This window comes from Solanum lycopersicum, chromosome 6 (assembly GCF_036512215.1).
Source record: "Solanum lycopersicum chromosome 6, SLM_r2.1".
NCBI classification, from domain to species: domain Eukaryota; kingdom Viridiplantae; phylum Streptophyta; class Magnoliopsida; order Solanales; family Solanaceae; genus Solanum; species Solanum lycopersicum.
Window position 1 is genome coordinate 36,881,869 of NC_090805.1, and position 72,089 is coordinate 36,953,957.

Genomic DNA, 72,089 nt, shown 5'->3' on the forward strand with positions numbered 1-72,089 from the left:
ATTATATAGCGAAGAATCAAATAAATCGATTCCTGTTATAGTTTCGTATCTCACAATCACATAACAATGATATGGTAAAAATACATAACTTATATGTTGTATTATTTTTTATAATATTCTTATATAATTATTATTTATAGGCCAAATATTTCACAATTTTGAGAATTTAATCAGCAAAAAATTAAATATTTTTTAATTTTATTTTAAAACATTCGTACGATTACTTTTTTTTTTATAATTTCAAAAAAATTTCTATTCCTTTTGACTAACTTTTTAATTCTGTGTCCCTTTTTAAATTTATTTTTAATTAATTTTTCTCTTAATAAATATCTCTCCTATAATGTAAAATAAGAGAAAAAGTATATATTGTTCAAAATAATAGTAATTACTAAAAAAAGTGTTTATTATTAGAAGCATATTTGGAGACTTTTAATAATTTGAAATTTCTAAAATGAGGTAAAAAGAAAATATGTCATATAATAAAATAAATCATAAAAATGGTGGAGGATTTTACTTAAACATATTTTTGTTTATTAAAAAATATATCACATTTTTTTTACCTTTTTCTCTTATTTTTATATATTTATTTTTAATTTAATTTTATCATAAACTCACACCTCTTCATCTTTCAAAACCTCTATACTTAATAATACTTATTAGTAATACCTATAACTTCCAACTTTATACCTTCATAACCCCAAATTACTTAATGTTTAAATTTGTTATATCTTAAAATCACATCAAAAAATATTTCTAACCAAATATATTTATGTTTAGGTTAATTGTCCTCTACTTTAATCTTGTAATGCAAAATCTATCGACAAAGACTTCTTTGTATAATTATTTTTACTTCTAATAAGAATGATACAAAATAAGATATATAAAAGAGAATAATTGATTTGTTTTTTTGCATGAAATTATAAGAGCAAGATCATTACTAAAAGTAAGACAAAAACAATTCTTGAAAACATTAAAATGTATTTGTAGATACGTTTAGCGGCGGGAGATAATCAAAATTATTATGAAGTTATTTTTAAATTTTAAATAAAATATGAATCATGAAAAATATAATAAAAATTAATTAAGAGAATTCATTTAAACATTTTTCTTAAATTAATAAAAAGCTTAAGACAAGCTAACTTGATCATGTTACGATTTGATGCTAATTGTTACTGTTTTACAAAAATATATATAAATTACTAAAGACGAGCAAACTTCATTCTGCTAATTACGATGCTAATTGTTTATATTTTCTTAATAGAATTAAATAAGCAAAGACCAAAAAAAAGGGAGACTAAAAATAGCGTTGAAATAAATTTTTTTAAAAAACTTAGAATTATAGAAGAAAATTTATCAAGGAAAAAATTAATACAGATAATCATTTCAAATATACTTATTACTTAACCATTCATCCTCCATTATAATGATTCTAAAAATTTACTTAACTTTTTTCCTACACTTTAATTATAAGAAAATGTAACGACCTGTTTAGTCGTTTTGAGCAGCAGATTTTATTTCTGAAAAAATTGGCTGAGACGACGGATCCCACGACGGACCATCATGGGCACGACGGACCGTCGAGGGCGTCTCGTTCCAAAACACTTAGAATTCTGAAATTTGGGTACTGAAATCGACTCTCTGAACTTCGTGACGGAATGGCAGGATGGACCGTCACAGGCGTGACGGGCCGTCACAGACCCTTGGTAAAAATCTAGTCTCTGAACTCTGTGACGACTCAGCAGGACGGACCGTCGCAGGCACGACGGCCCGTCACAGACTGCGTAATCCCAGGCTGGGTTGGATTTCTGTTAAATGTTTTAAGGGGCGTTTTGGACTATTCCTGCTTATAATTATAAAGTTGGTGGTTGAATATTAATAATCCAATTTCTTGAGGGTTAAAGGAGATAACCTTAAATTAATTAGTGGGTTATTTTGTCATCTTTTATACTTAATTATATGCTAATTAGGGTAAAAGAAAAAGGGTTTGAATAAGAAAAACAGAAAGGACAGAGAGAGGGAGAACGATTGATCGAGAGGGAGGGATAACAAAGCCTTGGGGAAATTGCTTGCTTGATCATGAATCTTCGGTGGAGGTAGGTTATGGTTTATGCTATTCGTAGTAAACTCTTAATAGCGAATGATATGTATTGGGTAGTGTTGTAAACCCTTCTATATGCTTAATTGTATGCTTGCATGAATGTGATTATATAATTGTGATAAAATAGGCAAGATGAAGCTATTGAATCCTAAATCTTGAAAAAGAAACCCTAATCTACTTTGTTAATGATGATGCCTTGGTATAAAAGAAGGCTTGATGAACGAAAGTAGTGAGATTAGGAGATCCGGTGCCACGTTCCGGTACCAGGATAGTATATGAGGATCGGAGTGTCACGTTCCGACACCAGGATAGAATATGGATCGGGTGCCACGTTCCGGTACCAGGATAGTATGATGAGGATCGGAGTGTCACGTTCCGACACCAGGATTAGTAAAGAGAATGAATCTTGAAATATGTTAAAATACTCAATTTAATGAACCTAATTCCCAAATGATATCTACTCAGTACCTGTGTTTTGTAAATGCCGCATGTTGAGTATTGTAGTTGATTTTATGATATGATTTGATATATACTGTTTTCTATTTTGAGTTGGCCGATGATATCTACTCAGTACCTGTGTTTTGTACTGACCCCTACTTGTATGTTTTCTTTTTTGATTATTTGTGGAGTGCAGCAAACGTGCCGTCGTCTTCAACTCTACCGCAACTCTAGCCAGTCTTCATTACACCGGATTTCAGGGTGAGCTAATGCTTCTAGCTTGGACTGGATCTTCCTCTTCACGTCTTGATGCCTTGAACTTCCGGCATGGACTAGCTTTTTAGTTATTTTAGCTTCTTAGATACTCGTAGATTAGTAATTTGAGATAGATGTTCTTGTGATGATGACTTCCAGATTTTGGGGATAATAATAGTTGTTGAGTTTTTAGAAGTGATTTAATTGATTTTCATTAATGAGTTTAAGTCTTCCGCATTATATTCTGTTACTATGTTTGAAAATGTTGGGGTTTGGATTGGTTGGTTCGCTCACATAGGAGGGTAAGTGTGGGTGCCAGTCGCGGCCCGATTTGGGTCGTGACAAACTTGGTATCAGAGCATTAGGTTCGTTGGTCTCATCACACAAGAACGAGTCTAGTAGAGTCTTAAGGAACGGTAGGGGGACGCCTTTACTTTTCTTTGAGAGGCTATAAGACTTTAGGAAAATTCCATTCTTTATTTCTTTCGTGCTATTACTTGGATCCAATTGGTATCTAGGTGATACAAATTGGTATCTGACCATCTTCGCTCTATTTCGCAGATGGTTAGAACTAGAGCAACGATTGTGCCAACACCAACACCGGCAAGACAAGAAGCGTCTGAGCCAGCCACTGGGGCTGTAGCTCGAGGAAGAGTAGCGGCAAGAGGCCGTGGTAGAGGTCGTGGGAGGACGTCCTCTAGGGGAAAGGGACAAGCGCCCGTCCCATCTAGTACTAGGGCGGTGACTCCTCCACCGACTGAAGAAGTAGTAAGAGAGGGTGAGGAAGGGGAGAATGAACAAGTACAGAATGAGGGATTGCCACCTTAACCTACCCCAGAGATGATCAATCAGGTTCTTGCTTATCTTAGCGGGTTATCTGATCAGGGCTAGACACCTCTAGTGTTTTCTGCACCAGCACCTCAGGTTCCGGAGGTACAACATGCAGCTACTGTGGCTCCCCGCATGGATGCCTCATTGGAAATAGGCACGTTTCCTCGTCTGACTACAGGGCCTATAATGACAAATGACCAGCATGAACTTTTCAGTAAGTTCTTGAAATTGAAACCTCCAGTCTTCAAGGGTGCTGAATCTGAGGATGCCTATGATTTTCTGGTTGACTGTCATGAGCTACTACACAAGATGAGTATAGTAGAACGGTTTGGTGTTGAGTTTGTGACTTATCAGTTTCAAGGGAACGCCAAAATGTGGTGGCGGTCACATGTTGAGTCTCAACCAACAGAGGCACCACCTATGACTTGGGCATCATTCTCTAGCTTGTTTATGAAGAAGTATATCCCCCGGACCTTGAGGGATAGGAAAAAAGATGAGTTCTTGAGCCTAGAGCAAGGCAGGATGTCGGTTTCTGCCTATGAGGCTAAGTTTCGTGCACTCTCTAGGTATGCCACCCAACTTTATTTTAGTCCACAAGAGCGGATTCGCCATTTTGTGAAGGGGTTGAGGTCAGAATTGCGGATTTCGGCCTTACAGGTAGCAGCTACGACAAAATCCTTTCAAGAAGTGGTAGACTTTGTGATAGAGGTGGAAGGAGTGAAGCCAGATGACTTCACCATAGCATCGACATCAAAAAAGGTTTCGAAAGGGAGGTGAGTTTAATGGTTCTTACTCTATAGGACAGGGTTCAGGAGGTTACTCAGTCCGACCAATTCAGTCTTCACTACAGACTGTAGTTGGGGGTCCACCGCAAACGGGCCAACACTTCTCTGAGTTTGGAGGTTATCCCCAGACTTCGTCATTCTCACAGAGACCTATGCTTGAATCCAGAGAGTGTTATGGATGTGGGGAGACTGGACACATTAAGAGGTATTGTCCAAAACAGAGTTACAGACCTCAAATAGTCAGAGATAGAGGTGGTCATGGAAGAGGCCGTCATTCTGGAGGGTGTGGTGGCCGAGGTAATGGTGGTCACCAAAACGGTCGGGGTGACGGACAAATGGGAACTACTGCAGCGCAGCCTGGTAGAGGCAACGGGCAGACAGGTGATAGGGCCCATTGTTACGCTTTCCCTGGGCGGTCAGAAGCGGAGACATCAGATGTTGTTATCACAGGTAATGTTTTGGTTTGTGATTGTATGGCTTCTGTATTATTTGACCCTGGCTCCACATTTTCATATGTATCTTCCTCATTTGCTACTGGTCTTAATTTACATTGTGAATAACTTGACATGCCTATTCGTGTTTCTACTCCGGTGGGTGAGTCTGTGATAGTTGAAAAGGTGTATAGGTCTTGTCTTGTAACTTTTATGGGGAGCAATACTCATGTAGACTTGGTTATTTTAGAAATGGTTGACTTCGATGTGATTCTGGGTATGACTTGGCTTTCTCCAAATTTTGCAATCTTGTATTGTAATGCTAAAACTGTGACGTTAGCCAAGCCTGGGACAGACCCGTTAGTGTGGGAGGGTGACTACACTTCCAATCCGGTTCGTATCGTCTCCTTTTTTCGTTCTAAGAGAATGGTTAGTAAGGGTTGTTTAGCTTTCTTGGCACACCTCAGGGATGATACTACCCAAGTACCTTCAATTGAGTCGGTAGTCCGCGAGTTTTTAGATGTGTTTCCTGCAGACCTTCCTGGTATGCCACCGGATAGAGATATTGACTTCTGCATCCATCTTGAACCTGGTACTCGCCCCATTTCTATACCCCCTTATAAAATGGCTCCCGCGGAGTTAAGAGAGTTAAGGGCCCAACTGCAAGAGTTGTTGAGCAAAGGATTCATTAGACCAAGTGCATCCCCTTGGGGTGCTCCGATTTTGTTTGTGAAGAAGAAGGACGGAAGTTTTAGGATGTGCATAGATTACAGACAACTAAATAAGGTAACGGTTAAGAACAAGTATCCTCTTCCTCGCATTGATGATTTGTTCGATCAGTTACAGGGTGCTTGTACATTCTCAAAAATCGACTTGAGATCTGGTTATCATCAATTGAAAATACGAGCAGCAGATGTGCCCAAGACTGCTTTTCGGACCAGGTATGGGCATTATGAGTTCTTAGTAATGTCTTTTGGGCTTACGAATGCCCCTGCTGCTTTCATGAGCTTGATGAATGTGATTTTTAAGCCATATCTGGATCTCTTTGTGATCGTATTTATTGATGATATATTGGTATACTCAAAGAGCAAGAAGGAACATGAGGAACACTTGAGAATTGTGTTGGAAATGTTGAGGGAGAAAAAGCTTTACGCCAAATTCTCTAAGTGTGAGTTTTGGCTAGATTCAGTGTCCTTCTTGGGGCACGTAGTGTCTAAGGATGGAGTGATGGTGGATCCTTCTAAGATTGAAACAGTGAGAAATTGGGTAAGACCTACTAATGTGTCAGAAATAAGGAGCTTTGTTGGTTTAGCCAGTTACTACCGTCGATTTGTCAAGGGATTCTCTTCCATTGCTTCCCAATTGACGAACTTGACTAATCAGAATGTTCCATTTGTATGGTCGGACGAATGTGAGGAAAGCTTTCAAAAACTCAAGACCTTGTTGACTACTGCACCAATCCTTACCCTGCCAGTGGAAGGTAAGAATTTCATTGTCTATTGTGATGCATCCTATTCGGGTTTGGTTGCAGTGCTAATGCAAGAGAAGAACGTAATTGCTTATGCTTCAAGGCAATTAAAGGTACACGAACGTAATTATCCGATCCATGATTTGGAATTGGCTGCGGTAGTGTTTGCCTTAAAGCAATGGAGACACTATCTATATGGAGTTGAGTGTGAAGTCTATACGGATCATCGTAGCCTACAGTATGTCTTTACTCAGAAAGATTTGAATTTAAGACAGAGAAGGTGGATGGAACTACTGAAGGATTATGACATCACTATATTATATCATCTGGGAAAAGCTAATGTTGTGGCAGACGCCTTAAGTAGAAAAACAGGGAGCATGGGTAGTTTAGCCCACTTACAAGTTTCTAGACGCCCATTGGCTAGAGAGGTTCAGACTCTGGCTAACGACTTTATGAGGTTAGAAGTAAACGAGAAGGGAGGATTCTTGGCCAGTGTGGAGGCGAGATCTTATTTTCTTGACAAGATCAAGGGGAAACAATTTGATAATGAGAAACTAAACCGAATTCGGGATATGGTGTTGCGAGGAGAGGCTAAAGAAGCAATAATGGATAAGGAAGGTGTTTTGAGAATTAAGGGAAGGGTATGTGTGCCCCGTGTTGATGATTTGATCCACATCATTCTTACAGAAGCTCATAGTTCCGGATATTCTATACATCCTGGTGCAACCAAGATGTACCGTGACCTAAAGCAACACTTTTGGTGGAGTAGAATGAAGCGCGACATTGTTGAGTTTGTTGCCAAATGTCCAAATTGTCAACAAGTAAAGTATGAACACCAGAGGCTCGGAGGAACACTTCAGAGAATGCCCATTCCTGAATGGAAGTGGGAGAGAATTGCAATGGACTTCGTGGTTGGTCTTCCAAAGACATTGGGGAAGTTTGACTCTATTTGGGTAATTGTGGACAGATTAACTAAGTCTGCTCATTTCATTCCGGTCAAGGTGACTTATAATGCAGAGAAGTTAGCCAAACTTTACATCTCAGAGATTGTTCAATTGCATGTAGTTCCACTCTCCATCATATCAGATAGAGGTACGCAGTTTACTTCTAAATTTTGGAAAATCTTGCATGCGGAATTGGGTACTAGGTTGGATCTTAGTACCGCATTTCACCCTCAGACCGATGGTCAGTCTGAGCGAACGATTCAAGTGTTAGAGGATATGCTTCGTGCATGTGTGATAGAATTTGGTGGCCATTGGGATAACTTTTTACCTTTAGCAGAATTCTCGTACAATAATAGCTATCACTCAAGTATTGATATGGCCCCATTTGAGGCACTATATGGGAGGAGATGTAGATCTCCCATTGGGTGGTTTGATGCATTTGAGGTTAGACCTTGGGGTACTGACCTTCTGAGGGAATCGTTAGATAAAGTGAAATGCATTCAAGGAAAGCTTCTAGCGGCTCAAAGTAGACAGAATGAGTATGCAGATCGAAAGATTAGAGACTTGGAGTTTATGGAGGGTGAGCAAGTCTTACTGAAGGTTTCGCCCATGAAAGGGGTAATGCATTTTGGTAAGCGAGGTAAACTTAGTCCAAGGTACATTGGTCCATTTGAAGTTCTGAAGCGCGTAGGGGAGGTCACTTATGAATTGGCCTTACCCCCTGGACTGTCAGGAGTGCATCCGGTATTTCATGTGTCTATGTTGAAAAGATACCATGGGGATGGAAACTATATCATTCGTTGGGATTCAGTCTTTCTTGATGAGAATTTGACTTATGAGGAGGAGCCTGTTGCCATTCTAGATAGAGAAATTCGCAGGTTGAGGTCAAGGGAGATTGCATCCATCAAAGTTCAATGGAAGAATCAACCACTTGAAGAGTCCACTTGGGAGAAGGAGGCTGATATGCGAGAAAGATACCCACACCTGTTTACAGATTCAGGTACTCCTTTTCGCCCTTGTTTTTCTTCTTGTGATCGTTCGGGGACGAACGATGGGTAAATTGGTATCTATTGTAACGACCTGTTTAGTCGTTTTGAGCAGCAGATTTTATTTCTGGAAAAATTGGCTGAGACGACGGATCCCACGACGGACCGTCATGGGCACGACGGACCGTCGAGGGCGTCTCGTTCCAAAACACTTAGAATTCTGAAATTTGGATACTGAAATCGACTCTCTGAACTTCGTGACGGAATGGCAGGACGGACCGTCACAGGCGTGACGGGCCGTCACAGACCCTTGGTAAAAATCTAGTCTCTGAACTCTGTGACGACTCAGCAGGACGGACCGTCGCAGGCACGATGGCCCGTCACAGACTGCGTAATCCCAGGCTGGGTCGGATTTCTGTTAAATGTTTTAAGGGGCGTTTTGGACTATTCCTGCTTATAATTATAAAGTTGGTGGTTGAATATTAATAATCCAATTTCTTGAGGGTTAAAGGAGATAACCTTAAATTAATTAGTGGTTATTTTGTCATCTTTTATACTTAATTATATGCTAATTAGGGTAAAAGAAAAAGGGTTTGAATAAGAAAAGCAGAAAGAACAGAGAGAGGGAGAACGATTGATCGAGAGGGAGGGATAACAAAGCCTTGGGGAAATTGCTTGCTTGATCACGAATCTTCGGTGGAGGTAGGTTATGGTTTATGCTATTCGTAGTAAACTCTTAATAGCGAATGATATGTATTGGGTAGTGTTGTAAACCCTTCTATATGCTTAATTGTATGCTTGCATGAATGTGATTATATAATTGTGATAAAATAGGCAAGATGAAGCTATTGAATCCTAAATCTTGAAAAAGAAACCCTAATCTACTTTGTTAATGATGATGTCTTGGTATAAAAGAAGGCTTGATGAACGAAAGTAGTGAGATTAGGGGATCCGGTGCCACGTTTCGGTACCAGGATAGTATATGAGGATCGGAGTGTCACGTTCCGACACCAGGATATAATATGAATCGGGTGCCACGTTCCGGTACCAGGATAGTATGATGAGGATCGGAGTGTCACGTTCCGACACCAAGATTAGTAAAGAGAATGAATCTTGAAATATGTTAATATACTCAATTTAATGAACCTAATTCCCAAATGAGTATGATGGGGAGGCGTGAGTCCTCATTGATGTGCTTGGTGTTGTGACCAAGGGTTATGGTAATTGTAAATGCCGCATGTTGAGTATTGTAGTTGATTTTATGATATTATTTGATATATACTGTTTTCTATTTTGAGTTGGCCGATGATATCTACTCAGTACCTGTGTTTTGTACTGACCCCTACTTGTATGTTTTCTTTTTTGATTATTTGTGGAGTGCAGCAAACGTGCCGTCGTCTTCAACTCAACCGCAACTCTAGCCAGTCTTCATTACACCGGATTTCAGGGTGAGCTAATGCTTCTAGCTTGGACTGGATCTTCCTCTTCACGTCTTGATGCCTTGAACTTCCGGCATGGACTAGCTTTTTACTTATTTTAGCTTCTTAGATACTCGTAGATTAGTAATTTGAGATAGATGTTCTTGTGATGATGACTTCCAAATTTTGGGGATAATAATAGTTGTTGAGTTTTTAGAAGTTATTTAATTGATTTTCATTAATGAGTTTAAGTCTTCCGCATTATATTCTGTTACTATGTTTGAAAATGTTGGGGTTTGGATTGGTTGGTTCGCTCACATAGGAGGGTAAGTGTGGGTGATAGTCGTAGCCCGATTTGGGTCGTGACAGAAAATACTGTTTCTCGTTAATAATTATAAATATTCATATTATTTGTGAACAGTTTTTTTATGTTTACTCTATTCAGAAAAAAATCAAGAGTCTAATTATAAGTTTTTAGTAGATATATAAGTTTTTTTTAATCTTAGCATAAAACCTTTTATCATTCATCTATAATTGTTCATTTATCACTTATTTTATTATGCATTTTAATAATAATATATTATTTTTATGTTAATTCTATATCACTAAAAATTATTTTACCGAACTAAAATCATGTATCACCCATTTTCTTTCAAAGAATCAATATACAGAGAACTTTATATCTTAATATATAAATATTGAATTACTTTTTTAAGTCTTCAAATTATAGGTAGCTTATCTATTACGAATAATTTTTCATATTTCTAAGTTTGTTTTTGAATTTATTACTATTTTATTTATTTTGATATTTTTTTAAAAATTTAAAAGATTAAAAATCTCACTTTAAATTTTTAACAAAACATCAAAGTTAACCATATTTAATTTTGAGAACTCATTCAAATGGATAATGAAGTCATAAATTTTTAATTATATACTATAACTAACATAAAATAATAGGTACTATTCAACCAAAAAAAAGTATATATATTTGATCGTACAGATATTTATTTTTTGAAAAAAAATTAATTTATGTATTGAGTTGAAATTACAAAGCTAAATGATAAAATTTATTAACTAATCTATTTGAATTTAACAATTAAATAAAAATGATAACTTTAAGACACCGCGCATAGCGCGGTTAAGTTTACTAGTACTAAATAAACATGAAAATTTCTTGTTTGCTCAGCTATTCTCCCAAGGAATTGACCAACAAATGACTAAATTGAAATAGATGTAATTTTCAAACGAAGTTGTAATTGAAGTGTTATTGAGAAAGAAAATAAAATACAAAGAAAGAAAGTGAGAAACTGAGAGAAAAGAAAAGAAAGTGTATCATTTATCTTTTTTAACGATTCGGATCGGGTTAAACATGTATTTAATTAATATTTAAATTGAATTAATTAATTAAAAGGAGAGTGTGCCTTACGCGTGTGAGGTTGATGAGAAAATGAGTTAAAATGGTCAATTTACAAAGATATTTAATATTTTTGTAGGGTAATAGGACATTCGCATAGTTAAGGTGTCTTTTTAAAAATTCGAGACAACTTCAGTTGTTACTTTATGTCTTTTCTCTTTAATATGCTTCCAACTCTTGACCAATGATACTAAGTAGAAATCAAAACTAAAAAGTGCAACTCACTATTATATGAAGTTCAATCCGTAGTTTATCTATTGTGGAAATTTCTAAGTATATGATGTATAATTTTATGACATTAATTTTTGATTTCATATATTTATACTATTTCAAATTTTATCCCGTTAATTGGTTATGTATTTTCTTAAACTATAATTATGCGATCATTATTTATAAACTCTTGCATTATCAATTCTATATTCATTTTTTTTATCTCTTTAGAAATGTGCTGTTTTTGTTTTCTTATTTAAGTCACAATTTTTAAGATAAAATATATATTATGTTGGAGATAAAATAGTTTTGATAAATTATATGAATACTTATGTTTAAAAAACATTAAATATAATTAAAAAGGAAATTACATACATGGAATAAAATAAATATTATGTTGGAGATAAAATAGGTTTAATAAAATTATATGAATACTTATGTTTAAAAACATTATATATAATTAAAAAAGAAATTACATACATGGAAGATTGTAGGATTATACTGAATATGTTGTAGTGGTAAAAAAATAGATAACAATTTGGATTGTCAAGAGTATAAAAGTAAAAATATTTTTCACATTATTATTATAATCAAAAAAGTACAAATTGCTTTTTAAAAATAAAATAAAATGAGTTTGTGAGCCACACATGAAACAACACTTTTTGTGACTATTGAAAAGAAAACTTGAATTCTTCTAGGAAACTATTTTAACAATTAATTATACAATTATAAATTTAGAACTTTGCCCATAATAATGTTTAAAATTACAAAATTGTCATTGGTCGTCCTCATCATGACTCTTCTATATATATATAAAAAAGCTAGATAACGAAAGGCCCGTTTACGGGCTCAATATTACAATTTTATAATAGAAATTTGATTAAATTTTAAAAGAAAAATTATTATGATATTTTCAAATAAACATGATAGGAAATAACAATAAAACATAATATTTATTAAAAATAATGACTGATGAAAATTACAATGAATCATCTCATTCTTTATAAAGTAATAAAAGGATGAAAAAAAGTTATGACTTTGGTCTTAATATTTATTAAAATTAGGAGAACAATTTTGTATAATAAAAAAAGAATTTTTCCAAAATAATTATTAAACATGATGGATTTAAGTTTTATATCAAAGAAAAAGGATTTAAAAATATCAGCAACAGTTTGTATTATATATGCTGCAGTAATTTAATATGAGATAGTTAATATAATAATTTATATAACTTGCTTAAAATGATTTTAACTATGATAAAATAATAGTAATAAATAAATGTATGTTTTTCAATAAATTATATTATATAATGACATATATGTTATGTGAATTTTTGAGATTGTACATAAAAAGAGAAATCAAGTTAATTTAGATACTTCAAAAATTATCGATCTCTACAATAAAAAAAAAATAACAATGTCATGAATGAAAAGTCTGAAGAGAACCAAAGGAAATGACATAACATGCTTATGAAATTGTTGACAATTTTGTTCTTAAAGAGCTATCTCACTGGTTACATTCCTTTTGAATTAAGCATTTTGCAAAAAATAATTGTTATTGATATTAAATGTAACATGTTAACTAATTCATTAGGGTGTTTGAAAAGTGTGAATTAGTTGAATTTTGTTGAAAGTTGAGTCATTATAGAGATAATTGATCGAAATCTAGTTCTTAATGTTGAAAAAAAACTGCATTATTGGTTTTCCTAATAAGAGATCTATACCAGAGTATATAATATTTAGGACGCAAATAAAAAATAAATGACGAAAAATTTATTGCTATAAGACATGAGAGTAGAGAGAATTAAAGAGCGAATGAAATGAGGAATAAGTTAATGTCTATTTATTTTTGTCATAATCTTAGTTCTAGAAAAATCTTATAATTTGTAATTTCAGAAAAGTCATGTAACTTGTGGAGGAAATTTACCACTTGAAAAAAATATTCTAATGAAGTTCAAAAATACAATTTATAGTTTTTAAAATGAAATATACACGAAATGATCATATTACCGTAGATTGTCCTCAACTTTTAAAATCAAACACATATTTAGATCAATATGTTTGAAATCAAGTAAAAGTACAAATTTGATTCTATATTTTAATGAAGAACTACACTTTTATAATTTAGTAAACATTTTGAGTTTACTTTAAATACAAATATATAATCCTATTCATTTTATTTGTAAAGTTACTTTTTAACATCTTTTAAAATATATATATTTAAAAATATTGAAATTAATTTGATTTATTTTTTAATTTCAATCTAATATATATTATTAATTTTGTCATACTTGTTTCTTTTCAGGTACATTAATTAGAGCCAAAATAGAGGTGAAAATAATTAACTATATTTTTTAGTAATGAATTTTTATGTTAAAGTAGGCCTTTTTAGTAAGCATAATGAATATATTAGGAATTAATTAGAATAATAATTAAATAGAGTAATGAAATAGATATCACAATAACTACAATAACTCATAAAAATGTGAAGTGATAACAAAATGTGTTGATAGAAATAACATTAGTCAAAGAAGTTTCTAGAACTATTTAGTTTCTTGTTATTATTTTTGATAAATTTTTGTAAGTATGAAATTACATTTTTACCCTTGATCACCATTCACTTTCATATATATACAAAGACATGTTTCTAGAATTATTTGTTTCTCGTGCTATCTTTATTAAGAGATTTTTATTAGCATAAATTTACCTTTTTACCGTTGGTCTTCCTAGCACTTCACTCTTTTATATAATAAAATAATAATAGAAAAATAAATTCAACAAATACGATTAGTCCCTATAAATTAATTACACAGAATATTATAACCTTTAAAAATAAATATACTTAAAACTATTGTCGTTAATTAACTATAACTAAAAATCATTTTGATGCAGGGAATATATATGTACAAACTTTTGGCAGAAGTAGATATTACTCTCTCCATTTCATATTAACTATATTATTGACATATTCACACTCTTTAAGAAAAGAAGATTAAGACATAAATTAGGTATAACTTTTCGTTTTTACCCTTATTAATTATTATTAAATTTAAGATTAAAATAATTAAACATTAATTAATAATTAATTACAATACTAATTAATGAAGGATAAAATTAAAGAACACTTTAAATGTAGTCTTGAAAATTAAACAATTTATTGAAAAAAAAATAAACAAAAAAGTGAACAGAAAAATAGAGCAAAACCGGAAGTAAAAGTTGCTGAAATAATTTTTTTATTAATAATGGAAGTAACAAGTCTGCCTATAAATAGACTTGCTTTAAACGAAAAACTACATATCTACTCATACTTAACTACCACATATGCATATTTTATCCCTATTTTAAAAATATTACATATAATATCACTTTTTTAAAAAATATATCATATTTATAAAAAAAAATTAAATCCAATACATAATCCCTTTAAATATGATAATGAATAATTATCTTAAAATTATATTTCCTCAATTAGTAGGACTCTAACTATTTTAATTAATTTCGTTTTATTCTTATTCTTCATTAGACGTTTTCTTCCCCTATCACAAGAAAATTTGTTTTCATTCCCACTCCCACACATATCCCTTCTTTCTTAACCATTTTTTTTTTCTTTTGCATGTGCTAAATTCATATCAAACTCTACATAATCAGCACTAGTTAAAGTGGCTAAGTAAGATTTCTTTAGTTTTTCCTATCGTATATTTGTTTTCAATCATATCATGTATTTGATTCGACGGTTTAGATTTTCAGTTATACCTCAATATTCAGTTTCAACATGCTTGGTCATTGCATTTAGCTCAGTTTTCAGTTATATTTCAACATTTACATTCAGTTCAGATTATGTTCTTGTTCAGTTATATTTGTTCAACTATATTTCATATCATGCATGCTCAATACATTCTACGTACTGATGCATACTCTACGTTACATCATTTCTTGATGTAGGTTCAGGTACTCAGCATTCAGATTACGCATAGATCGGTTCTCAATCCGTATTCAACAGTTTCAGGGGTGAGTCATCATGCCTCAAGGACAATAGACATGTGTTTTTTCAGATTCAGTCTTTCGTTTCAGTTTTTAGTTTTGCTAGGGTTAGCTTGGGCATGTTCCAACAACTCTAGTCAGTTTGAGGTTTTTTCACACATAGTATTAGATTCAGTTTTAGCTTTTGGGTGATTTTTCAGTACCATTAAACTCATAATACTTAATATATATTCAGATCAGTTTTGGGTATCCCCCACTTTAAGTTATCTATTGTTTCCAACTTCTGCATAGTATCTTTTATTCAATTGTTTAGTATGCTTATGGTATGCCAACTTCAAGGTTAGCTTGAGGTCACTCGGGATCTTTGGTCCCGTTTTTACGTTAAGGGGATAGCCTTGGGGCGTGACAAGCGACCCTCACCCCACTGATGTCTTTTTCCTAAGCAGCCTCTTGGTCGCTTAAGCAACTAAGAGTCCGCTTAAGGCATCGCACCAAACACCATATTTTCAGAAAAGAAGCTAAGTGCTGAAGACTTTGGACAAGTCGTCGGATTCATTTGGAGTCCAAATGACGCAAACCAAAAGTCCAAACCACTTGGAAATGAAATTTCGTACTCAACAGAAACGATGAAACAACCATTCGAGGTCATTTCGTCAAAATATTGACCGAAGTCAACACTTTACAAAGAAACACAAACAAAATGCCAAAAGTTAGAAACTCAACCACATAGCCTCGAGAATTGAATCAAAAGGTCGTTCTAAATCAAACTCGGCTCGGAGCTAACCACACTAACATAATTTGATTTCGAGCACGTTTAACAAGAAAGTTGATTAAATTCAAAATTTGGGCAATCCTTTAAATCTAAAACGCTTAATCACACCAACTCCAAATAAAAATCTCAAAATCCAAACCGGTCACCCCACTAGACTAAAATGGTCCTTTCAGCGCGGATGGAGTTGACTGAATTCCAATCTGACACTAGAATCTCTAGATGTTGACTAGAGCCAATTCTTTCAAGCTTAAAGCCTCCAAACTCAAAAACTCACAGTAAACTCTACCGAACACCTCGAGAAGCATGTCACCTAACCCAGCATCACACAAAAGCCATAAGGAAGCTAAGGGAAGATGAAAAATGGTAAGAACATGCAAAACTGCAGAAATAACCCCGAGGGTTATTACAACTTGTTAGTTGAGTTTTTCTTTTTAGTTAACCGAATATATATATATATATATATATATATATATATATATATATATATATATATATATATATATATATATATACTCCTCATTCATTAGATAGAGAAGATCACCAGGATTTCGCGATCCGCTGCCGAATTTCTTCCAATTCCAGGAGAATGCTCATTCGATGAGCATTCTCAATATTATGCCTTGAAGAGGACTCGAACCTCCACGCTCTTTAGCACGAGATTTTGAGTCTCGCGTGTCTACCATTTCACCACCAAGGCATCTTGAAAGTGAATAGTACGCCAGGTTCACCAGGTTCTACCACTACAGGGGCCAATCATACTCAAAAGAAGAGTTTGATCCTGGCTCAGAAGGAACGATATATATATATATATATATATATATATATATATATATATATATATATATATATATATATATATATATATAATCTTTTTAAATAAAAGTTTAATTCTTTGATGCACCAAACGATGAACCGACTTTTGAAAAAATAAAACCAAACCCAAAAAATTGATAAACCAAATTCGTTCAATTCACTTGGATTTTTTGATTTTCAATATTTATGCCCACTCTTAGGCCAAATGCTTTTTTTTGGTTTTGGGGAGGGGGGGGGGGATTTTTACTAAGGCATCATTGATCACTTTTCACATTTTCTAGTTAATTGCGATCTTTATTAGTTGTTATATAAAAGATAAGTAATTAAAAATTGTTTAGCTTTGTTTAATTAGTTAAAATTTCTAACTAGCTTAATTGCACTAGATGTTATTCCCTATGAAAATCAAACCTAATTAGGTTAACTATATTGTTATGTCTGTGTTTGAGAAGTAAATTTGGACGTCATCACATAGAATAGAATGCTAAGTAGATATTTATTGATCACTTCAATGTTACAATACGTCTAGAGTATTTCCTGCAAAACCGATGGCAAAATGGGCAAGTCTTTTTCCTTGCGATACATGGCGTGGATCCTGCAAAGCGCAGAACCAGCTACTTTCCAAGCAAAACCACATTTCTCTATGCTGTATGTGATCCTTGCATTATCATATGTTACATGATATATTGCAAGGGCCTCGTCGAAAATGTCTTCAGTCTTTCTTACTGTTTGTTCAAACTCCACAGCACCATATAGCAACTGCATTGCAACAAATCAACTTAATATTTGTCAATGACAATCTCTGAAAGTTGATATGAAGGAAAAACTAACCATCTTGTACTTCTTTATAACTTCATTGCAAGAGGTGATTCTTAGTTCACAATCAAAGTTCATGGCCCGTGTCATATCCTTTTTGTACTCTTCATATCTTCCTCTCCACAATGTCATGCATCTTTGAGGGATTTCAACTTCAAAGCAAGGCAGTTTAGAGATTTCTACACACAACAAAGAAGCAACACAATCATCACTCAACTGCTATAATTTTCAATCGAATCATCAAATCTTTATATATGCAATAGGAAAACATAAGCTCAAACACTATGCAGCAATGGGGCTTCGTTGGAAACACCAGCCCAGATCTTATGCATGCAAGAGGGGTGCTTTAACCTGTTATACACAAATCTTCATCTGGATATGAGTCGACATGATCATAAATCTGACCCAGAATAGAAGTTGAATGATAGCTGCAGGAGTTCCCTTTTTCCATATAGTGGGGGAACTTGTTTGCCTTCAGATAATGAGGGATGCTAACCTGTCTTGCCAGAATAACATGCATGTGTTAGAAACTCTGCCTTCAGGCTGAAAGGAAGGTTGGTGGTTGGTAAAACTTTTTTGGTTCAACATAAGCACTTTGAGGTATCATAATAGAAAAGTTAGAGAAATAGATAAATAAATATATCCACCAAACCGAGGGCAGAATTTAAGTTAAATTTACCTTCTTCCCGCTTTTAGGTGCATCTAATGCATCATAGTAGATGTCAATCAGGTGAAGCATCTTGCCTTTCAAGCTATGCATATCATCCACATTATCATCTCGCAGCGTCAGAAGACGATCCATAAATGCCAGCCAGCTATCAGCTGCCAGAGACATATTGGCACTAAACAGCAGAAAGAGACTACATTAGAAACAATAAAAAAGAAAGGCTATAGACAACTTTGAACAATTAATAAACAAACGTGTTAGCTACGGTTAGAAGTATCACAAAAACAAGATTGTTCAAAATACTCGGATTCGATCATGAATTTTGAATTAACGGATAGAAAATTGACGATAAGCATTATAGATCAGCAGGCCATCTAGGAGGTAGTATTACTGGTCTTGTACTTCTCTCAATTCTCATCATCGACCACCTAGATTAGTTTCTCCTACAAAGAAAATATAACTAGAAAACATGCCAGCTCGCTAAAAATCAGAAACCATTTCTTTGCCTGTTAAATCCCTCTGAAGCAGATGACAAGTCAAAAGCTCTCTGGATACAATGATGGTGTACAGATTACTGAACTTCTTAAATTAAACGTCAGAATAAAATAGTAAGCATACCCTTTAGACTTTGCTTCCAGAAATTGCCTAAAAAGCTCATATTCCAATTCATCAGCTGAAAATTCACTTGGTTTTTTGCTAACTGCGTTAGGAGTTGAATGCATGCGAATCCATGGTCTACTTGTTGTATAAGAATCTACCAACTGAAATAGTAAAAACAAATGTTGTACAACTGTATTCCTCCAAGACAGGTAGTCAGAAATTCTAGTAAAACGATCAAATACCCAGCATGAAACAGATGTAAGTGATGAGAAATGGAACTTGAGCCTAACTCAACCCCAAAAGTTAGCTCATGAGGGGAGGATTGCCCAAGATTGTATAAAGAGGCCCATTTTTAAATCTCCAACCAATATAATCTTACAACCTCCAGCATACCCAGAACTGGACATCTAGAGCATGGGCATATAACATGGGGACCCAACATTGGATAAACCAAGAAATTGAGATAAACATTGGTTCTCATACCACAATAAGAAAATAGACCTTGGGCCCAACTCAACACCAAAACTAGCTCATGTGATGAAGATTGCCTAAGACCATACAAAGAGACCAAACTGCACCTCCCACACCAATGTTGTACTCAACACACACCACACATCCACTCCAAAGATTAGACATCTAGAGTGTAGACAATACAATATGGGAGCACAACATCGATACGAACTGGGATGGGCCTGATTTTGATTTCATTATAAGAAATGGACATTGGACATAAGCTACCTCATGATCGCCCAAGACCATATAAGAAAATCCATTTTAAATTCCAATAATGTGTGATCTAACAATAAGTATGCTCTCTTCCTTCCAGAAAGTAACTTTGAGAAATAACATCTGAAAACCAACCTTACGGTTTATGGAAACCCAATACATATCACCATCAAAGTCACCATTTGCAATCTCAGTAGCAGCTGACCTCGGGCCTTTAGTTGAAAAAAATATACCATATTTGGCATCACCAACAACATCTGCAAGCTCTTCCACATATCGCGCTTTCATCACATGTACATCTCCAAAGTGAAGACCAGGATTTCTATAGACCAAAACACGCCCAGATACTTGGCCATTATCTCTGCATATGTGATGCACAATTGAAAAAAGGATCAGAAGCTGAAACATTCTCCATAAAATGAGAATATTGAAATAAGCATACTAGATCAAAATCCAAACTAATTATCATGTTTAAAAGCTTAAATTCTCTTTGGAAGAAAACCTTAGCTTGATATAATTTCAAATAATTGTAAATGTCATTTTCAGCATCTCTCCTCTGTTATCAATTATCATTGTTAAAACTTACAAAACAAAGAATTTAAAGTTGCTACACATTGGCAGAAATATGAAGGCAGACAGAAAAAAAGTCATAGATGGAAGCAACAAACAAAAATACATTGGTGAAATAGGAATTTATTTGCTTGTAAACATCATGATTTCCTTGGGTCACTATTATTGTCAAGTAACAGTTAAGCCACACATCTAGAATGCAAAAAGGCAATGCATCCTGTTGAAAATATAGATCCTCAGAATAGGAGGGGGTCAGATAGCAGGGTCAAACTATAAATATCCGTCAGTTGCCATTGAAAGAAACAGTTACTTATCTCTCGAACACAGAATATAAAAAACATATAAAAGCTCCAAACGCTTGTACAGAAAATGATTTTCAGTCTACTTACAGAATAACACAGACTTCATTGCTTTCCAGTACACCAGTGGGGTCAGCTGTTCCCATAAGATAAAAACTGTCACTTATAGGAAGCTTTCCTCCTCTAAGCTTAGTTCTTTCAATCTTTGCAAGCCTAGACAAGCGAGCATGGAGATGAGGTTCATTGAGAGGTATCCCAGACGATATCATCCTTGCTGTTAGACATTCATCATCCATTTCTCTATAGTTGATAGCAACTATTTGAAGAGTTGAAGAAATGACTCAGCAAACAAGTTCTGACAGGTTTCACAAATTAAATGAGAGATAGTAATAGAAATAATTGGACACTTATTCCTCCCTACCTTTCTATGACTGAGGAGTTAAAATATTACGACAAAAGAACACTAAAGAATATAAGGTTGCAGTATGGGTGATTCCATGGTTATGTTACAAGACTTATCAGCATAAGAATATAAATGCAATAGGAGTATCTGATTCTGCTGTTACCTTTTAGAGCTGCACGTTTCCTCAAATATACTTGTTTCGTCTCTTCCAGCGCACTTCCCAAAAGTTCCATAAAGTATTCTTTATGGACTCCTCCGTAGCTCAGCAGAGAGATTAAATTCTTGGACAGATATGCCTTATTTGGTCTATGACTTCAAGAGAAAAAGCCTAAGAATTAGGGAGTGAAATGCACATAGAATGTCAAAGTTTAGCATTGAGTAAAATGCCGACTAAGTTTGGCACACATCTCTCTCCCTGAAGCATCAAATATGAATTGCAAGAGATTGTCATTTTCCAACTTTGTTCCCATGAAAGGAATTTACTGATTATCCTTGTAGCCTTTTGAAGGTAACATTGCCCATAACTTTCATAAGACTGTGAACCTCTGATACCACATCCACATCATCACAACCTAAATTTCCTAAATTGCACAACCATAGGTAAGTCTGTAATTACTTAACCTTTTATCAACAAGGTATGGTGAGGGTTCAATATTAAGCTCTTGACCCCTTGATTCTCGAGAAAATGGGTGATCTCGAAGTTTTTTGAAGCCTGGTCAGAATATGATTGGGCATGTCTTTGTAGATCTGGAATCAACACTTTCATCTAGGAAGAGAAACAACAATTATGGTTCGCGAAAACCCCTAGACTCACCTTTCTTTTCCAAAAAAGTAGAACTTCACCGGACGTTGAACATGCTTAAGGGCTTCTGTTTTCTAGTGATATAATAGAAATTGGAATGTCCGCCATGCAGGATAGCGGTGTCAAATGGGTAAGTTAAGGTGATTTGAGCGTGTCTAGATGGGTTGAACCAATAAATGGGCAAGTCATTAACTCGGACAAAGGTCACTTGGTATGGATCAAATAACGGTCTAAACAATGGGTCATATCCCAACCCAACTAACCCAACTCTAACCAAGTTTTTATTTCTTCGTTTTTTTCTTATAATTTGTGCAATTACTTCATAGAACTTCCATTCACTATAGCTATACAAAACATATAAAAAAAACTTTTAAAAAAGTTTATGACGAGATTTCTCGTGGTTCAGTTCTCTTGGGAGATCTATAGGCGGTTTGAGGTCCGGGTCACGCACCCTCTGGCTCTGGACTCACTATGACCTGTTCTTAGTAGTTTTAGCTATTAATGTATATCTGTCAGGCTTATGGGGGTTTGTTCAGATTTTCTCAAACTTGCACATGAGTGTACCTTCTGAATTTATAAGGGCCTAGTCAGATTTAGTTAGTTGTACTTATTTCATTTATTGTCCTTAGTGCACTTGCGTGCATTTCTATTAACTTTCTGTCTCTTGACCTTTGTTTGTGCTTTATTTTCGCTTTTCATATTGCTTTACTTCTCTTGTTCAGTCGGCCTATGATGCCTGCTAAGTACCCGTTGTGTAAATACTCAAGCTACACTCGGCATTTGTTTCGTGATGCAAGTACAAGCACCAGTTACCAGCATTGATATTCGAGCCAGCTGCAACTTCAGTTCAGAGACGAGAGTGAGCACATGGCGTCCTGTACTTACCTGTCTCTGTCTATATTTTGTTGGCTACTCTTTTGCTTTATGAGACAAGCATTGTATTTTTGGGTCCACTTTGGGACTTGTACTCTTTTTGTACTAGGAGCTCTGTACTTGTGACTTCCAGGTTCCAGAGGGATCTTATTGTATATATATTTTGGTTTGCTTCCACTTGTTCTCTATTTTTGTTCTTTAATTGTCGCTTCCGCTCTCTTTCTATCCTTATGCTCATTAATTGTTGTTCCAGGTTACGGGTTGGCTTACCTACTGGTGGCTTATAGTAGGTGTCATCATGACTTGAGAAATCAAGTCGTGACAAAGTTGTTGAGAAATTGTGTGAGACAGATCGTGGCTTTCTTCTCCCTTGAAGAATGAGTTTTCCATGTTAAATTTCATTGTTCATTACTTCAGGTTTTTATTCTTTACTGTTCTTAATATTGTCAAGGGACCCTTGACTTGAGGTGGTTTCATACAAGCAATTCATTGCATTTCTATAACATTTAATAGAGTTTTTTTTTTTTTGGGAGAATTAGTGCTGTTGTATTCTTTTTTTTTGAGACAAGTAACAACTTGTATTCTATTCCAAAACAAAAACCAGAACCTACCACAATAAGTTATAGTTTCTTAATTACAATTGTGGAGAGTACCAGGAAGATCTTTAATCCTAAAAATTTACAAGGAACCTAAAACATCTTTAGTTGATTCTAGATCTACCATGTAGTCCTGTTTACACCAAAAAAAGAAAAAAACTAAGCAGTTCATCTTAATCTTCTGAATGGAATTGCTCTTGTTTTGGAAGCATTTGATATTTCTTTCTTTCCACACAGACCACCAGATGCAAGCTGGAATAATTTTCCATATTTCTTTATGCCCAGAAATGCTTGGATAACTGCTCCATAACTTCAGGCTCTGCGTAACTGTCCTAGGCATAACCCATTTCATGTCCTTCTGATTGATAAAGACATTCCACAAAATGTTGGTTATTCTACAGTACACAAAGAGATGGTTGCTGTTGTATTCTCCAGCATTAAGAAATGCTCGCCACCTCCAAAAAGTTACAAGGTAGCAAGGTTAAACTTTTAAGCTTTACAGAGCATCTAAGAAATCTACCATCTCATCTACATCCTCTATACCATTTCCTGTAGTGAGATGGAACACGAGAAGCATACAGACACTTGGGAAACGAAAGTTTTACACCAAATTCTCCAAGTGTGAGTTTTGGCTTGACATGGCATCATTTTTTGGGTCGTGTGGTAACTAGAGATAGGTTGGGGTATATCCAAAGAAGATTGAGGCAGTTCAAACTGGCTTGAGACATACTACTCGCCTACTCCAACAGATATCTCTAATTTCTTAGGCCTGGCAAGTTACTTCAAACGGTTTGTGAGAGATTTTTCAGTTTTGGCAACACCATTGACTAGATTGACTCAAAGGGAGTTCAGTTTCAATAGTCAGATGATTGTGAGGCAAGCTTTCAAAAGCTTATGGTTATCTTGACCACGACTCCAATTTTGACACTTCCTACCAGACCAATTAGTTACATGGTATACTGTGATGCTTCATGCATTGGCCTTGGATGTGTCTTGATAAGAAGGTGTTCTTATGTTTCACGACTGTAAAAGATCATGAGGGAACTATCTGACTCTTGATTAGTTGGTTGTGGTTGCTGCTTTGATTATATGGTGGCACTACCTATATGGTGAATCATGTACATTTTAGACTGACCATAAGAGTTCGCTGTGCAGGTTCAACCAAATGGACTAGAATTGCAGGCAGCACAAGTGGATTGAGTTAGAAAAACTTTATGACATCACTATCTTGTATCATCAAGGTAAAGCTAATGTGGTAGTTAATGCCTTAACTCGCAAATCTGTGGGGAGTTTGGCTGATTGCGAGTGGATAGAAAGCCTACAGCTATTGAGGTTTAGAATTTGCTAACCCAAGGGTTAGGATTGATGATTCAGTACCAGGCAGTGTACTTGTCTTCATTGTGACATGGTGTTCCTCAGTCACACCGATTAGGGAGAGACAGACAGGACGAGGATCCTCATTTAGCTGAGCTTCAGGAGCCTGGTTTAGAAGGATGGTTCACTGATTTTACCACTGATGATGATGGGGTTCTTCATTGTGGTGGTCGACTTTGTGGTCCTGATTGTAATTGTTTAAGGTGCCCAGTTCAAGGTACTCAATACATTTGGTCTCTACAAAGATGTTTCAGGACCCTCCGGAGTTGTATTGGTAGAAATGTATGAAGAAAGTGGTAGCAACATGTACCTTGTTGCTTGAACTATTAGAAGATCAAGCACAAGCATCCGACACTTACTGCTTTGGTACATGCATTGCTCTTTCAACAGTATAAGTGTGAACGGATCACTACGTACTTTGTTGTTTGCTAGCCACGAACTTTGCACAAGAATGATTCGGTTTGGGTGGTTAAGGATAAACTACTGAAGTGTTTAGAAGAAGAAACATGTCTTGTATTTTGTATGTATTTGCATCCCATGAGAAGGGGTGTCACGCTAGGAAAAGGAAAAATAATATGTCCTAAAATGATGCTAATTAATTAACACAATTAACACTTCCTCTCAAGTTGGAACATAGTCACATACATCTCGCACATGTCTAACTTGCAAATCAAAGTATCAAAAGTCTTTCTGCTAAGCCCATTTGTATGCACATCTGCTAGCTATTCTTCTAACAGTACATGAAGAAACTCAAGGTGTCACTTGTAACTTTCTCTTTGATGAAGTGACGATCACTTTCAATATGTTTTTTTTTTTTTTGGGACAATGTTGAAATGGATTCTGAGCTTATATTGGTTGCAGCTTTATTTTTGCAGTACAAGGAATTCCCCTTTTTGGAGCAAACTCACTTTTCCCCTAACTTTTGTAGCCTAAGAAGCTCACAAACACCTTGGGTAATAGATCTATATTCTATGTCCACACTTGATCTTGTAACTAGACTTTACTTTTTTACTTCTCCAAGTAACTAGGTTCCTCTCTATGAAGGTACAGTAATCGGATATAGATCATCCATTATCTAAACATACAGCCAATCGCAACTATAAAACGCTTCTATCTGGAAGTGACCATGTTTACAGAAAAGCAAACCTTTCCCTGGAACAGACCTCCGATAATACAGAATGCAAGCAACAGGTTGCATATGAGGATCGTGAATGAACCAACTTAGTGAGCTAATGAATAGGCAATGTCTGGTTTAGTGTGATAAAGATAAACGAGTCTTCCAAACAACCTCTATTATCTTTCCTTATCAACTAACCCTTTCAATCCATGTTTGAAATTTGTGATTGTTTTCAATAGCTTATTTTGCTGGCTCATAACAGTTTTTTTAAGAGATTTAGAATATATTTTCTTTCAGAAATAAAGATTCCTCTTTTTGATCTAGCAACCCCAATCTGCATGAAATACTGCAACCTCCCTAGATCTTTGATCTCAAATTCTTGTGCTAACAACTTCATTCACATCATCTCCTCTTTGTAATCTATTGTCATTACTATGTCATCAACATAAACAATGAAAAGAGTGAGTTTACCCTTATGATGTCTCGTGAAAGGGTGTGATTGCTTTATTGGAAACCGTCGCTCTGGAGAATCTATCAAATCAAGCTCTAGGGGATTACTTCAGTCCATACAAGGTTTTCTTCAATCTGTGCTTCAAAAGGTACTCTTTCCCAAATCCAGGGAAAATTGAAAAGAATTATTCTTTTTCGGTAAGTAAAGAGAAGAAAGAATGAACTAGGAGTTCATGTTTTTATATTCTGAGAGAGAGCGAGAATCTGAGAGAAGAGGGAGGGGCGGGAATCAGGTGAAAGATTACAGGGTTTCACCCCCTTGAGCTATATTTTGTTGAATTATTTTAATACCTAAAACAAACAAACAGACATACAACACACACAAAGAGAAGGCACGAGAAAAGTATATTGGGAAAATTACTGAATGGGGAAGCATAATATTTTCTAAGATAATTTTAGGATTAACTTTCAGTAGTATATTAAACTGCGTTTGAATAAAAAAATTTAAACTTCACACAGAAGAATATGCCAATCGACTCTTGTACAAAATGTAGCAATAGTCAGCAACTTATCCAAAAGATAATGACTTTTTTAAATTTCCAAATACAAAGTATATCCTTGGTACTCAGAACAAGTATTTTACTCAATATTCAACTGTGAATCAGGGCCCAGGAGATAAAGAGGATACCTGATTGCAACTATCTCCAATGAGTCAAAAGTTGGTATACTTGAAATTGTTGGGTCTATCTCAACCTTCACCATTGAGGGTCTAATATGAATTTTTCGTGATCCAATCTATAAGAATGATGAAAAAGTGAGGCAATTATTGAAGGCTACATAAGCAACACAGGAACCAACCACATAAAGGGGGCATAAAGTTTTCACATAACAACAGTCTGATTTATCAATACGAAAAACTATCAAAAAGATATTTAGAATTTTAACTAGCTGGCACGTTAAAGTTCAAACACAGAACATGATATATATTGTAATAACTGGTCAAAGATAGAATTGCAATAGAAAATGTACAAGTCCAATTTTTTCTCCAATTAAAGAGGTAAACTAAGAGAGCTTCTTTGAAGGATTAAGGATAAGCTTCTCCGGATGAAGAACTAATAGGGCTAGCGGTAGCTTCCCTAGAAGTATTATTTTAACTAGTGCTGTCAAAAGACTATCAAAAACTTGTGCAAGTATTTTTAAAAGTACTCTTTTTGAAAAGACTACCTGAAAACTTCTAAACACAATGCCAACATATTTTAAACTATACAGCAAATGTGTTATCCAAAAAAGAAAATAACAACAATAACCAGCAAATTGCTCCACAAAGAATCAACTACATGCATATACTACAGTAACTTTATAGAAAATGATGTTCCTTTGAGTATTTGATTTCTTATATGCACATACGATGTCTAGTAACAAAAGTTGAACTGCAAAGAAGCATGCTAGCGTTATTATTGCTTCTACTTGAGTTTTGTTCCTTCTATAATTGTTCCAATCTTCTCTAGCTATAATTTTGTTTTTATATCACTACCTCTTTGGTATATCCATGTCAATGTATGAAGATAATTGAGCAATTAGAAGATTCTCAATTTTGAGAAACAAAATATTTTTTTGAGTAGTTCTTTATTCATAGATAAACAATTGCATATGTTAATTGATTCTTCCATTATGTCAAATATTTCTTTAAGTGCTTTGAATTATTAGAAAAGCATGCGAGGATATATAGTCTCTCAAGTTGGACATGTTCTTTATGTTGTGTTTTTATACACTTAGATAAGGGGTACACACGCAACATGCATGACGACAGATTAGGATAAATGCATAAAGTGCTCCAACAAATACATGGTCAAAGTATTTGAATGAAAATAGGGGCATCAAATAAGATACCATGAAAAACTTAATAGAAGTCAAAACATATCACATAGTCCAACCAGGGATAGGACACACATAAGCAGATGCACAAATGTGTGACTAATTATACATATTCATTTTTCAATAGTTTATCACTTCTTGTTTCAATAATAGATTAGTAATCTTTAATAATAAATTTCGAGTTTTTGATCATTAAGCAATTATAAAGAAAGGCATGCTACATTTTTTATCAAATACTACTCTTAACAAATCATGGCTAGTTTAAATTAAGGCAACCTCTTAATATAACTTTCTTGGACATTTTCTCATGAACAATTCCTTCCTTTTTCAAGATTGTTTCCTAGATGTTGGAATTAGTTTAAACTTGACACGCAGAGGAAATTAGAGTAAAATAGAGAAGAGTTTTGGTACATCAATCAGAGTATTCTTCAGTATTGGTCAAACAAATGAAATGCTCAGAGGCATACATGGGAACATTCATATATCAAACATCCTTTGTTTATTTGATACATGATCTACCACTTATGTGATATGACAAAGCTAACCAAAAAGATTATGATAGAGGACTAAACATATAACATATCTTAACTGAAAGGTGCAGAAATACCTTTCTATTGACAAGAAAAGTCCCCTTCACAGCACAACCATTGAAGAACAAACGGCACTGCATCAACAAAGGCTTGGAGGAAGAACAATGAAATAATTAATGGAAGCTTCTTTCGGAAAATGAAATATAATAAAGTATTCATAGATTAGTTACCGGTTTCCTATTGCGAGATACACTCACTCTTCTTTCTACATTCACGTCATCAAGGTCCACGATATCAACAAAATTCTGAGAAAAATTATATGATTGATGGAGTTATACCAGCCCAAGAATAAACAAATATCAGCAAAGGCAAATGATGATGCACAATCCCAAAGTGTTTTGATAAGTTGATATTTTTCCATCTAATCCATATGCGTGTCTTCATGTTTTGTAGTCTTAAAGTGATCATTCTAACCAAAACTTATGTAATATTGCTGTCTTCCAGACGTTGAAGTGTTGAAGAAGCAAAATAATGTAAAAGGAACGGAAAAAGAACAAAACTGTGCAAGATAGGAAGCTTTTGGACTCAAGTGATAGAAAGTAAGAAATTTGAAAAAGAGCAAAGAAAAGTGTGTTGGCACTTTATTGTGTTGGCCACACTTTCTGGTAGAGAAATCATGGAGGCCAAATCCGAGAAAAATGTGGACGCACTAGAAAGTGCAGGACAAACTTTTGGGCAAACTTTTATATTATTACTTAGTTTTGATGATTTGAAAAACAATGGGATCTGATAAGGGGACCTGATCCCATATGAGAATGGTGTTCCTGTACAAGATAAGGACAGCTAGGAAAAGTACTCTGCACACTCTGCCATCCGTAGGACTGCAGGAGGTGGTGCGTCTGGTGCAGTGTGGCAGGGTCGTTGACCAATACCTTTGCTTCTAAGATTTTGTGTCCATCACATATAAGGTTCACTTCAATGGACACAACATTAGTTTTTGCATCCTGAAAGGTTCAAGAACATTGCAAAAGCCATTCTCTTAAGAAATATCCTCCTCAAGAACAAAAAGGGACCTGATAGAGTTGTCATCGTTCTTAGTTGTCTTAGGTTTATACTTCAGTGCTTATCCTTGTAGATCTATTCCTGTGTTATAAAGGAATTAGATCAGTTAGTGTTTTCATCTTTGATTCTTCGTTATAGCTAGAGTTAGCTATGGTGAGTAACTGAAGTCTAAATTGAGTTAATTGATTTAGTGGGCAACAGAGTAGTAGCTTTATAAGGTGTTGTAACAGAATTGTTACAGTGAGGGGGAAGGGATTTAGAGTTGAATTCCTAGATTGCAAGAGCTTTTTATCAACTTTACATAGAAAAATGGAATTCGAAACCGCTAAATTGTTGCTCCTTGATGATTATAGAGTTGTTGAAATCATGTGAGTAAAGGTCGTGGTTTTCAGCGCCCTTGAGCAAGGGGGTTTCCACGTAAACTACTAGTGTTATTTACTTGAACATTTTTATTTAAGTTACTGTTCTTCACCGCCCTTGAAGATTAAGAGGAACAAGCTAATCAACCTCAACCCTTGACGACTAAGTCAGGGTGGAAACACAAGTCTTCTCATCCTCTTGATAATCTCATTTTTCCCTTGAATAATGAGATGCATACTAGGTCCAAAACTAGAAATCTAGTTGCATTCTCAGCATTCATATCATATATTGAGCCCAAAAGTATCAAGAAAGCCTTGAAAGATCTTGATCGGGTGAATTCCGTACAAAAGAAACTTCACCAATTTGAACTCTAATAGGGACCAGATGCTTGTTCAGAAACAAGATGGACGAACATGGTATTATTAAAAGAAACAAATCAAAGTTGATGGTGCAAGGATATAACCAAAAACAAAGCATTGACTATGATGCAACATTTGCCCAGTGGCAAGGATGGAAGCTATCAAACTTGAGATTATTTTGCAACTTTCATGGAATTCAAATTGTTGCAAAAGGATGTAACAAGTGCATTCTTGAATGGTTAATTGAAGGAAGAGGTTTATGTAAAGTAACCCCCTGGGTTTGATGATGTTGATTATCCAAGTCATGTGCTAAAATTGGATAAGGCTCTCTATGGACTGACACGGGCTCCTAGAGCTTGGTATGAAAAGTTATCTAAGTTCCTTATGGAAAATGGCTACGAAAGAGGAAAAATCAACAATACTCTCTTCTTGAAAACAAGAGGTAAAGATTTTCCCATTATCCAAGTGTATGTCGATGATATTATCTTTGGAGCAACTTCTGAAGTCATGTGTAAGGAATTTGCTTCACTAATGAGAAGTGAGATTGAGATGAGTATGATGGGAGAATTGAGTTTCTTCCTAGGGTTGCAGATCAGGCAAACATCGAATGGTACTTCCATTTGTCAAGAAAAGTACATCAAGGAGCAGCTGAAAAAGTTTCACATGACGAATGCAAAGCCTATTGATACTCCCATGAAAAAAAAACCAATTGGATGCAGATGAAATTGGTCCTACTGTGAATGAAACTATAGATAGAGGCATTATTGCAGACGTGTCCAGTGTGGGTATGTGTGCTAGGTTTCGAACTTGCCCCAAAGAGTCTCATTTGAAAGTTGTCAAGCGAATCCTAAGGTATCTGAAGAAAATGGGGAACCTGGTCCTGTTTTATCCTTTAGGAGACTCATTTGAATTGGTGGGATATGCAGATGCAGAATGTCAAGTTGATGAATGACTCACTTTCTGGGTTTTCACTCATCTTCTAGGGGAACCAAGAAGCAAAACTCAGTGGCTTTTTCGATTGCTGCATCTTGTTGTGCTCAGCTTCTATGGATAAAACAACAGCCTGAAGACTTTGGAGTGATCACTCACACTATCCCACTCTTGTGTGATAATACAAGTGCTCTCAACATGGCTATGAATCCAGTTAAGCATAAAAGGACCAAGCATATTTATGTGAGAACCACTTTTCTGAGAGATAATGCAGAAAGGAGAAACATTTGTATGCAGTTCTGTAAGACTGAAGACCAAATTGTTGACATCTTCACTAAACTTTTGAGGACCAGTTTGAGATTAACAGATTGAGATTGGAAATGTTGATGATTGACTGAGATGATTTCATTCGAAGACAAAACAAGCAATACAAATCACGCGGATACCTGCCTCCTTATCATAGCCAATGGGGATTGGATAATTCGAATGAAATCGACTTAGTCAATCTTCCGCATTCCCAACCTCAATCTATTAATCTCAAACTGGTCCTTGCTCAAAGTTTTGGCGAAGATGTCAGCAATTTGATCTTTAGACTTACTGCATACATATGTTACCCTTCTTCTACATTATCTCATAGAATATAGTGTCTCACATCAATGTGCTTGGTCCTTTTATGCTGAATTGGGTTCTTAGCCATATTGAGAGCAGTTGTGTTAGCATACAAGAGTATGACAGAGTGAGTGATCACTCCAAAGTCTTCATGTTGTTGTTTTATCCATAGAAGTTGAGCACAACAAGATGCAGCTGTTATATATTCTCCTTCAGATGTAGAATGAGCCACTGAGTTCTGCTTCTTAGTTTCCCACGAGATGAGTGAAGACCCCAGAAAGTGAGTTATTCCTGAGGTGCTTTTTCTATCAACTTGATATCCTACATAATATCAGCATATCCCACCAGTGCAAACGAGTCTCCTAAAGGATAAAGCAGGACCAGGTCCCCTATTTTTTCAGATACCTTAGGATTCGGTTGCCAACTTTCAAATGAGACTCTTTGGGGCAAGCTTGAAACCTAGAACACATACCCACACTGAACACGATATTAGGTCTGCTTATTATCAAGTACAACAATGAACCAATGATGCCTTTATACATAGTTTAATTCATCATAGGATTAGGTTCATCAACATCCAGTTTAGAGTTTGTTCCCATAAGAGTATCGATAGGCTTTGCATCCATCATGTGAAATTTTTTTAGCAGCTCCTTGATGTACTTTTCTTGACAAATGGAAATATCAATCAATGTTTTCCTGATCTACAACCCCAGTAAGAAACTCAATCCTCCCATCATACTCATCTCAAACTCACTTCTCATTAGCGAAGCAAATTCCTCACACATGACTTCAGAAATTGCTCCAAAGATAATATCATCAACATACACTTGGATAATGAGCAATTTTTTCCTCGTGTTTTCAAAAAGAGAGTATTGTCGAATTTTCCTCTTTTGAAGCCATTTTCCAAAAGGAACTTAGACAACCTTTGATACCAAGTTCTAAGAGTCTGTTTCTATCCATAGTCTTATTCAATTTAAGTACATGATTTGAATAATACATCTTCAAATCCAGGGGGTTGATTTACATAAACCTCTTCCTTCAAGTAACCATTCAAGAATATGTTTTTTACTTCCATTTGAAACAATTTGAATTCCATGAAAAGCTGCAAAAGCAATCAGAAATCTGATAGCTTCCATCCTTGCCACCGAGGCAAATGTTTTATCATAGTCAATGGCTTCATCTTGGTTATAATGAAGCTATATCGGGCAAACCTCGAACACAACCCTGTTGACGGGCGGTAGTTCAAATGACGGTCCGCCAGTCCCGTAGTACATTGCACTGCACCAGTTTTAAGTTAGCGTCGTTTTGGGTTTTTTTTCCTATGCATTAGGCACTTAAACTATGTCGTTTGGTGCTTGAACTACATCAATTTACTCAGTCTAAGCCTAATAATCTAGTCAGACACCCAAAACCCTCATTCTCCAAATCCAAGTTAGAAAGAAAAAAAAAAGAGGCAACCAAGTTTTCTAAGAACACATAGAAGCATCCTTCAAAGTTTAGCCCCGAAATCCAAAGGATGTCTCCACAGATATTTTGTCACCACGTTTGTGGAATTTCACTAGTGGATTCTTTTCAACCCTTAAGTCCCTAGAATTCAATTAGTTCCTTGATTCCACATAACTTGTTTAGACCTAGGGTTTGTAAAATCTTGGGAATTGTGGTGAATTCAGTTGTTATAGTATCCATAGTCTAAACAATATGTTTTCTTGGAACGTTGCTTAATTCCTGATATAAAACTCAGAACCCTAGGTTGTTTAAATTCTCTTAGTTCATGAATTATATTTGCTAGGTTAGTTAAACAGAAAATCATGCTCCGGATTTGAATATCACATTCTCAATATATAAATGTTGCATTCTCAGTTAGCATATCAATATTTTGAGTTATTCAGTACTTCGTGCATTTCAGCTTCATATGTATTTAGTTAGGAGTTCACTTAGCATCGAGTTGGACTAGAGCTCAGCGTACCCTCATAGTCCTAAAACTACGTGCCGACGTAGGATTATAAAGTCTACTCTATTGGGCATCAATATTATTGATCACGCCACAATTATGCATTCATACCCCTTGCAAGGTATATTGTGTCCTCTCGATGGGGCGTATACATCAAACTCCACGTTTAGCTCCCGTAATTTATGTCTGTCAATAGTAGCTCACACAGTTGGACTATTAATGCATTGACTAGGTTTTCCAGCATATACTTCAATAATCAGTTCAGCATGTTATCTTCATGATTAGTACTTGTCAGTGCATTCAGTTTAGTTTTTCAGTTATATTTCAATATTTATATCTTTGTTCAAATTGTATCATCGCTCAATTATGCATTATTTAGCTTATATATCTTTTATTCAGCTCGGTTTCTATATCCTGCATGCTCAATACATTCCAAGTATTGACACATACTTGGTGCTACATCGTTTCATGATGTAGATACAGGCACTCAATGTCCAGATCACACTTAGATCTATTCTTGATTCGACTTCAGAAGCATCAGCGGCGTGTTCTCATACTTCGGGGACAATAGACATGCTTTTTATTTTAGTCTTTATATTCAGCTTTTGTTAGAGTTAGCTGGCGGCATGCTCAACTCAGTGTAGATTTCGCTCGAGTCGTTAAGTGATGGGTCAGTCAACATTAAAATCTTAGTTTATTTAACTTATATTTAGACCATTTGGGTATTCCCTATTTCAGATAACCATTGTTTTAGCTTTCGCATAGTATATGTTTTACTCAGTTATTTTTAGTATACTTCATACATGCCAGACTCAGCATTAGTTTGGGGTCACTCGTGATCCTAGATCACGTGTTACTTCTAAGGGGTAGCTCAGGGGCGTGAAATATAACTTTCAGTTTCCCATTTTCTTTAGAAGATGCTCAGGGAAGCTCTTTACACAACATTGAAACTGTAAATCCGTACACTTGCCAATTTCAGGGTTTCACTTCTATGAATAAAGAAATTATGCATACCTCATAATTTTCATCTTTTATATATTCTGCTTTTGAAAAATCTTTGGGACAATGCATAGCTAAATCTTCTGATATGAAACCAGTACCATCAGTATGTATACGAGGTTCGCCGTCTTCATCTTGAATAATACAACCATTTTCATCCTACGATTAATCAAATAAAAGGATAAGCAAATTTTCTAGACATATTTATCAGAAAATCACAACAGGAAGTCCAAATATATGAAACAGAGCCGCTACCCGACAAAGTATATCTTCAATTCTTTCAATGGTGACAGAATCAAGATCTGTTTGAAGCTTAATCGTCTTTGATAGAATTAAGGAAAGCCTGCATGTATGCATAAATTACTATCTGCCAAGAAAGCTCAATAAATACTCAACATGACTATCAAGGAGACCAACCTGGCTGCATATTTTGCCATATTAGAAACCATATGCACATGCATGAATTTACACCTTGCTTGACTGATTGTTTTGGTAGAAAATACATAGGATTCTCCATCATTGCAGGTTCCAATGGACTCAAACCTAACAAAGTAGCACTTCAAAGAAGCAGTTTTTGTCTTCATCATAGCTGGACTTTTCTTCCTCTCTTTATCATCTTTATACACTGCACAAGAACCATAATGTCAGAAAAGAACTAAAATGCAGCCAAAGGTTGGGACTTGGGATTATCAGGTGTAACAGCAATTATGACAAACAACAACATTGGCAATACCAACACGAATAATAATGGAAGTGTGGCATGATGGGGACAATTGAAAGTCAGGAGAAGCATTAGAACTTTTACCTGCAGCTCTATTGTTTTTTCTAAAATGAATCAAGCCAACCATTAAACTATTGTGAGGAATGTATTTAATGATTATGCCACAACAATTTGGAATATCAAGAATTACACCATTTCCCTATTTCATAAACTCAAAGGAGTCCTCTTTTATGCAGTAAGGAGATCGATGGGGCAGTATAGAGAGAGGAAGAGGTACTAACATGTGGTGTTCATTGACCTAGAAAAAATATGCGATAAAGTCCCAAAGGAGATTCTTGTGGGGTTGTTTGGAGGGCAGAGGCTCAAGGTGTACATGAAGCTTACATTATGGCAATTAAGGATATGTACAATGAAGCGAAGACACGACTAAGGACTATGGAAGGAGCTTTAGATCACTTCCCCATCGTGATGGTATTGCACTAGGGATGAGCTCTTAAATCGTTTCTATTTGCCTTAATGATGGACCTTCTAACACGACGCATACAACGAGAAGTGCCATAGTGTATGTTGTTTGCAGATGGCATAGTTTTGATTGACGAGTCGTGCAATAGCACTAAAAGATAAAAACACTGAATATAAAGGGTTCAAGTAGGCGGACTAAGACAAAACACTTAAAGTGCAAGTCCACTAATATAACCCACATGGAAAATGTGGAAGTTAGAATTGACACTTAATTTATCCCCAAGAAGGAAAGTTTCAAGTATATGGGATGAATAATCCAATGGGACGGGGAGATAGATGATGACGTTACACATTGTATTGGAACGGGATGGATGAAATGGAAGCTTGCATCTAGTGTCTTGTGAATGTGTCACCAAACCTTACAGTAACTTTAATTTAGTGGTGGTCAGACCAGATATGTTGTATGGACTATGGAGAGTGTTAGCCAGTCAAGAACTCACAAGTCCAAAAGATGAGAGTAGAAGAATTGAGGATGTTGAGATGGATGTGTGGGCATACAAAAAGAGAGTATTAGGAATGAAGCTATTTGGGGCAAGGTAGGAGTGGCCCATGTAGGAATGCAGTAAAGTCAGACATTAAAGAACAAATACGAAAACCTAAATATTGACAAGTAACTTTACGTGGAAACCTCCTTGCTCAAGGGAGGAAAACCACGATCTGTTCTCAACAGGACTTTTCAAACCACTTTCACTGATCTTCAACAACCAAAAGTAAAAGTCAGTTAACAAAAGAGATTAGCATGCTGATCTCCCCACTAAGTAATACTCCTTATCACTTAGCTGAGCCTGAGTATATACAACACTGCTCTCAAAAGTAAAAGCCTAAGTTACCCGTAACCCAAACCCTTACAATGCTTCACCCAAGGTTGAAACGTTTCTATCACAGTTGAAACGAATTCTACAATTTAAGAACAATTACAAGTAAACAAAATACAGCAAACACAAAAAGCAATGAAAGCACTTGTATCGGTTTCCTTGTTGTTCTTGAGGCTTGAATTTCTCTCTTTAAATGAACGAATGAATTTTGTTATTATTTGTTTGATATATACCAAGAAAAGTTATTACCCATCAAAGTTATTACCCATCAAACAAACAACCTGGTCGTCGCTAATTGGTGAAGTACTCTGCTACTTCACCAACTTTCCTGACGCAGACAGCTTTTACAGTTGTCCAGCACTTTGAAGCCTGGACGAGTTTCATACTCTGCAGAGGACCAGATCCCAGAAGATCACCAAAACATCTAAGAGCATAAACACTTATCAATTTCCACCGTTTTGATGAGGACATACAACCTACATAACTCCTCACGTGAGTATACAATCATTCATCATATAGCCATAAACAGTAAGCATTATTCATATGGCCAATGAACTCTCCTTCACTATATCAAGTATCTTTGTTGAGTTGAGCAGTGTTTTTCCTTGAAGATGGCTTTCACTTTGTAAGCTTATGGATTTTCAAAGAAGAGAAAATCCAAATTTAGTTTGTCAAATCTTAAGTTTGTGTTATGTGTTAAGAGATTATATCAAATACACACAAACTCCTTGGGACCGCCCATTGGCTGAGAGCCTGCCATTCTGGAAGGACGTGCATCTACCACATCATAAGTGGCAACTATTCTGACAGCTGTCTTGTCGTCCTTTTACATACAGAGTCTTGCAGGAACCAGGTCCCTTGCAAACTTCTTTATGAATTCTTAAAAGGCTTGTTGGCTGACTTTTTTCTTTGAATGAATGTATTTAATATGGTGTTTTTCATATTGAAAATATCAAACATAAAGAGTTATTATCCATTTGACAAACACCCTCGTCCATTTTGATTGGTGTAGTACGTTGACGCCTGATGTACCGTGGTTTCACAATACTTTCAATGTCTTTTCCTTAAGTTTAGTGTGTCTAAGGCCTTTTTGTATTTATTTTTGATGTAGTTTTCTATTTATTCTCGAGAAATCTGTCCAAAGGAGAACGCAGAGATTTTGAGCTGAAATTACAGAAGTGACCACCTACGGACCTCACGACGGTCCGTCGTGACTGTGACGGTCCGTAGGGGTCAACCATTGTGAGAATATAATGGTTGCTAAAGGAAGTTGGGAAAATCTGACCAAGTGTGGGACTACGGAAGCTCATGACGGGCCGTCATAGCCACACGGTCCATCCTGCTCATTCGTCAAGGCTAACAGAGAGTAGTCCCAGTACCCAACTTCAGAAGATTCTAGGTGTCGTGAAACGAAGTCCCTAGACGGACCATCGTGCTTGAAACGGTCCATCACACCTGTCCGTCGAGGGTAACAGAGAGTTGATGAATAAAGCAGCAGAGGTTTGTGCTAAGTATGGAACGACGGAAGCCACGACGGTCCGTCGTAGTCACGATGGTCCATCACGAAGGTCGTCGACTCGGACACATTTTCGGCAGATTTTTCCTTAAATAGATTTCCCTCTTTTATTAGGTTTTGTTTTATTATAAATAGTTCGAAAAACCTCATTTTTGGGGTTGGACCTTTGGATATTTTTCAATTTTATTGTCTAAGTATTGAACTCTTGATTTTGGGATTTGATATTGCTTTTCCGGAATCGATCATTGTTTTTTTGTGATTTATTCAAGTAAATTTCTGGATTTTGTTCATTTTCATCAAAATAAGTGCATGAATTTTTATATTATCAATATGAATTGTCTGATTATTAGCATGGGTAACTAAACTCCATAACTAGGGTTGAGGAAACCATGGGTAATAACAAGGTAAAACCTAGCTAAAATAACAATTCTAAAATAGTGTCTTGCATGTATTGATAATTCTTTCGCTTAGAAGTCTTTTTAACGGTGGCCAACATTAGAACTCGCCTTATTGCTACTTGCCGAACCAAGGAGGTAGATAATAGGAAAAGAATTATCAACATAGATTTAGTGTATACTATCTAATAGGCTAGTGTATGTTGGTATGAGGTAACAACTTAGTCAAATATCTAATATGATATTTAATATGAGGTAAAGATAAGGTTTAGTAAAACAACACACGTAGCCAGACCAAGGTGCGGAGTGAAATTCTCTAGATGCCAAATCAAGGATTTAGAGATACCTAACTTATCACTTTGCATGCAAGATACTAGGAAAGGATTGTTATGGCTAGAATTACCGAGTTAGGAGCCTATGGGGAACACTTACACCCTAGTTACCCTCATTACTTGATTAAAACTCCAATACTTGAACCTATCACTAGTTTACTTTAATTTAGCTAATTGTTTCATTAATAAAAACCCCTTTTTTGTTATTTGTTTTCGAGAAATAATTGACCAAATAGAAGTAATAATAGAATAAAGTTAAGTTTGAACCATTTTCCTCGTGGGAACGATCCCAACCTCATTAGTTGGGTTCTTTACTTGATACGACCGCTTTTACTTCATTTTGAGAAGTAAATTTGAGTGTATCAACGCCTCACCAACCTCTAACACAACAACTTTACAGTTGTACCCCATCATAGATTTGGACGAGCGAACTCAGACAGAGACCAGGTCCCTTCATTTGTGAGGATCATCAAAACACCTATAATATAACAGCCCTTTTGGTAGACAAGATGAGGGAGGTAAGGCTGAGATGGTTTAGGCATGTGAAGAGAAGATGAGTAGATTCCCCAGTTAGGAGGTGTGAGAGGTTGGCTACTACGGCTATAAGGAGAGACAAAGGTAGACCAAAGAAGTTGTGAGGAAAGGTGATAAGACAAGACATGACTCACAATGACCTAGGAAATTACCCTAGATAGGAAGATATAGAGGTCGAGGATCATGGTAGAAGGTTAGTAGGTAGTCAAGCTTTGTTAAGCTCACTTGTCAATATATGTTGTTTCCTTTGCTTCATTTGTCGTATTATTTGTTGTTGCTACTTCTTCTCTTCTTAGTTGTTTTAAGCATGGCTTTATAGTCATGCTGCTGACTTATAGCTTTAGACTTTAGTATCTCTTCATTAGTCTCTAGCTTTTGTACTCTCAAGCCTATATTGTCCACTTTTGTGCAAAGTGTAGTTAAGGTTTTGAGTATATTTTCCATTGGATTATCTTGTTCGATTTGAGTAGCTTTGTCTTGATAGGTAGTCTGCAATCATATTTTTGTCAGTTTTGACTACTTCAATTGCAAATGTAAAATTCATTCTTCGTATTTCTTTAGTTGTGACTGAATCCTGTAATTTTCTAGTGCTCCACCATTTAACTTGTGTATTATCTGTTCTAACAATAAATTCATTGTAAACTATATATGGTTCAAATGCTAATAAACATTTATATAGTGCAAATAACTCTTTTCTATTTATTTTCCATTTTAGTTGTGCTTCTGTATATGATCCTGAGTAATATCTGCAATGATGTTCAATCTGTTCGTTATCGTATCTGTATTTCAAAACTCCTCCATAACTATGGTTACTTGAGTCTGTTTCTACAATATATATAAATCGTTTATCTTCATCTGGAAAATATAGTTTTGGTAATTTTTTGCATAAATTCTTGATACGTCTTATATGTTCTTTGTCTTTATCATCAAAATGATATTCAACATCTTTCCTAAGTTTTTATGTAATGGTTTTAGATATTCTGCTAATTTTGGTATATATTCTCTTACTTGGTTTACTATTCCTAAAAATGATTGTAATTTCTTTTTTGTATCTATATTTTCATCAAGATTAACAATCTTCTGTACTATATGTGTTTGCATTTTTATTCCATTTTTATCTATTTGTATTCCCAAGAATTCTATTTGGGGTTTCATTATTTCTACTTTCCTTTTACTTAAGCTTATGTCTGAGTGTTTAATTATATGTATAAATTTTTCTAATAACTTTATATGTTCATCTTGTGTTTTCGAGTATAATAATATGTCGTCTACACAAACAACACAGTTTTCCAATTGGTTAAAATAGTTATCCATAAAATGTTGGATGGGGGGTGGAAGCGGGATTTTGAAGTGGAAATGGAAGAAGATATTTAAGAGGAGAGAGCTGCTTGTAAAGGATGATTTTATTATGAGGGGAAACCCTCTTTTTATGCAAGGAAAACTTACTATTTTGGCCAAGTAGCCGACACATTCTACTATTCTACTTTACACATGGCTCTTTTTATTTTGGCCGACACAAGAAAACAAAAGACTTTACACATTCTACTATTCTACTTTACACATGGCCATTTTTATTTTGGCCGACACAAGAAAACAAAAGACTTCTTTTTTTTCTACTTTACACATGGCCCTTTTTATTTTGGCTGACACAAGAAAACAAAAGACTTCTTTTTTTTTATGTAAAGTTTTTTGTAAAATAAACGTCCAAGTCAAGTATAGACTTAGTCAAAAGTTACTTTTAGAAGAGTAACTTTATGAAAAGTATATAAAAAAAAGTCTTTTGTTTTCTTGTGTCGGCCAAAATAAAAAGGTTCATGTGTAAAGTAGAATAGTAGAATGTGTCGGCTACTTGGCCAAATTAGTAAGTTTTCCTTGTATAAAAAGAAGGCTTCCCCTCATAATAAAATTATCCTTTACAAGCAGCTCTCTCCTTTTTAATATTCTCTTCTGATCCCACTTCCACCTTCCAGATCTATCAAAAACTAACATTTTTACCTTCACAAAAGGTAACGGTAAGGTTGTGTACGCTCCACCCTCTTCAAACCTTGCTTGTGGGATTATACTGGTATATAACATGATTGTTTGTTTTTTCTCTTTCATTTGTTATTTTAAAAGAGAACGAAAACGAAATTTCAAACAAAAGATACCAATAACATGTTGAAGTACAATATACAAAAAGAAAGAGAAATTCATAAATCAAGGAAAAGAATAAAATGTTACCAAAGAAACGGTAACGTCTCAAGCCAACAAGAATGCCTTCCTCGAGAATTATATTGGCACAACTTGTATCTTCAACAAATTTTACAATCAGTACATTGTCATCTCCCAGGGCTCTCTGTAAGTGAGTCCTTAATGTGTTCAAGTATGGACCCTTGATAATTCAAAGCCAAATAATTTGAATAATGTCAAACCAAGAACTAGGAAATATAATTCTTAAAGAATACAAGGAGACGCAAATTAAAAACTATCATATTTTATGCCACACAGAAATCCTAATGTCAAAATTGATGGTCATTGAATGTGCTAAAATCTCTTAAAACTGAAAACAAATAAGATAAAGGTATTTTGTCACAAGTAAAAATAAGAAAAATATTCTTACTAGAGAACAATGTATAAAGAAATGAACTTTGCTTGAGTAATATTTCTCTTTTTTATTTCTATGCTCAGTATGCAAAAGTTCTTCAAAGGCTGGTAATACTCCCTCTAACACTTACTGGAAAAGAGGATTCAGATGTAAGAAGGTAAGGTATGCAATGTAAAGGATCCATGAAAAGAGTAACCACAGATTGACAATACGAACCTTGAAGGAACAGTATCCGTTCTGCTTAATGTGGCAATAGTAGATATGTGTCTTTCTGCAATTCCAGTCTAAGTACTGCAATGACGAAGAAGATCTGTAAAACAAGGTGCTCAGCATCACCTGAGATATACTTAGGCTAAGGGTACTCCACAAAATAGATTAAAGAATAAGCAGATAATCTTTCCGCACTACCTTCACCACAGGTGAAACTTATGTGTGTTGTCTCAAATACTATGCCTACCTAGAGTATTAAAAGATACTGCAAAAATAACATCAAGGGATTATAAAGATGCATACAGAATAACCAATACCAGAGAATCAAAACACTTAAAAAGACAGATATGTTTTTCTATCATTCTGTTCCTGCACCAAAAGTAATAAATTTTGTAAGCATCTGTTCTTCACAAATGATATGCTCCCTCCGTTGCAATTTGTTTGTTTGATATTGACTTGATACGGAGTTTAAGAAAGTGAAGACAGCTTTTGAAGATTGTGGTCTTGAAAGAAATATGTTGAATTTACCAAAATATCCTTCAATCTTATGGTGTTAAAAAGGCTATGTGGAAAGTTAAAATTAAATAGTTGTCAAAAAAGGAAAGAGGTCTTAAACATGCTATGTCAAAGCCACACTTTCACACTTCTTTATATGATTATATTACTTACACTCTAAGTTATACAAGTACCATTGTTTCTTTCGAAAGGATCTTCATGATCCAGACACCCATTGGGATGTAAATGTCGAGGGAAGTGATGAAGGACCCAACTAACATACCTTATTCTACACTTCTACAATTAAAAAGGAAAAAACATGGCACCACATGTTCCTCGACAAATATTAACAATTAATATCATCGGCATATTAAAGGTTGCCAAATTGTTTTGATCCTTTATTTTTCAAAAAAAACTTTGGTATGTGCTCTTTATTGTAATCTTCAAAACACAAAAGTCAGAGTATGGCTCCCCACTTACTTCAGCATGTTTAATACAACTTTATCTTTTAGCTTTCTTTTTAATAATCATGTAAGATTATAAGAAGGCAACCAAATCAGGATAAAATAAGTTGATAACAGAGTAGTTATCAAATATATAAAACCATAAAAATAAATCCATACTGATAAGATGCACTTGAGAAATGACAAAAAGAAAAAAAGATTGGAAGTGAGAAACACTTTATGCTTGAGTTATTAGAAAAAGCATCGCCTTTGAGGGGAGGTGATGTACCTTTGATCTATCTGACACAGCATAACATGCTTTTCCAAAAGCATTCCAAATTTCTGATTCAAAATCAGTCATGGAAAGATTTTTCTTTCTTACAATATCATCAGCAATTTGAGGGGATATAACATCTTCCAACTTGTTGCTGCCAACAGCAGAGATTCAAGTCACATACAATTTTAGAAAGTTATTCGAGTAAGGGTAATAGAGGACTAACCATCCAATGTAGCTCAGTACCAGAAACAATTTTCTAAATTCAAGTTCATTGAGGATCATCAACTGTTGGCTGACATAAGGGGAGGTTCTTCTACAGTTAGATTCAGGCTCCTCGCAAAATGATAACTGGCGAGCAACTTTCTGAGGGCTTGCACAGGCCAATAAGCCCATCTCAAGCTTTGATTTAGAAGAACTTTCACCTTGTAAACGTTTACCCTCTAAGCATAGAAAGTACAAACATGTAGTAAGAAATATAGTAAGAAGGGGGTTTGGCTAAAGCTTAAAAGCTGGTCAAACAGACTTTGATAGCTTACTACGCGTTTGGTAAACACCCAAGCCTTCATAATTAAAACACTTTTAAATTTATAATTCTTTTCAAATACTTTTAAGAATGTTTTTGTCATTTTAACAACAAAACAAATCATTTATACAGTATTTTTGACCAAAATCAACCTTAGACTATATCTCAAACTTATGTTATATCCTTAAAATATCATAGCATTCTTCAAATATTTAAAAGTGAACAATTTGCATCCTTCTATTTGAAGTCATCAGAAAACTAACAAATCTCACAATAATCAAGTCACCCCTTCGTAATTATTATTCGTAGATACGCCAAAATTTCTATTGTGAACTTTTTCGGTAATTGAGTTTAGCATTACACAAATTCTTTTGATTTCGTAGTTCATTTCATTTATTTTTTATGTAATTTGATATTTGAAATATTATTAGTAGAAATATGTTTTTTTTCTCAATTGAATATGCTAGAAGCAACGTTTGTTGGAGACTTTCACTTCTAATAATGTAGAATGAAACTCAAACGCAAGAGATAATCAATATTTTGATCACTTCAATATCATATTGGCCCAAAAGTCTATTAAACTAAATACAATTTGGCTATGAAAAAGGTCAAAAAAATTAAGTTCCACCTTCTTCATGTTACTAAATAAGAAAAAAAAAATCATGTATCCTCACATCTTCCAAACATTTTTTGTTTCCATAAGCAATAATGTCTAAAGATTTTAATATATTTTCACGAACTTGTTATAGTAAGTAATGATAATGAAAACTTTTATTGATAGTTACATAAATTACTCATGTTTTGTTTAGGGTGTGTTTGGTAGAAAACATTTTTTGAAAAATATTTTTCAATTTTCCCATGTTTATATAGATAAAATATTTTCCAAATCAACTTATTTTTATTTTTTTTCTTCTAAGAAAAATTTTGTTTATTTTAAAAAATATTCTCAATTGCAATTCAAAAATTATATAAAAGATATTTTTAAAAAAATATTTTTTTCATAAATCAAACATTAAAAAGAATTGAAAAAATATTCACCTACCAAACATAATATACTTATTTTTTCACGCTAAACACACATAACAAAAAATAGGTTTTGTGTTATTTTTAGAATGTAACATGTTTTTGGCGAAAGACTTTGTGTACACAAACATTATAGGAAAAAGGAATTAAAATTAGGGGAAAATAGTACCTGGAGATGGAAAGAGACGAGGGGAAGAAGAGCGTTTGAGTAGACAATTGAAGGGGCTAGAGGAAGAGGAGAGACAATCCGGGTAGCGATCAATCATGTAAACAAGAAAAGCAGAGAGACTCTTCTTGATAGGACGACGTGATATTATTTTGAGCATTTCTAATGACCCTTTTTCACCAATAGAGCTCAGCCTCCTTCTAATGCCAGTACACGGTGGTTTTTGCCCCTGCTCCTTGCAGATTCTATCAAGCATCGTCTCTACAGAATATGGTAAAGGTGCATCCAGAACATCAATTTCTTCAATCAACGGATCACCCATTTTTCCTGTATATACTTGAACAAACCAGCAAAAAAAGAGTGATCACACTTTTAAACAAGAAATCATTTACTTTCCTGGTTTTTAAGACATTGGTAAAGAAAGTGGAAAAAAGATATTAAATTCTTCATACTTTTGCTTTTGTCTCGTCAACTTTGTTAAAGAAGAAAATTAAATAATGAGTTTTGGGAGAAAAACAGAACTAGTGCGGTAGTAGTAACTACACTATTGCATGTTAAATGCCGTACAAGTGAAGTCATACTTTTTGACCGAAACACTGAGGATAGGTTTAAGGGAATCTTGTCAAAAACATGTTTAAATTGTTTTTCATATATTTTATATTTAAATTATTATTTATTAATTTGAAAAATGTAGATATATTTTTAGGTATTGTCTTGATTTTTTTACTTTATTTAAATTTATTTTTTCCTTAAAAAAATTAAAGTATTGATTATTTGAACTATTTCTGGTCAAATGTAAATCTTTTTCATATTGAATTTATTATTTCCTTATATAAACATATCGAATTTTATACATAGAAGATTCATCTTCTCACACTAAGAATATAATAACTGTGTTTAGAGGATTGTTTGATAGATTGTACAAGAATAATACAAAATAAGGTGCATTAATAATGTTTGTATTAGTAGTGCTTTCATTAATAATGATTGCATAAGTTATGCTAGCAGTATATTTTGTACACATTTTGGTTTGATATATTAGAAATAACAAATCTTGTTAATGTTTATTTAAAAATATATGTTTACAAAAATATCTTTCACACTTTATTTATCTTTACATTTCTTTTACAACAATATTTGTTGCTAAAACATCATTAATTCTTCTTCTTTTTTCTTTTTTAAAACTATATTAAATAGTTATGCTATTTGAGTAAAAAAATTTTGTGAAAAGTTGACAAACAATTTTCTTATCAAATTTATTGTCACAATAGTAAATAATTTTATTAAACTAGTTGAAATTAGATAATTTTTTTAAAAAGAATAAAAAATCCTTAATAATACTAATACAATATATGATCTAAGCGAAGTTAACAACCTTATGATATCAATACAAGTATGATACTAATTTTGTATCAGTTAAGCGAAATTAATTTAGGATATATAGTGTATTTATTTAATAGGATATGAATATAAAAGGGTATATGTCTGTAACTATTTTATTTTTATAGGATATTTATTTAGTTTCCCCAAAATTATTTTATATGTCACGTAAATATGGACTTCACAATAAACTAAAATTTAAAAGATTTCCTTTTTAATTTATTATGATTTCGATATGACAAATAAATTATCTTATATGTCATATAAATATGAATCTCACAAATTGAACTTTTATATTTTAAAACCATATCGCCCCCATATAAATTCGATTTATACCCACGTTGCTTCAATTTTCAGTTTCTACACTATGAGCCACTGCTCGTAAAAGATTTTAATACTCCAATCTCCATATTCATATATGTTGATATAAGTAAACGAGTAATAATAATATATACACAAAAACAAAATACAAGTAATAATGTGCAATTTCTCTTTCCAATTTCCTAATGTGATTTATAGAGTTCCATTAGATTTATCTTGCTAGCTAGTTGTAATGTGATTGTGATATGTCTGGAGCTCTAATGAATTTGGATTTCATACCCAAAATTGATATATATTTTTCATTTGTGATTGGAAACAAAGAACCAGATTACTCAAGGATAAAGTGATTTACTTATTTTAAAAAATATTTATATGATTCGTGTAATTTATATAGCATAAAAATAATTTATGTTGGTATATTAAATTTATTTTAATGATAAATGTACTTGGATGATTTTTGTAGATAAATATCTTAAGTTGAGTGATTTTTTTTTATATATAAAACAAAGTTAAATGACTTTGTTAGATCATTTCTCATAGTTCAATGACCTCTTATGATATAAACTCATTAACTTTGTGTATTAATAATATCTTATTTTGTGGTCGTTTGATAGAATATATAATAAAAATGTTAAATATTGGATCGTTTGGTAGTATGCAAAAAATATATAGTGTATTTGTGATGTTTGTATCAATTATGTTTGCATTAATTATACATATATAAGTTGAGTGATATTGTATAATCATAATCCAAATCAGAGGCCGATTCAGGATTTGAACTTCGTGAATGTCAAGTAGACACATTACTTAGACCATTAAATCAACCTTAGGTTTTGATTCCACACAAAATTTATTAAGCGTAACTTATTTTTAAAAATAATTTTACTAATATTATAAATATATATTATTCATTTATAATAATTCTCGACGAGTTTACATATTTTAAATTACTTATATTTGTAAACATATCCCTTGTAACAAACTAAATAAATCACTTAATATTAATCACCACTCTTATTTTATATTTCATTTTTCATCTACTTCATGAAATAAAGTGATATTTTCACAATTACAATTTCTACAGGAAAATATTTACTTAATCAATTTTAAAAAGATTAAGAAATAGAAATATTTGTTTATTTTATTAGGAAAAAGGATTTTATTATATCTAAATAAAAATTAAAGAAGAAGTTACTGTGATATTATTTACAAAGTACATGACATTGTTCTATTTAAATTACAAAATGAGATTAAGAAAAATATTATTATTTCCATTTTTTTTAGTTAAAAGGTTTTCAAAAGAAAAAAAAAACAAGAAAGGAATTCTTTAAAAACAATAATTTTATTAGAAAATAAAAAAAATTATGTTCATTAGAAAAGGTGTATTTTGACATAATAAAATAACAACATAGACATTTTTAGGTTTAAAATATTAGTAGTGGAGACATTTTTAGAATAAATGTTTAATCGTATGGACATTTTAATAAAATTATTAACAGAGTATATTTTTATTTGACGTGACATAGTTTAAAGCTATTTTTAATGCTTCTCAATCAAACAAATAACAAATTATAAAAAAATTAAAGATTAATAAATTAAATTAGTCAACAATAATTATTAATTAAAACTAAGTCAACTAGAATTTAAAAGAAAAAGAAATATAATCTTCAAAATATGAATTATTGAAGCTAAATTCCTTTTTTTTTTTAAAAAAAAAAGTTGTTATCCGGATTCAATCCGGGGTCTAGAAGGGGGATACAATGTACATATATACACCTATACATACATCGCGTTTTGGCCGAAGCTCGTGGATGGCGTGGCACCCCACGAGCTTAAGTAGATCCGCCCCTGTTCCAAATGTGTGAGAGAGGCATGATAAAATATGGATAAAAAATTTGAGAGAAAAAAGTCGATAATAAGATCTCTTTTTTTCTTTTCATCAGTAACAGGATAAAAAAAAGTGGGTTCAATTTGAAAAAAAAAAGGTAACTAAATTATATTATGATACCTTATAGTTAATAAAATATTGACATATTTACATTTATTAATTATTCTTAAGTATAGATCTTATAATAATTATGTTAGGAATTCTGACTAGTTTAATAATTTTCGCATAAAAAATTATATGATCTTATTCTTGCTATCTAAATAAGACAATTTTCGTATCTAAAAGATTCAAATTTGACCTCTGATTAAGGATTTTGCTCCCTAATAAAGATAAATTTATATCCAGAAGACTCGAACTCGACCTCTAATAAATGATGTAGAAGTATTTGTCACTCTTAGGAGGTATCAAATGAGCGAGTTAGGTTGAAACTGAAAATAATAAAATAAATTGAAATAAAATTTGGGTTGAGTTTTAACCAAACCAAGTTTACTTTGAGTTCAAATGAATTGGACTCAAATTTGGAATGGGTCATGGTCCTGTTCAATTTGACCTGCTTAATCTCAATAATTTCAACTTAGTAATATTTAATTTTTATAATTGTAATTTAAATTTCAACTCAAAATTATTATTTTTTTTAAAAAAAGAAACAGTTACAAATTAATAGATAAATCTTTAAAAAAATATAAAATAAATAATAATTTATACTTTCGGTATAGAAACGTCAATGCAAATAAAAAGTTATATAAAAAAATTGAAATTGATGATTAAATTAAATATTTTTTAAAAAATAGATTAAAACTTAAATGAGTTGAAATTAAATTCGATTAAAATTACGTGAGATACCGCTCCTTAATTTATATTTGGGGTCTTATAGTTTTGTGCAACCATCTCCCTCTTTCCCCATCTTGTACCGGATAAGGAAATCCTATAACAGGGCGTTTCCCCTTCCTCTTTCTCTGTCTCAGCGAACCAGTAAGCCATGTCTCTCTCTTCTTTCTCTACAATGCCCACCGCCAAGCTCCGCCTACAAACCCTACCCACTTCCACCACAGTCACACCCTTAACTCTGCACTCTCCATTTCTCCCCTCTTTCAGACTCCCAAAACATAAACCCCTTTCAATTCTCCGCATTTCAACATCTCCAGCTATCTCTGCCTCTCTTGAAGCTGGAGTCGGAATAATGGCAACCAAACTTGGAATGATGAGTTTCTTTGAAGATTCAGGAACAGTGGTGCCTGTTACTGTTGTAGGGTTTCGCGAAGGAAATATTATTACTCAAATTAAAACTGAAGCTACTGATGGATATAGTGCTGTACAAGTTGGGTATCGACGAGTTCGTGATAGAAAACTAACTAAACCTGAAATGGGTCATCTTGAAAAATCTGGGATTATTCCTCTCCGTCATTTGCAGGAGTTTCGTCTTCAGTCTGTTGATGGATTTGAAGTAACGCAGAAACTTGATTTTAATGAATTATTTAAAGAAGGTGATTTGGTTGATGTCGCTGGTACAACCATTGGAAAAGGATTTCAAGGTCTGTTTCTCTACCACTCCAATTATCCTAAAGATTGCTTTTTTCGGGTCGTTATCTAAATTTAGCCTTGTTTATCAAAGATTTGAGCTCATTTTCGATTGTTTTTAAGTATTTGGGTAAAGTTATAAAGTGCTTATAAACACTTATTTTTAAGTCAAAAATAAGCTAAAGCCATAGGTTAGAAATGGTATAACAAGGCTTTTGGTTTTTATAAAAATCCCATGCCAAACGCCAATCCAAACAGGTCCGAAGATTTCATCCCAATTTCATGAATGAAGTGTACAATTGACCTTGATTTTATGTGTTGTGATTAGTTTTTTCTTATCATCAGTGAGCTATGAATATATTGTCTTTCATATGTGAACTGTGAAATAGAGAACTCGTATTGTTAATGAATCTAGTTCAAATGGATATTCTAAATTCATATAGCTAGCTTGGGATGGAGCGCGGTTGTTGTTTAAAAGAGAACTGGCCTGTGATTTTAGTAGCGTGATACATCTGAAATATCAAGTCTTTGGTTTTGCATTACTGCACTTTGTTATGCTATTGCAATTCATTTATCCTTAAACCAGAATGTATTTGTTTGTATAATTATGATACAATGTATCACTATAGATGTAAATATGATATTTTACTTATTTGTAAGAGTACTTGAAATGCCTGTTACATGAGCTACATTAACTTTTTGGCCAAATGGTTTGTATTAATGCTTCTATTGATTTTCCTCAATAACCGCAACTTTTGTTTGTAAATACTGCAATTCCAACTGAAAATGACATTGTAATTGAACATCGTGGTAGCTCCTCTCTTCGTGTGGCATGGCTTCAGCACCTAAATAAGCTTCATTAATGGATATCTTGATATTCTGGTTAACATGACTTGCTATCATAGTGTTTAATTATGCTGGTTGATTCCACAGTGTACATTTTCAGATGTTTAAATGTGGAAGTAGGGTTTATCAACTTTTCACGTCTTAAAAGTTTATCATAACCTGAATAGTTGTTTGAAGTATCATACAGACGAGACTTCCATACAGGTGCATGTATCGACATATTGTAACTATTAAGTCAAGGTACAGGTAGTTCTTTGGTTCTCTATTGGTGGCGGTCTTGACTCTAGATATATCATTCACTTACTAGAGAAGTAATTTTTTATCTCAAATTTGATTGTCTTTACAGAAAGCAAGTTCTATCTATCATATCTTGTTTTTCGCTCTCTCATTGTTGACACTGGTGGAATTGGCTTGCAGGTGGTATCAAGAGGCATAATTTCAAGAGGGGTCAAATGACTCACGGATCAAAGAGTCATAGACAACTAGGATCAATTGGTGCTGGGACAACCCCAGGGCGTGTATACAAGGGCAAGAAGATGCCTGGACGAATGGGAGGCACCAGGACAAAGATTAGAAAGCTCAAGATCGTCAAGATTGATGATGAACTTAAGATTCTAATGATCAAAGGAGCTCTTCCTGGTAAGCCTGGAAATCTTTTGCGAATAGCTCCGGCCAAGATAGTTGGCAAAAACATCCCCAAGAACTAATTTTTGTTCCCTCTTCTTTTATCAACTCTATGAAGTGATGAAATTTTTTCTTTCAAATTATGATATTGTGTTTCAACCAATCTCTACCTTCAAGTTTTATTTGTCAGATTTCTTAGCTAAAAAACTTTACATTATCAGAAGTCTATGAAAATATCTAGTTTTGTGTCCTCCCTCTCATAACCATAAAAACACATATTCTATTCACGAATCAAAATATCAATCTGTTCAAAACCATTTATCGTATGAGACAAATTATTGATGAAAATTCACAACATATCAATTTGTAAAATAGTGTTTTTTTCATGTACTATAAACTTTAAAGTTCACCATCTCGTCTAAAGTTTGGCATTTAAAACGATTGTAGTTTAATTGGTGTTTTATTATTAGGGAATTGTATGATTTTGGCGCAAAAATATTTATTTTATAGATGACTATACTATAGTGCAAGTCATTATAATTACAAAAGAGAAAGGTAACAGCAACATTACACCACATTGAACACCAATTTATTTTTACATAAGAATTGATAATAACACCAACTCAACAAATCTACACCATTTTTATCCATATTGACAATTGTTAAACATATTCAATCATTCTTATGGTGAATTATATTACTAAGACCAATGTTGTACTACAATGCACACCATTTTATATATTTATGTATTGAAAATGTTATAAAGAATGTTATCTCGTATAATAAGACTTGCCTCCCAATTCGATGAACACATTAATATTTTAATTGATAATCAAATATGTCGCGAGTGACCGATGCCCATTAATAGTTATTTTGTGATTTGGCAAAACAGAGCAATCACTATAGACTATTTTTTTTTTTGTATGAATTAATCGTTAATAGCATTTTGTCTGTTATTCTTAATTGTTATAGTTATAAATTAATTTGAAATTGCTACCGATGATAAACCACATTGTACACCATACAAACAAACTTGACGATACTAAAGAGTTAGTACATACTTTATTCGATTTTGTTGCTATGCATTGTAGGGTCGTAATATATAGACCAAAATCAACTTTTTGAAAAGAAGCCAAAAAGCATATTTTCCCTGATTAGCTACCTATTGGTTTTTTGCCAAAATATTTGGGAGGTCCTACTTGCAGTATCAACTGCCTATATTCCACACCCAATTATCTGTTTGAATCATGGGTTCAAATTCTCAAAATGTTGTTACATACCAATTCCCTAGTTTCAATCTAAAAATTGGATACATAATCTGTACATCCATTTTCCTAGTTCCCCTACCATGATTTAGGTTAACAAGAATAATCTACTTCACCTGATTCAAATGCAGAAAGGGCCGATGAATAAGTTAGAGCTGCAATGCTAAATCTGGCTGCTGCGGAGATCCAACTCGTAAACTAGAACTAGGGGAGCTTGAAGTTTGGACTTTGACATTCAGGTCTGGCGGATGCGGAAGAGATACCCTATACTGCCCTGCAGATACAGAAGCAGGTTGAGAATCTCCAGAAAGCCTCAAATTCTGCTCTAAATTCCCAGAATGCAATGTAGTCCAGCTTTCTCGTAAACTGTTCTCCAGAGAGGAGACACGATTTGAAGGTGACTGATGAGAGGATGAAACATCTCTTTTAGGAATAGTTCCAACCATTTGACCACCAGGCCTTGAGGCGGCCTCTTGTACGTTCGGTTCGCCCTTAGACATGGACAGCCTTTTTACCTCCATTTGCGCAGACAAATCATACCCTATCATACCATTGAACCCATTTCTTGGGTTTGCAGAAGGTTTCTGCTTAGCCTGGGAGTTAGATGGAGGAATTGCACACGAAAAATCACCACTAGCCTCTGCTACATCGTCATTTTGGCTGTTCAATGTCTTACCAGCTTCAACATTTCCATCAGTAGGCCTGCATATGACAGCAGAACCTACACCCCGGATAGATGGTATAACGGTTCTAGAAGAATGGTGATCAGCTGCCAAGCAATCTGATGATTTGTTCTGAGATGAAAAAGTTGACGATAATGTTGATCCTCCACCTTCTCCTACCCATCCAGGACCAAACTTTACTTCAGCAGGTAAAACAGTTTCTAACTTCTTAGAAGCTACTTTCCAGACAACTGGCCCAAGATCTGCAGCAAATCTGGCAAGGCTTCTAGCGTATGCATGCTGCTCAATGTGAACACCAACCTGCATTATAGTCAGATTAGTCTTGGTTGCGTAAGACAGCATCAAAGATAATCACACACAATCACAAGAAAAAAAAGGCATCTTATTTTCTTTCAGGGATGGCGAGACAAGGTAATGTGCAAAGAGTGACAATACACCAGTGACCAGACTGATTACTGCAATTTTTCCCACTCTTTGATTGCATTGATGGGAGGGATCAGCCCTAAAAAGTGTTTAGAAGGTCCAGCATGAGACTTTTAATACTTCACAGCAGAATCATTAGTGAAGCAAATTAATGTTTGCCTATCTAATATAGTGCACTAAAAACACGAACTTTATCTTGCAGTACAGTAGATATACCTACAAGCAACATACAGGTGGAAAGGCCTGTTTTTCTCCATTTTCATTGAAGTCAAATCTTAGAAGGTTGTGTTTTTATCATTTTTTGATAGGTAGTCTTAGAAGATAATGTGTACCGGAAATGCAAAATAATAATTTTTAAAACTCGACAGCAGCAGCATAGTATTTCCTGAAAGGCATTGCACAACTATTAAAAAAAACAGTGAGAACATCCACAACACCGTGCAGTCGTTGAGAGAAGGGAGAAAAAAAAAAAGGTGAGAAAGAACGAGAAAGAAAGGCAACATAAGCCACAAGGGTATTTCGTCTAGTGGTAAGAGCACAACATAGGATGTTTAGGTCGAGTGTCTCACAGGTTTGAACCTTAACACAGACAAAAAGCCTGGTATTTAAGTGGAGAAGGGTAGAGGGTGGGCCCATCATCCACCGATTTTCAAACCCTGTGCCCGGCTGTTGAATTTCTCGTTATTAAAAAAAATAACATAGGCTTAAAGTACATACTGCCATTAACCGCTTTAGGTCATCAGCATTCCACAACAAAGATGGCTCACTACAAGAAGCTGACTGATGGAATAGTTGGTATGTGTCACGCCTGTTTTCATCAACTGAAAAATGTTTCTTTCCATACTTCATATCAGCCCTCAAAATAGAAGCTGCACATAACAAAACAATCAACTTTTCTCAACAAAATAGAAAAACAAGCGATTGCAGAAAAACAAAAAAGAGATGTAAGGTATAAACCTGGAAACTCATTCCAATCAACCAACCATTCAGAATAAGTTTCACCACGAGAGCGATATGTGGAGGATATATCAGCAGAACGGAACTTATAAAGCATAGGTCCCTTTCTTAGATTGTAAGAATTAGATCCACCGACTTTTTCCTCTCCACTAGCAAGAGTGGCGCCTGAAGAAATCTCAGGAGCAATACAATCAATAGGTGAACCCTCAATAGACATTTTTAGGTTTTTGCTTTGGGGTGGAGAACTCTCTTCAGACTTCTTAAGATTTTTGCTTGGGGGCCGGCCTCTTCGAACAACCTTAGGTTGCAGTTCACCATCCTCCCCTTCATGCCTCAAATTATTGAAATCTCTTTTTGCCAGATCTTGAATAGACCTTGCCTAAAAAGCAATGTGTTCAGGAAATAATGGAAGCAAAAAAAAAAATGGAAGCAGACAGGCTAATGCGCACCTGCCGAAAGTAAACAGTATCTGGGGCATTATATTGCATTGCATTTGAACATATTAAGAAGACATCAGCCTGCATGAGCCAACATTGTGCCATAGGTCAGCATCAAATTTCAACTGTTTACCACTCCAGCAGCATTTCTTAGGACACACAACCCCACCAAAAATAGGACATATGATATTAAAAAAAACTAATTGTACCAATAGAAGTATCAAGAAGCGAAAATAAGCAGAAACCTAACATAATTTTTGTTAAACGAAATGGGAAATTAGACACCATGACTAAACAAACAATAGAACAACATCTGAAGGTTTATAATGACAGTGCATTTGGGTACATTTACATCTCCTTAAGCATACCTTCCCCAAATGCATCATAAATTATGGAATTTGACACCTGCATATTTATCGTATTCTTTAAACTCCTTTATATTGATGCCTCTTTTGCTGCTTCTATTTTTCATCTTTAGAATTAATTTTCAATTCTAGACTAGGGTGTTTGGATTGACTTAAAAGTTGGTCAAACCTACTTTTAAGACAATTTTGACTTCTGGAAGTGTTAGGCAAATAAAAATAACTTAAGATAAGTCAAAAATGACATAAAATAAGTTTAAAAGTGTTTGACAAGGAGAAAAATGACTTAACATAAGTCTAAAATGATTTAATATAAGTCAAAGACCAAAAGTTGGTCTCCACCTACTTTTTATTTTTTGACAATTTGACTTTTTATTTTCGACTTAAAAGCTAGTTCTTGTAAGCCAATCCAAACAGGCTCTGAAAGTATATATGCCAAAGAACCACTAAAGACAACAATGGTAATTTTACTTAACAACAACAACCAAGAAAGAAAGATGATCATGAGGATAAGTCTTGAATTCTAAACCAACTAAAGATAATAAGTATATGAAATCAGTAGTGCATGAAAGGCTGATAAGGCCAAGAGGAAGACAATGAAATTCAACAGCTTCAGCTTTACTGAAAGCAAATCAAACAAAAAAGTCTTACTGTCATGGCTTCTTTTATTTAGAAAACACTGTTAACAACTACTGTAGCAGTGTAGCCTTGAGAATTAGCCTGGACTCTGGACACAAGGATCCAAAATCAGGGGACTCTAATGGCTATGTAGGTCAGACATCTTGCCAACACTCCTAAGCTTTAACAAATAACCAACAGAGCAAATATCAAACTGATATATTCAAGAATATTGGTCCTCCCTTAACCATTGTAAGTTTGCATGGTCACGAAATTTTTAAAATGATAAAACAAAAATAAATATCACCAAATCGGACCTTAAAACAGGAAACTGTAACCTAAAAAGAATTTTGTGCTTAACTTAACGTGCAGTCAGCATTATGCTACAAAAGGCAATAGAAAACATCAGCAAACAGGTGAATCTACAAGTTTGCATATTAAAATATTAATAGCCGTAACTGTCTCCAAAGTAAGCCATGGAGTGTCAGTGTTAAGTTGAATCCACAACTACTACAAATAGAATACACTCGACCATTGAGTAATCCTTTACCGACCTCTAACTCCTCCAGGTTTGAGTAGAGTCGTCCATCAAGTTTCTTCCTCACGGTTCCAAAATCCATAGGATGTTTTATAATCTCATGATAATCAGGTATCTGCAAAGAGACTATTTCAGTATCTACTAAAAATACAATTAAATGTGTCTCTTGCAAAAGAATACGTCGTCATGATCAACAGGCTCAGAGAATACACCACAACTATTTCAGTATCTACTAAAAATACAATTAAATGTGTCTCTTGCAAAAGAATACGTCGTCATGATCAACAGGCTCAGAGAATACACCACAGCTATTTCAGTATCCACTAAAAATACAATTAAATGTGTCTCTGCAAAAAGAGTACCTCGTCAGGATCAACAGGCTCGGAGAATACACCATAAGTGTCCTTCCTGCATTTAAACATAGAAAGAATTTAAGATAAGGAAGAAATAAAAAGAAGGTGAAAAAATTCTAAAAATCTTACTTTTGAAGTCTGTCAAGTATGAACACCAACAACTTTTTGTCTGGCAAAGGTGTTGTGGGGCCGGACACCAATGGCGACCCTAACCAACAATAAACAGATTTTAAAAACAATAACTGGGAATTCGAAACAAAAATTCGTGAAAATAGTTCGAATTTGCACCATTTGATGTGTCCGTCGCTTTCGAAAGCTTTTCCTCCTGCAAAATTCAATTTGTTTTACTAAATCAACACTCAAATGAAGTTTCCACAAAAAGCAAAATACATAGGCGACTTTTGAAAATGAAAGAAGAAAAATAAGCAACTGGAAGTAACAAAGGTTCAGTTAATTACTTTCTAAAATTTCGAAAATACATTGAAATCAAAGAGCAGCGACTCAGTCAAAACACATTAGATCTTTAAAATCACCAGAAAAAAAAAAAAGGAACGTTGAAGTTAGGCGCTAAATCCAAAAAATAAAATAAAATTGGATCACATAAACATGAGAAATTTCCAAAAAAAATTGCGATTTTTTTCAAAAATAGAAGGAACATTTATTGACTCAATAAATTTAGATTTTTAAAAACAGCAAAAAGCTCCAAATTTCACCACCTGATCAGCAACAACGTCGTCAGATCTGGGATCCACGGAATCGATTTTCCTTCTCTTAGCATTAACAGACGCGTCGTGGTTATCACCTTCGGAATCAGAAAGTGAATTGGCAGAAGACGAATCTTGTACGAAATGTTGTTGATTTGATTCCGGCAAACGCACAACTAATTTGACTTTCTTCTCTTTTCTTTCGTCATCGTCGTCGATGAAGTCTTCTGGCGGAGAATTCGAGTTCGGATTAGGGTTCCGGCGATTGGATCGACGGGAAGGGGTAGAAATGGAGAGTTTATTATCACGTTCATGGAGATCTGAAAGAGATGGACGGCCTTTCTTCTTCTTCCTCTTCATTTCAGTCGGCGCTGCTGTGGTGGTTGCTACCTTACCCATTTCTCTCTCTGTCTCTCTCTACAAAAACTAAACGTTGATTATTTTTTTTCCTAATTTTTTGTTTTATTTTATTTTTTATACGGGGTTAATACTCACGGAGTTATGGGGTCACTATTTGAATTGAATTAATGCAAGCATTCATAAGTTATGATAGAATTTAAGAGAGAAAATTATATCATCAAACTTTCACAAAAATGATACTTATGTTATTACTTAAAATTTAATTTATTTATGTCATTTTTATTTAGAAATTCCTTTACCTATTGTTGTAAAATATAATTAATATACTACAAACAATATAAATAAGATCTATGGAGAGTACGATATAAAGATCATCTTATTTAAATGTCTTCACGTCTTATGTGTGTGTTTTCAGAGGTGAAAAAACAATCCTATTTATAGGATGAGAAATCACTCCAAAATCACTACATTAAATGTCATGATAATAGATATATTTTTATCCTAAAAGGTTTATAGAAATTAGGTAATATGAATAAGTAGTTTATGTATTAATTCAATGGACAATTCACCTATTCGATGAATTTATAACACTACCCCTAAGATGTTCGTAACACTCCTGCTCTTCCATTCAACACCTACACTTGACAATCAGTAACACAATGACACATCGTTATAAACTTCTTTCTAGTTAAAGCATAACCTAACTCATTATGATTCGTAACTATTTCTCTATCATCTATCATGAAATCTACACAAACTTGTCATTTCTCAGTCTACCCATAAAGAAAAACTCTTCATTAACAATTTATCGGTACATAACTGCAACAACATAATTTCCCTTGTCACTGTCTTGTTTCTTTGAGTACTATACCTCTTCATTCATCATTCTAACTCTGGGCACTTTTACTATTACTATACATAACATTGTAAGTCATATTATCGTTCTGATGTAAATACTGTCCAAGCTCTACAAAACACCTCCTCATAATGGTCTCAATTGAAACCAGGTTTAGAGAAGAGAGTCTGGAAATACATTTTGTTTTTAGCTCGAACGCATGATTTATATAAATAAGAGTGCATTCTTTAGAAATTGAACACTTAAACTCACTTACGGGCTTCTCTCAAGCCCCTTTGCAGTCTCATGACTTTCTCAAGATTTTTTTTATTGAGAGTATTTCATCGATAGGGATCTGAATTTGCTTTTCAAGTACTCTGAGTATGAGGTGTAGTCGAATGAATAAGAGAATGCACGAGTTTGAATAATTTCCCTATGACACGGTTTTATCACGATTTAGAGTATGAAAGAAGGAAAATTTTTTAAAAATGTTTATAGTCCTCCATTTATAGAAGTGGGTCTCTCACAACCATAAATAAAAGCCTACTTGACATGGCTTCATAGACACCTTAGGACACTTGTAGTTTGTGCTCTGATATCAAGTTTGTTACGATCCAAGCCTATACCATAGACGTGGTCGGCACTCGAGAATCATTGATGGTTCCCGAGTGAACCGTCATCCTTGTTCACTACAAGCAAAAGACTAACTTGAGCATGAATAAGTATCAAATTTAAAGAAACGTTTTTAAATAAATATCCTAAAGAAAGACTCACCAAAATTGACAAGGATGAAGCCTCTGATGTATACAAGGATGAAGCCTCTAATATATACAAGGATGAGTGTTGGGACAAGATCCGTGAATCCTCAAAAGAACTACTTGTAACAACTCATAAAAATTGGAGTCCTCCAGATCCAATGAGTCTTACTCAAAAGCTAATGAAATGATCTCAACAGACGAATCCTAAAAACATGTATCTACATCATCAAAAGATGTAGGTTGAATCACATCAGTACATTGAAAGTATGAATATGCAATATAGCTAAACAAAAAATAATTGAATGAAGCGATTCTAGTAGATATAGAAATACACTCAACTAGATGTAAAGAAATAAAGAAGTGAAACCATTAGAATTTTACAAAATACGTACTCATTCTCTGAACTCAACTTCCTAAGTAATATAATAAAAATACACTTTTAACTCTATTTGAGATATTCTCTAACGACAATCATCTATATGAGTTACTTGATGATACATTGTCGCCCACGTTATCAGGATTGTCTTATACCTTGCTGGAGTATAGAACACCTCAACCAAGTGGAACCACTAATCTATGCTTAAAAAGCAATAAGGAATCATCTAAAAAGTATGACCTTTTAACGATGTTGGCGTACATGGCTTATGAGGACTTTGAGTTGTCTGAATTCGTCCCTATATCAGTGCTCAATACTACTCCCAGTAATATATACTCATGCTCATATTTTTTTAAAAGCATAACTCTTCCTCTAATTTTGAGATAATTGCTCAAACTACCTTTTTAAAAGAGGTAACTTCTCTTGAAATATCTTTTGAACTCAGAACTCATTTAGAAATTCGATTTCTTTTATATCAATGTAAAAATTGATACCTCTGAAAATACATAGTCCTGTTATACCCTTACTCACTTCATACTTGAAAACTCTTTCTCACTTCATACTTGAAAACTCTTTCTCAAAAACATATCAAAAATTATATTTTTAATATAATCATTGATGACTCGGGAAGTCATACTACATAAACATTGATGGTATATCTAGATATCATACTACTCATATATTGATGGCATAAACGGTTGTTATACTAATCATGTTTTAGAAACTTTTTTCTCAAAACTCATCTTAACTTTCTCAAAGCTTAGTTTAAGAACTCAAGTGTTGGCTTCAAAAGCTTTTCAAAAATTTATAACTCAAATCATAGGTTTTATTTGCAATTATGGACATGAACGACTCAACTCAGGAATCTTAATAGCAATAAGAATACTCAAGATTCAATGATTCAAGGACTCAAGAACTCAAAACTCATAACTCAACGATATTTATCCTCTCAAAAATACTTAATTCATAGGGTTCATGCTGAAAAATAGACATGAACGAATCAACTCAAGAATTTTATTGCATAACATATAGCAATTCAATAATTAGGAATAAAATTTCAAAAAGAAACAAGAACTCAAATCAACTTATCTTAAGAGATAGAATCCTAGAATATTACTCTTTTACTAATTTAAAAGTAGATGCAAGGTGTGAGGACGAACTAGTCCAACAATATGATAGTCTTACATACCTCGAAGAACAAGTATCTTGAAGAAGAACTTGATGAGAAGCCTTGAAACCCTTACATGAAGGTTACAATCAAGAATTCCTTTCTTGAGATTTCTTGAATTAGTTGCTGAAACTCTATGTCCAAGAATTATGATTTTCATTAGTGATTCATAATTGTATGAAGGAATTTGAGTTGGAAAGAATAGAATTATTGAAGGAAGACTTAGAATCTTGAAAAAGATTAAAAGAATCTTGAATGAAGCCATCTACTTTGATTTTTCCTTGATATTTTGTCTTAGGGTTTGAGAGAGAAGAAAATGATGGATCAAGAGATACAAATATGATTGTTTTGGGTCTTTAATTAACCAAAGAAATTAGTTTAGAGTTTTATTAGAGGTAAAAAGATCAAAATGATCCTTTTTAATGTTACTAAATGATCACAACTTTTTAGCGAAAAGGCATAGATTCCCCCTTAAACTTGTTTAATAAAGTCAATTATACGCTTAAACTATTATAACTACCTATTACACATCTTTACCACTTAAAAGTGTATTTATTACCCCCAAAAACTGAAGTGGCAAAATAATTTTTTAAAAAAAATAAAAAATACGCGCGTCATATTTATTAAAATAGAAAAAAAAAATTCAATTAGACCCCATCTTAATCTTCACATCTCTTCTTCTTCACAACCCACCCTCCTCCTCCTCCTCCTCTTCTTCTTCTTCTTCTCCTCCTCCTCCTCCTTCAACTCCTCCCTCTTGAGGAAACACATTTTTCTCATCTTTCCTTTAAGCTAAAATCTTCCATTCTTCCTCGACTTCTTCTCAGTTTGCTTAGAAAATTACTTATCATCAATCTAAATTTTATGGACTTTTATTTGTGTTTAAAAAATAAAAGATCTTTTAATGTCATCGGCTGAATAAAATTTTGAGTGTTTCTTAGCCGCTATATATGGTGTTTTTTTCAGGGAATGGAAGAATTTTTCTCTTCGTAAATTAGCTTCACTTCATCTTATTTTAGTTTGCTATGAGATTAATTAGTGTAAAATATAGTTAACAAAAGAAAAGTTAATTACAAATAATAAAGAATATAATTTTTTTAAAATTCTCACATGGCTCTGACATGACACTGATGTGTCAGCGAGCGGAATACACCACATATTGTGAAAGTGGTGTTACACGTCTCATGTGCTAAATAAATTCAATTTTAAATAGTAAAGGTGTGTAATAAGCCGTCATAATAGTTTAAGCGTGTAACTGACTTTTCAGAACAAATTAAGGGGAAATCTATGCCTTTTCCTTAATTTTTTACTCAAAACTCAAATTATAGCGAAATTGGTGACGTTGAAAAGAAGATTGAAATACTTTATTATGATGGGTTATGTGTTATGTAACTCTTTATATTCTAAGAGATTATTTGAAGTTGACCCAAAGAGAATCTTACATCAAAATTTAATCGGTAAAGAAATTTTCAACGCAACTTTGTGCTAAGAGTTTCTAATGACCTTAATTGATATCCAAAATCATTCTCACCCTAAAAAAATTGACTTTACCCATATAGACAATTTAAAAATCACCCAACATAAACTTTTATGTAAATAAAAATAATTCAAATCTTAGCTTATAAATTATTGTGGTGTTACAAAGTGGCACATGTCACACCACAAAAAAATAATAATTACCATTAATAGAACAAAATTTGAAAATTGATAGTCATAAAAAAACTAAGGGAAAAGGGTTAAATATGCCCCCTAAACTATTCGAGATGGTTTAGATATACCTTCTGTTTAAGGTTCGGCTCACTCATACCCTCGCCGTCCAAATTTTGACTCAAATATGCCCTTGTGGGCGTTAGTATGTTGGACATATCCACTCGTTTTTTATTTCTTTAAATGTCACATGGAATTGTCATGTCATTTTGACCTTGCCACATGACATCAATTTAAAAATTAAAAGAGATCAATTATGACCCTAAAATATTCGGACACATAAACACCTAATCCGACCCGGAAATCAACTCCTTTTAAATAAACTATCCGATCTATTTTCAACAATTTTATTTAATTTTTATTCTTTTCGATAAAATTCAAAAATGAGTAATTATTTAATAAAAAATAGAAAAAATATATAAAATTAATGCCAAATATATTATTATTAATCAATAAAAATTGGACTCGTTATTCCGCTGTTTTTTAATTCTTCTTGCAAGGTTTAGTTTTGCAGGTTTGACTTCATTAAATCTACTATTTTTTTAAAAAAAATTTAACCTTGTAAATTATTCGTTGTTAATAAAATTTCTTCTTCTTATTATTTTTTTTGTATGAGAAAACAAGGGTTATGTCAAAAAAAAAAAAGAGTATGACAGTCAAGAGAAGAAAAAATATAAAGTAGTTATATTGGTTAGTCTTTACAAGCTTGAGGATTGAAACAAATGATAAGACATGAACACACAATGGTATATAATATAAAGTTTTTGATTTTTTTTTGTGGTTAATCAAAAGTTCAAGATTAAAAAAAACGTTAGTAAGTTTTATGTATTACTCCTCGTCGATTTTTAATTGTCATTATTTTTTTAGATTCAAATTATAAAATCTTTGGCTAACACTTTACTATATAAATTTTCATTATATTGATATGTAGTATAGTTTTTGAATATTAAAATTATTTATTTAAAATATCAAATATCTGTAATTTAATTTAATTTTAAAATTAATTAAATTGACTTTTGAAAAGCAATATCATCATTAAAAATAGATCAAAAAATAGTTTATCAAGAGTCATGGTCATGTGAAAACACAAGAGAGAATATAATTATTATTTTTGTCAAACGTTATTATTTTTATAAAATGATTTTTTTCCAAATTTTGTATATATACTAGACAGAGATTGGCCGTACAGAGCACAGACCCAATTTTGTGTCTTTCAGTGTCGTTTTTTTAATATGCAAGCAATTTTACTTTCTATGTTTTATATTTAAATCCTCTTGGCTGTACATATTTTAAACTAAAATTTTATTATTTGAGATTGAGGTAGAAAAAAGAGATACAATAAAATTTATTAATTTTATAAACTTATACAATTAGATTGAAATAATTTTTTTAGCATGAAAGGATAACTTTTTTTTTTAATTTTTCATTTGGTGTTCGGAGTCCACGTTGAAACTTCGATTAAATTCGAATCACACATTGCAGAGCCCATTTGGGGGTAACGCTCCCAACAGAATTTTCTCCATATTCAGGACTCGAACCCGAAACCTCTGATTACTCCCACCAATGCATCAAAACTCATGGTGGTATGAAACGACAACTACTATGAAATGGATGAAGTACATTTTATTGGGATATTAATAAATGAAACACACCACTCTTGCATATCCATTAAAATTTTTAGTTGTACAAAGTTCAAAAATTCAATTCAAGTAGTTGAATTATGGATTTGATAGAGATGTAGTTGGTATATGCTATTGTGTCACTTTCAATATTGTTTAGTCTTTTCTTCCACACAACTGCATTACTTGAAATCACTGTAACAAAAAAGTCAAAGAAACAAACACAAATGATATGTTATTAATCCTATTGAAGCATAGTATATCTATTAAATACCATTAAAAATCAAGTAAATCAAAATGCAACAAAAGTATATGAATGTTGGAAAGTTTAAGCCTTCAAGTTCCTTATTCAGTTATCAGCCTCCATTGAAGTGTTATGTTTTTAAAGAGTCAAAAGTCTAAGTGCTACTATTACATTTCTGAATATCCATCATGTTCATTACTCATGAGTTGCTTTGGAAAATCCTCTTGAACCTCAAAACTTCACAGAAATAAGCAGATCAAAGGCAAAATCATAAGAATACAAAAAAAATAGGAAGGGCCACTCTGATTGCAATTTTCATTTTACTTGAAAAACAATATAAAGTTCACCCAAATTGCAAATAAAGCATATAAATGAGATTGCTTTATTCAAAATAATATGCTCTATCCAGTAAGTGCAAACAAATGAGGCCTAAGACACGTTTCATTAATTATTAATTGAAGAGACAAAAATAACCTTACAAGAAAATAAAATGACACTAAGTAGACAGGTTGATACCTTTGCTTTTACTCGCACTTTTATATAGGTAGAAAGAAATTGTAGGCTTTCTAATAATTAATTAGCATTATTTTTGAAAATTTAACTTCATTAACTATTTGTAGTTGATAAAATTCCTTATTATTGATTTTTTTAGGAGAAAATGAGGGTGATATCCAAAAGAAAATGAGATTGATGTCCACTTTGAGACAAGATACGAAAAAAATAAATAAAGAAATTATACTATTTTTCACAAATTTGAGGATTGAAGTAAATAATAAGAGATAAACACAATATAGTATACAACTTTGCTCTTTTGTGGTGGTTATTTTTTTATTGATCGATTCTAAAATACATTATATTTTGATCATAATTTTTATTCTCTATTCTTACTATATATGATAAATACAAGATTATTTTATAGGTATTAGTTCAACTAAAATATTAAGTAACTAAGTAATTTAAAACTATTTGAATTGTAATTTAAATCAAAAATCCAAAAATCAATTGTTGTTTCATTAGTTATAAATTTTTGGGAAAATGCACAAGTACCCCCTTAACCTATGCCCGAAATTCCTCTGACACACTTATACTATACTAAGGTCCTATTACCTCCCTGAACTTATTTTATAAGTAATTTTCTACCCCTTTTCGGCCTACGTGGCACTATCTTGAAAAAAAAATAAACCAGCGTTGGGCCCACAAGATAGTGCCAAGTGGGCCGAAAAGGGGTAGAAAATTATTAATAAAATAAGTTCAGGGGGTAGTAGGAACTTAGTATAGTATAAGTGTGTCTCTGAGATTTCGGACATAGGTTGAGGGGGTACTTGTGCATTATCCCTAATTTTTTTAAGATAAATATAAAAGTTAGACACTTTTATCTATTAGTTTAGTAAACTTCACTGTTATTTTTGAAAACAAAGTAAGGGAGTCAAAAATGAATCCAAACATAGGTAATTCGTCAAATTCGTTTAGAATTTTAATAGTTGGGCTCGAGATAATTTGAATTGGGTTCAATCTCAACTCATTCAAACATAACTCATTCTAAAAGAATTCTCAATTGTGCCCAATTTAATTTTCAATTTCAATCCGTTTTAAAATTCTTTTACTAAGATATGTTAATATATTAAAGATATGAATTATTATCTTTATAATATCTTTTAGGATTTATCTATCCATTTCTTTTTTTTTAAAGAAAAATCTTTAATAACAGATAGTATTAAATAAATAGTATTAAATAATATTAGTATTTACTGTGTACTAATCCTAGTCCTATTAGGATTAGTACTCCTTAATCCTAGATTAGTACTCCTTCCTATATCTCCTATATATATCTCCCATGTATTCCCTTATTAGGTTAACACTTCAATACAATCAATATTCCTTTATGGTATCAAGAGCCAGAAAACCTAGATCTTCTTTTCTCTAGGTTTTTTTTTTCTCTTTAGGGCACCGATCGTTCCCTCTCTTCTCTTGGGCGGCGGCAGCCATGACAACCGAGGTGGATCCTCTCGATTCACTTCCTTTTGGCGTTAAACTCCTTCTCAGGCATCTTCATGCCCTGATTCCAGAAAAATTATCAGACATAAATTACCCTACATGGAAAATCACCGTTCTTACAACCCTTGAGGCCAATTACCTTCTCAAATACGTCGATGGAAGCACAGAACCGCCGCCGGCAGTCATCATCGCCACGGATAAATCAGAAAAAACCAATTCGGCCCATGCCGCCTGAAAAGTCGTGGATGGCCAGATCCGATCATGTTTGATTGCGGTCATCTCTCCCACGGTTCAGAAACACGTCCGATCCTACACAACTGCTTCAGTCCTGTGGACGGCCCTCGCAACACGCTATGCATCAATTTCCCACTCTCATATTTTTCAATTGCGTAATCTTCTCCACACAATTACCAAAGGCGCGAAAACTATGGCGGATTATTTAAACGAGGTCTTCACCATCATCACAGCCCTCGACACCGTGAACGAAATCATTCCCGAAAAAGATTTTGTCATGTGCGTTGTTCGGGGGCTCCCATCAGCTTACTCCTTCATTAAACAGGCGGTTCGCATCAGTCCAACGCCCGTTGACCTGGCTACTCTCTCCTCGTGGCTAAAAAGTGAAGAAATCAACGTGGATCTGGAGAGCAAACTTCTTCTCCGAGAAGCCGCTGTTATGGAGCCGGCCACCGCCCTCACCGCAAGCAAGAACTATCGCGGGGGGCGTGGTAGCGGCCGGCAGGGGAGTCGCGGCGGCTACGGCAGAAACAGCGGAGGCCGCGGGCGTGACGGTGGGCAGGGCAGTCGTCCGCCGTACGACGGTCAGCAGCACGGCAGCAACAACAGCCTGCACTCCTTCGGCAGTGGCGGGCAGTCATCTTCCAGCGGCGGGCAGGGCACTTACGAACGGGATCGTCCAACTTGTCAAATCTGTTAGAAAACAGGACACACCGCTGTTCGTTGCTGGTTTCAGTATGAGGAGAGCCGAAATAGTTATAACCGTGCCAATTATGCATCTCAAGCCGGCCCCTTCTCTGAATGGCTGTTGGATACTGGGGCCAATATGCACGTTACTTCTGATCTATCCAAGCTTAAAGCTACAAATCCATATCATGGCTCCAATGGTATTACTGTTGGCAACGGTGAGTCCCTTAATATTTCTCACACTGGCACGGGTACCATTAAAACTCCCACTGCTATCTTTCACCTAGGTAACCTTACCCACGTCCCTTCTATTAAAACCAATCTCCTTTCAGTTCACTAATTCACAAAAGACAATAATTGCTCACTCTTGTTCACCTCTAATGATTTTCAGATCCTAGACAATACTACCAAGAGGGTGATTTTTCAGGGCCCCTGTGAGCATGGTCTATACGTTCTTCCTGGCACAAGTTCGTCTGCCCACCCAGTTTCAGAAAGCGTTCCTGTGGCTCCGGTGGCTCTTTCGGCTGATGGCCACAGTCTGTTGTGGCATAGTCGTCTGGGTCACCCGTCTACTCAAATAATAAATTCTTTAATGTCTCAATTAGGTTTTTCTTCCATTCATGTAAACAATTGTGACTCCTGTTCAATTGCTAAATCTCATAAATTACCTTTTACTTTATCTGAGAAGCGTACTCATAAATCTCATACACCACCTTTGTCACCTTTGAAAAAATGGTCAAAACACAATTCAGTTCTCATGTTAAACTTTTTCGAAGTGACAATGGAAAGGAATATGTAAATAACATCTTTGGCCAGTTTCTGCAATCCCTGGGAATTATACGTCAAACCTCCTGTTCCCGAACAGAATGGGGTGGCTGAGCGTAAGCATCATCATCTCATTGAAACGGTGGTTACTCTTCTACATCAATCTCATCTCCCTGTCTCCTTTTGGGTAGAAGCTCTAGCCACCGCAAACTACCTCATTAACAAAATGCAGTCACACCCTCTCCAACAAATCACCTTATCAACTCCTTTACCAAGAACTTCCCAATTATACCAACCTCCGCGTCTTTGGGTGTCTTGCCTACCCTTGGCTACGCCCTCATATTACTCACAAATTACAACCCCGATCCCGTCCTTGTATTTTTTGGGGCTATCATCCTACCTCCAAGGGTTATCGCTGTCTTGACCCACAAACTCATAAAGTCTACATATCTCGTCATGTCAAATTTATCGAAAATGAGTTTCCCTACGAGTCTATTTCCTCCTCCATAAATACATCATTCATTGGCGTCCTTCCCCTTTTTCCAACATACTCACAGGGTCCCTCACCACCTTCCCCCACACCTCCACCCACTACACCAACCACCCCTCATCACCCCTTCAGCCGTCACCCACAATACACCCGCAACCACCACCCACACTCACAACCAACCCGAACCACCCCATACCTACAACATCTCCAGCCCGATCCGTTTTGGGTCCTTCCCGGCCACCCCCGAATCACCACCGCCCGTGCCACCCCCTAATACTCATCCCATGTTAACCCGTGGCAAAGCCAGTATCTTTAAACCCAAAACCTTTCAGGCTACCATACTACCAAATACACCCCTTCCCGATAGTGAACCAACAACCTACTCTGTTGCCTCAAAAAATGCTTATTGGCGTCATCCTATGGATGACGAGTTTAAGGCTTTGACTGATCAGAAAACTTGGGTTCTTGTACCTAAGCCCCATGGCGGCACCCAGTGGGCTGTAAATGGGTGTACAAAATTAAACACAATGTAGATGGCAGTATTTCCAGGTACAAGGCTCCATTGGTTGCTAAAGGCTACAATCAGGAGTATGGGCTTGATTACTCCGAGACATTCAGTCCTGTTATTCGGCAAGAAACCATTCGCCTGGTACTTTCACTCGCCGTGCGCAACAATTGGCTCATCAATCAGTTGGATGTTTCCAATGCTTTTCTTCATGGCATGCTTGATGAAACTATCTAAATGACGCAACCACCGGGCTATGTTGATCCCCGCTTCCCTCAACATGTTTGCAAACTCCAGAAGTCTCTATATGGGCTCAAGCAAGCCCCCCGTGCTTGGTACACACGTCTGAAAACGTTCCTCCATGGACTCGGCTTCACGTGTTGCGTACACGACACGAGTCTGTTTACTCGACATTCAGCACACGGTACAGTCATTCTTCTTGTCTGTGTAGATGATATCATTATTACAGGCTCTACTGCAGCTCTCATTTAGGATGTCACTCGAGCTATGCATACTACCTTCAAAATGAAGGAGCTTAGCCCGTTACATTATTTTCTGGGAATGGAGGTTTCTCAGACAGGCAGCGGCTTGTTTCTTCATCAGTCAAAATATGCTTGAGATCTGTTGCAGAAAGCTGGACTGGAAAAATGCACCAGTCAACCAACACCGATGGCAGTCTCTTTGTCTACGAATGGAGCCGACACCCCCTTTCCGATATCACCCACTTCCGCAGCCTCATTGGGGTTCTACAGTATCTGACCATTACCCGTCTTGACATCCAGTTTGCTGTCAACCGAGTTTCTCAACGCATGCATCAACTAAGTGAACATGATTACCACTGTCTAAAACGCATTCTCAAGTACATTTTTGGCACTCTTGGTCGTGGTTTACTCATTCGACCCGGGGACTTGGAGCTTCAAGGGTTCTCAGATTCAGATTGAGCGAATGATAAAAATGATAGAAAATCTACATCGGGGTTTCTCGTTTTTTTGGGGCCTAACCTGATCTCCTGGTGTACAAAAAAATAACTCAAGGTATCTCGGTCCTCGACTGAAGCTGAATACCGCGCCCTTGCTCTTCTCGCTGCTGAGACCATGTGGGTCACATATATTCTTCGTGAACTCCGCGCCACTCACACTGTTCCTGCTCTCTATTGTGACAACAAATCAACCATCTGTGTGGCCAAGAATTCCGTTCTACACACCAGAATGAAGCATGTTGATACCGATTGTCTCTTTGTTCGCGATGAAGTTTAGGCCGACACCATGACTGTGCAGTATGTACCCACTGAAGAACAATCGGCTGATATTCTTACCAAGCCTCTCCCGAGCCGACAGCACGATTACCTCAGTTTCAAGCTTCCGTTCGCTTCCGCTCAGCTCAGCTTGAGGGGGGATAATAACAGATAGTATTAAATAAATAGTATTAAATAGTATTAGTATTTACTGTGTATTAATCCTAGTCCTATTAGGATTAGTACTCCTTCCTATTAGGATTAGTACTCCTTCCTATATCTCCTATATATATCTCCCATGTATTCCCTTATTAGGTTAACACTTCAATACAATCATTATTCCTTCAATCTTGAGCTGGAATTCACATTGCGATTATAAAAGTTAATATCACTATGTTAAATTTATTGAAATTAATCGGGTCAAATTGGGCGGATCAAGACCTAACTCGTTTTTAGCCCATTTGAACCCAACTCATTTGAGCTCAAACTAAACTTAGATGGGTCAAGATCCAACCCAATTTCTCTTTTAATCCATTTTAATATTTATAATTTCAACTCAACCCGCCCATCTGACACCCCTATAAGAAAGAGTACACTTATAATAAGTTAAATGCATTGGCTCAATGTTCTGAAAAATTTATTGAATGAAGACCACTTTTTATTTTATCAGTGTTTTTTCTCTTAAAGATTAACTAAAGTTAAATATTTTCGTATTATTTAAAAAAGTTCCAAGCCATGATTTGAATTAAGGCAAAACACTACACAAACAAACAAACAAACAAATAAATAAATAGATAGAAAGTATAATAGCAAACAAACAAATAAAATAAA

The 72,089-nt window shown here is 34.5% G+C and overlaps 3 protein-coding genes and 1 non-coding gene across 4 annotated transcripts; 1 reads left to right on the forward strand and 3 right to left on the reverse strand.

Annotated features, from left to right (window-relative positions):
• Positions 1–16,646: 16,646 nt before the first annotated feature.
• On the reverse strand, positions 16,647–16,727 carry TRNAL-CAA (transfer RNA leucine (anticodon CAA)). The gene has a single exon. It is a non-coding gene; the product is annotated as a tRNA-Leu (tRNA).
• Positions 16,728–17,312: 585 nt separating this feature from the next.
• On the reverse strand, positions 17,313–45,833 carry TY-1/TY-3 (RNA-dependent RNA polymerase). The gene is made up of 20 exons (XM_010323869.4): positions 45,817–45,833; positions 45,368–45,700; positions 43,876–44,092; positions 43,665–43,803; positions 42,444–42,518; positions 41,864–42,014; positions 35,226–35,433; positions 35,064–35,151; positions 34,824–34,967; positions 28,769–28,843; positions 28,616–28,687; positions 26,822–26,928; positions 21,085–21,233; positions 20,609–20,834; positions 19,785–20,010; positions 18,942–19,084; positions 18,336–18,498; positions 18,008–18,152; positions 17,672–17,835; positions 17,313–17,599 (listed from the first exon to the last, which is right to left on the reverse strand). Exons 2-20 carry the CDS (start codon positions 45,684–45,686, stop codon positions 17,366–17,368), a joined length of 3,045 nt encoding a protein of 1,014 aa, XP_010322171.1. The 5' UTR covers positions 45,687–45,700; positions 45,817–45,833; the 3' UTR covers positions 17,313–17,365.
• Positions 45,834–49,724: 3,891 nt separating this feature from the next.
• LOC101247532 (large ribosomal subunit protein uL3c) lies at positions 49,725–52,104 on the forward strand. Its single transcript, XM_004240871.4, has 2 exons — positions 49,725–50,485; positions 51,735–52,104. The coding sequence occupies exons 1-2, from the start codon at positions 49,933–49,935 to the stop codon at positions 52,022–52,024; spliced, it is 843 nt and encodes a 280-aa protein (XP_004240919.1). The 5' UTR covers positions 49,725–49,932; the 3' UTR covers positions 52,025–52,104.
• An 870-nt stretch (positions 52,105–52,974) lies between these two features.
• On the reverse strand, positions 52,975–58,817 carry LOC101247829 (uncharacterized). The gene is made up of 9 exons (XM_004240872.5): positions 58,294–58,817; positions 57,866–57,902; positions 57,707–57,785; positions 57,587–57,632; positions 57,241–57,339; positions 55,719–55,787; positions 55,270–55,648; positions 55,030–55,181; positions 52,975–54,189 (listed from the first exon to the last, which is right to left on the reverse strand). Exons 1-9 carry the CDS (start codon positions 58,678–58,680, stop codon positions 53,356–53,358), a joined length of 2,082 nt encoding a protein of 693 aa, XP_004240920.1. The 5' UTR covers positions 58,681–58,817; the 3' UTR covers positions 52,975–53,355.
• Between the last annotated feature and the right edge of the window lie 13,272 nt (positions 58,818–72,089).

Bases quoted from the DNA above. Each gene is read 5' to 3' on its own strand.
- TY-1/TY-3 (XM_010323869.4), bottom strand. From the start codon at position 45,686: ATGGGTGATCCGTTGATTGAAGAAATTGATGTTCTGGATGCACCTTTA. The intron at 44,093-45,367 runs GTACTATTTTCC...TTCTATGCTTAG, and splicing joins TCGTCTCTTTCCATCTCCAG to AGGGTAAACGTTTACAAGGT. The intron at 21,234-26,821 runs GTATCCTCTTTA...TTTCTCTTGAAG, and splicing joins TTGGAGATAGTTGCAATCAG to TCATAGACCAAATAAGGCAT.
- LOC101247532 (XM_004240871.4), top strand. From the start codon at position 49,933: ATGTCTCTCTCTTCTTTCTCTACAATGCCCACCGCCAAGCTCCGCCTA. The intron at 50,486-51,734 runs GTCTGTTTCTCT...ATTGGCTTGCAG, and splicing joins CATTGGAAAAGGATTTCAAG to GTGGTATCAAGAGGCATAAT.
- LOC101247829 (XM_004240872.5), bottom strand. From the start codon at position 58,680: ATGGGTAAGGTAGCAACCACCACAGCAGCGCCGACTGAAATGAAGAGG. The intron at 55,788-57,240 runs GTCGGTAAAGGA...TGGCTCATGCAG, and splicing joins CAAACCTGGAGGAGTTAGAG to GCTGATGTCTTCTTAATATG. The intron at 55,649-55,718 runs GTGCGCATTAGC...ATTGCTTTTTAG, and splicing joins ATACTGTTTACTTTCGGCAG to GCAAGGTCTATTCAAGATCT.